Here is a 72089-nt window from a genome sequence, read left to right on the forward strand (position 1 = left end):
CAGCTCTGAGTTCTAATTGTAGCTGATGTGAAATGACTGAACCATCCTAGTGACAGCTCTGGATCTTAGACTGTAGGATCCACAGGAAGTTTCTAAAGATGATGACCCCGAGCGTGTTTCTGCTGTGCTGATGGATCTCCACGGAGCGTCCTGACTCTGTGTCACATGTTAGCTTCATGTGGGTCAAAGGTCAAAGCTGCTGACTGTCAGGAAGCTTCAGAGAAGATCAGACAAAAACGAAACAGAGCTGAAGATGAAGCAGATCTACATGTGACTGTTGATGGTTTCAGATGTGGATCTCTGTGCTGTCCACACACAGATGCACGCTAATAAATACAAATAGAACAAGATAAGATACAAATACTATGAATAAATGAGTGGAGACTAAATGTAAGTGTGAGGTAGATGTATGTGCAAAGGAGCTGTGAGCTTGATATGAAAGATGACCTGATGTGCAAACATTACTGTTAAAACAGGTCAGCTGTCCAAGAGTCTGACAGCAGTGGGAAGAAGGAGTTGTTGAGTCTGGATGTTCTGGATTTTGAATGGATGTTTTGGATTTTGGGGTTCAAAATGTTGAAAATGGGGAACAAAACAAGAAAAAAAAGAAAAAAAGAGAGGAGTGTAGAAATGTGTGTAACAGTTGTTTCCGACTAGAGGGTGAGGGTGGTACTGCAGGCCACCAGCATTGTCTCACTTTCTGGATTTTAAGAAAGGGGCGTTCAGAACCAGAGAGGGGAGATGTGTTGTTTTAAGCAGTGAGAACAATGATCAAAATGTCTCAGTGTGTCACTTGCAGGTGAAGAGCAGACCTGGATCAATTTTCCACGTGCAGCAGACGGAAGAAAATTATAGGTTAACACCATTATAGGTTAACATCATTAGAAACACTCAAGCCAAGTTTTGGCTGAATTGTTTTACAGCTTAACTTCCATGTGTTTGTCACCCTGAGAACACAAGCTCCAAGAATCTCTCCCTGAAGACAAGAAATGCAGTTCCAGAACAACGAGATGGATCTCAAGAGCTCACAGCAGCATCCTGAGTAGTGAAGAAAAGGTCCAGCAGCAGAGCTGCAGTCGAGTCCTGTTTGTCTCTAAAAGAAGATTCACTGGAGTCCATCAGGTTCCTCTCAGCAACAGTGGTGAGTGCAGCTGATCACACTTCCTGCTTCTACACAAATCTTCACTCTGTTCACTTCATCAGGACTCATCACAGTCACACTGGATCCATAGAAATCTGCTCATGTAACCACAGATCCACTGTAGGAGCATCGAGCTGCTGCTTCAGTCTCACTGTGGCTCTGCTCAGGACTGTGGACTCAGGCTGTGCTCTGGACTTCAGACTGACTCCACACTTCCTGGTTATTCATCACTTCCTGTTCCTCTTAGATTGATTCTGGATCTGATTGGTCATAAGGATTACAGACGTGAAAACACCGATTTATTCTTTATTGATATAAAGCCTTTGATACTGTAAACCAGCAGATTTTGGTCAGTACTTCAAAAAGTCATTCACACATTTTACAAAGATTATCTGACTTAGTGTATCCTGTAAGAGTCACAGATGATCCTCAATCATTCAGAAAACAGTCGATGCTGCACTTTATAACTTTGTGTGGAAACATGAATCTCATTATTTAGACAGATGTGTTTGAATCATCCTGATAATCAGGCTTTAAACATGTCAGAGTTCCACACATCAGCTGTGATATTCAAGCTGACCTGGATCAAACATGTCATCAGACACAAACATAGATGATGCTGTTTAATCCCAAAGCTTATTTAAACAAACTGGAGGACAGAATTCCTCCTTAAATGGGATTTTGATCAAATCCACTGATCTCGTTTTCACACACAGGCTTTATCATGGTGGCTTCTTCTCTACTAACATCAATCTTTGATTTGGACAAACAAATATGTGAAACACAAAAATAAATCAATGTTTTCTGAGGATCCAGAATAACATGAATGATGTATCCCAGCGAGTGACTGGAAAAGTTCATCTTCTTCCACATCCTGAGTTTGTGAGGATGTTCCAGTATCTGTGAGAGAAAACAGGACAGTTTTTACTGACGCACAAATGGACCAAATATACAGACACCTCTGAATAAACATGTTCTCATCAATGCCATTAAAATACTGGATCAACAGTTAATAACACATTTCTGAGGTTTGTGATTCATCGTCCTCCTCACTGTCAGCTCTACTGGAACAGTCACTGTTTAATATTAATGGCTCGTTGATCTGGACGTACAATAAGAAGTATTCAGTCACCAACAAGGTCGAAGTTTACTTCACAGTGATTGATGGAAAATATCCAACAAACTGATTTATTCAAGTATACAAATGATCTGGATGAATCTTGGACCTTCTGTAAAACAGAGAAACAATTTCACATCTTTGTAACGACTGTATTTATCTTCATCCCCAAACGTTGATCCTGTCCATCTGGACGCTGCACTGTACAGCAGACACTACGATGTTAGGTTTGTGTTTGGATGAACCAGTTTGTGTCTGAGTGTGTTGCTGGGTCTCCACCAGTTACTCTGAGAACTGAAGAAGCTTCTCTGATGAAACGTCTTCAAGAAACTCAAAGAAGTCCAGACGCTTTTCTCTCCAAGCTCCTCAGACTACTGACGCTTGTTTCTCTCTTTGTAAAATGAAATTTAAAGTGAATTTTGAATCAAATGTTTCTCTTCTTTCTCCCTCAGAGTGCAGACATGTCTGCTGCCAGCAATCTGCGATCTGAAGATCAGTTTCTGTGCTCCATCTGTCTGGATGTGTTCACTGATCCAGTCTCTACACCATGTGGACACAACTTCTGCAAAACCTGCATCAGTCAGCACTGGGACATGAATCAGAGCTGTCAGTGTCCCATGTGTAAAGAGACTTTCTACACTCGACCTCAGCTGAGGGTCAACACCTTCATCTCTGAGATGGTTGCTCAGTTCAGACGTGAAGCTCAGCAGAAAGCCAGCAGCAGCAGCTCAGAGCAACAAGCTGCCAAACCAGGAGAAGTTCCCTGTGACGTCTGCACTGGAACCAGACTGAAGGCCCTGAAGTCCTGCCTGGTGTGTCAGACCTCCTACTGTCAGACTCACCTGGAGCCTCATCTGACACTGAAACGTCTGAATAGACATCAGCTGGTTGATGCTGTGGAGAACCTGGAAGGCAGGATGTGCACGAAGCACGATAACCTTCTGCAGCTGTTCTGTAAGACCGACCAGACATGTGTCTGCATGCTCTGCCCTGTTTTAGACCACAAGAACCACGAGTTTGTTCCTCTGAGAGAAGAATATGAAGGAAAGAAGGCAGAGCTGGAGAAGACAGAGGCTGAGATTCAGCAGATGATCCAGAAGAGACGACTGAAGATTCAGGAGATCACAGAGTCGGTGAAGATGAGTAAAGATGCTGCAGACAGACAGAAAGCAGAAGGTGTTCAGGTCCTCACGGCTCTGATGGAGTCTGTTGAGAGACGTCTGAAGGAGCTCATGAAGGAGATCGAAGACAAACAGGAAGCTACAGAGAAACAGGCTGAAGGTCTCATCAAAGATCTGGAACAGGAAATCTCTGAGCTGATGGAGAGAAGCTCTGAGGTGGAGCAGCTCTCACGCTCTGAAGACCACCTCCACCTCCTCCAAAGCTTCTCCTCTCTGAAAGCTGCTCCACCCAGCAAGGACTGGACAGAGGTCAGAGTTCATCCACCATCATATGAGGGGACTGTGGGGAGAGCTGTGGCTCAGCTGGAGGAGACAGTCTGGAAACCCATGAAGAAGAAGCTGTTTGAGGCTGAGCTGCAGAGGGTGCAGCAGCATGAGGTGGATGTGACTCTGGATCCTGATACAGCTCATCCTAAACTCATCCTGTCTGATGATGGAAAACAAGTTTATCATAGTGATGTGTGGAAGAATCTTCCAGACAACCCAGAGAGATTTTCTTACTGTGTTAGTGTTTTAGGAGAGCAGAGTTTCTCTTCAGGCAGATTTTACTTTGAGGTTCAGGTTAAAGGAAAGACTAAATGGACTTTAGGAGTGGCCACAGAGTCGATCAACAGGAAGGGACAAATCACAGCGAGTCCTCAGGATGGTTTCTGGACTGTGTGGCTGAGAAATGGAAATAAGTACATAGCTTGTGCTGGTCCTCCAGTCCGTCTCTGTCTCCATCCTGGTCCTGAGAAGGTGGGGGTGTTTGTGGATTATGAGGAGGGTCTGGTCTCCTTTTATGATGTAGGTGCTGCAGCTCTGATCTACTCCTTTACTGGCTGCTCCTTCACTCACAAACTCCACCCATACTTCGGTCCCTGTATCAATGATGGAGGTAAAAACTCTGCACCTCTGATCATCTGTCCTGTCAATCAAACTGATCAACGACTGATTTAATTGGATGAATGATTGATTTTTCTTGAAGGGAACAAATGAACATGTTGAGTGTAAATCCTCTACAGTCTCCATGTTTCTATAGAATCTGATCATCAGGACTCTGATTCACACTTTGATTCTCATGGAGTTTGATTTGAACAGAAGAAAAGTTGAATCAGGAAATGTTCCCACTGATGGAGACTCGAGCTGAAGAGCAAATATCAGAGAACAAATGTCCAAAAGCTTCATTTCCAATAAAGTTTGTTCAATGCTTTGAGTGAATCCAGACTCATGTGTGGCTGTTATACGGAGCATCAGAGTCCAGCTGAGTTATGTTGGATACAAACTGCTTATTTTGGCTCTGTGAGGAGTTTTGTTCACTGAAAACTGATGAGACGGATAATATTCAAAGAACTCTGTAGAGATTCATGCATCCATGTTCTCCACCTGCAGGTGTGGAGGAGAAAGGTGGAGCACAGACTGCTGCATCCTTCCAGTCACATCATTTTGATGATTATATTTGCATGTTGTGATGATTTGGGTTAAAGACAAACAGAGTTGAACGGCTGCAGTCACAGCATGAAGACGATGCTGAAGCTGAGCTGTCAGTGAACATGTTTCACTGTGATTTGATTTGAAGAATAGAAAGTGTGTGTGGCTGCTGACAGCTGCAGTCTCTGCTAGTCTGCATAACACACACACATGTAGCCCTCATTTACTCAATACCATTAAATAAATGGGCTTTGGGTTCTTTTTCTAGTGTACTCCCGTACGATATTTTTAAGCTAACTTCTCTTTTGTTTCTGGGATCAATGAAGCTTATTCCTTAACAGCAGCACTACACGTGAAAATGAACACGAGTGTCTACAGTGCAGTAAATCATGTCATACACCATGTAAAGTAGAGCCTTGCAACCCTCCTTTAATTTACCAAACAATGAAAACAAGAAAATAATAAAATGGCAGATTTCAGTATTCAGGCAAACCAAAAACACACACAGCAATTTACCCACTGTACACAGAATCTCCACACACACAGTGTAAACCACCAGTGATAAAACAATTACAGTCCCAAACTAAACCTAAAGCCGGCAGAGATAAACCCTACGTTGCAGGCCTGTGTTGCTCCAGAATAAATCCAAAACGATCTCCCAACCGGAAGTTCTTCACTCAACGAGCAAAAAATAAATAAATAAACTCAGCACCTTGTGAAACGTGCAATTCCCACCAGATTAATCCAGGCAACAAGTTGTCTTCAGCTCCTTCAGAAACACTCCGCTCTGAATGCAGCAGCACAAAGATGAGGAAGGTCCGTGATCTCCACCTGCTCCACAAGCTACCTGTTTTAGCTTCCCACATTGCCAGATAGTCACTCTGAGTGACGCGGGCACTCAGAGTGACTATCTGGGGTGTGTCCGTCGTTATCCAGTTCGGTAACGATCCTCTGCAGCTTGTTATGTTCCACAACTTTAGCTAAACAGCAGCCTACAGTAGTCCTTATTAGCCTCACTTTAACTTTAACGTGCACGGCTGCAAGAAACAAAGCACACAGTCCAGCAGACTCACGCTGAAACTTTACGTGTCATGTCACTAGCTTACCGACACTGACTTATCTGTCCGAAAAGTCAAAACACACTTACTACTAAGCTAACTTCTCTGGATGCTCGTGTAACTCACGCACCACCGCCCTCTCTCCTCGCGCTCTCTTTTTTTCCTTTTCCTCTCCACCCTGTGTTACGTTCACCGACCTTACCCCCGTAGGAAATTACAGTTCTCACAAACAATTCACAAGAAAAGAAAGATAACTTATTTTAAACAATGCAAACATGTTTTTAATCATTTTACATGAACTTTTACCTTTTTAATAAACAAGAAAATTTAAATAAATGAACTCTTTGATATTTATATTCTCAGACTTCACTTATCTTTTACTATTTATGCATCTTTTTAACCCGGGTTACACACACAACATTCCCCCTGAGGCAACGATGCAGCAACAACACAAAGAACAGCTGCAGACACACACACACACACACACACACACACACACAATATCATTTTATTCTGTCTTTGTTTTGATTTTTTACAATTTTTGCACATTGCACTTTATGTCGTCCTGTGTTGATTTTCTGTTATATGTAGGGATGGGTACCGGTATCCGGTGCCGTAAACGGTAGTAACCAGACCGAAAAGCAGCGCACATTTCGGTGCTTTATTTTCCTGAGCTGTCACACACTTTGGCTTCTAGCCAATCATTTTACCTTTGCAAGTGTAGTAGGCGGGGCCAGATACGTACGTTCTTTTAGAGCAGAGCTACAGATTAAAAATGCCCAAGGCGAAGCGGTCAAAGTCTGGCTGTACTTCACAGCAAAAGATGCAAACTCAGCAGCAACAAGTGCTTTAAGCTGATACTGTGACACTGTCAAAGGAGGTAACACCTCAAATCCGATGAAACACCTGGCGACGCATAGCGTTTTTTTTAAAAGCCGAGAAATGCGCCGTATTTGATAGCTTGCTGCGAGACCTCACACCGAGCACATCTACTGCGGGTGTGGTGCCTGTTATTGACCCGGAGTTAGCAACATCCCCCAAAAACACGAAGAGGAGAGTCCTGGCCCCTAGCCCTGCCAGTGTAGCAGAAATGATGAGGATGATGATGCAGCAGCAGCCGTTCTTCTCTGCGTGAGTAGCTTAATGTTGTTCGTGTGTAATTTACGTTGAGTAGGCTAACCACGTTATTACATTAATGCATGTAAGGTGAACTAGCAAACATCATCATAGCTACATGCGGCTGTCTTCTTGTTTGATGGCAGATACTCCCTTCACCCTGGCCAAAAAGGCTAAAATGACCAAAGAAAAAGTGGAAAACAGCTGAACATGAGAGGTTTAGGACAAAGTTTGTGTTTTTTCCATTGTTTAAGCACTGCTTCCAGCCAAGAGTGATACCATATATGCCCCATAGCTGCAGAAAAGGCTAACATTGTTATCTTTTTACAAAAAAATAGCTGAACATGAGAGGTTTTTGGATAAAGTTTGTGTTTTTTCCATTGATTAAGCACTGCTTCCAGCCAAGAGTGATACCATATATGCCCCATAGCTGCAGAAAAGGCTAACATTGTTATCTTTTTACAAAAAAACAGCTGAACATGAGAGGTTTTTGGACCAAGTCTGTGTTCTCCATTCTTTAAGCACCGGTTTGAGCACCGTTTAAGCAGGAACATTGTGTACTGTACCTGGACATGGTTGTGTAACACAGTAACAGGAAAAAACAATATTAATTATTATTAATTAAAGAATATATTAATGGGCCAATAGGTTCGACTATAGAAGCACAGGGGTGTGTTTTAATGAGACACAGAGACAAGAATGTAACTCAAAAGAACAAACCGGCTTTAGTGAAATAAAGCATGAGTTTGACAACCACAGGTTAAAGGCGATTTACAATTGTAGAAAAGAACAACAAATGAAAGCAAAGTAAAACACATAAAAATAATAACTTTTGATCTCAATGTTGGGACACCCTAGTAACCTGACTCCTTAACTGTTATAGAAAGCAGATTACACAAATTCAGTGTTCATTCAGATGAAAATCTCACACACCTTTCACATGTGGAGAATGTTCTACACAACAGCTTATCATTTAAAGTCCCAAATAAAACATGTCCAAGGGGTAAAGTCCAAAAACTCCCAGGGTGTGAAAGAAAATAGGGGTGAGAGAATGTCAGTCAGTGGTGTTATAACCAGCTGTGTGTGAAAGTGTGAGTGATACAGTCCTACCACAACGCAAAGTGCAGCAGATCATCAAGAAAGAAGCGAATCTCAGTCTTTCAAAGTCCAGGTGGGAAGGCTCGCACCTCAGGAACAATCCAGTGTACAATAAACCAGACCTGTCAACAGAAGGGGTCAGCAACTCAAATATTAATTATGCTGTTCTAGCTGTAATTCACAACTTAGAAGTTTGATGACGTCATATTTGACCTAAATGACAAAAAATAAAACATCTCTCTCATACAAACTATGCATTAATGCAACGTATTGTTAAAACACTTTTCCAAATAATATATGAAAACATTAAAACTTACAATCCAACAAAGTAAATTTATTGCAAATGCGACAATTATAAATCAAAACAATTTAGAGAAATTCAGTTACTGAACAATAAAGTGGAAAACAAACTAAAACTAACTGTATGTGTAGTATGTGCTCACTGATCTCAGCACATGGTGGCCGAACACAGTGGTATGGTGTCTCTCAGTCAGAATCATGGGGTTAGAACGATGCCACCTTAAAATGAAACTGAAAAACAATATTGTAACTGAAATAAATGTATTCTTGTATTGAAAGTTTAAAAAAAATGATAGTGAAAAACAATTAATTGAAAACTACATTTTTTCTTTCACTTACAATTTTTTTCAGTTTCAATCTGCTGGCACTGTCCGGGGGTGCGCTTGAGGGGCGGAGATTCCGACCTGCATGTATTTGCATACATTATAGAGGCAACTAGTGCTGACCAAGCTGCCATCTTTCTCTCTTCACCTCTTTCAATGGCTAGTTTTTTTTAGCTACATCTGGTGAAGTTGTGGTAAAATGTTAATGTAACCCAGTGTTAATTTGGTGATCTGATATTGTGTGATATTCAGTATATCTGTATTGGGTGTTCGGTTATCAAATGTTCTTCAATGATTTTGAGGGTTTTTGTATTGCTATTGATTTGCGGCTGCTTTACAACGGTCGACTGCGGTAGTACATCCTGGCGGGAGGGGCTACGAGCTCACATGGCTTGTAGCTGTGCCAGAGAGCAAGCTTGGGTGAGCTAGTGGGGAATATCTTCATTTGCAGTAGCCTTAAAAAGACTATTGTTCGTTCTCCTGCCAGAAGCCTCGCTGCTGTGCTGTCTCACTGGTGCCATTAGAGGATCGGCGGCTGCCATCCATTCCTCCGGACCTCGAGTATTGGACCAACGTACTTATGCACATGTCCGCACTCAGTGCCATACACTCTCTCTTTTTTTTGCTGGCCAGCTATCACGATTGGGGTTTTTTTGCATTCACAAAGACTATACAAGATATTTTGGTTATTGTCAAATAGACACTCTCTGAAATACAGACTGAGGAGGTTGTAGTATTACAACCACAGGACTGAGGTTCCACTTCTCACGTGTGCACCACTTTGTGTTGGTCTTTCACCTGGAAGTCCAATAAAATTGATTCATGTTTGTGGCTGTAATGTCACAAAATGTGGAAAAGTTCAAGGGGGCCGAATACTTCTGTATATGAAATTCAACAGTCAGAAAATCTGTGTCAAGTGCCCTCCTCGTCAGCACCTGAAGCAGGCTTCTGCAGGGTACTGGATACCTTCATGCTTTGAAGTCCCACAGCCCTCATTTCATAGTGTTTATTGTATCCCAGCACCTGCCACAGTCATTAGCTTCACTAAGTAGACTTCATAGCAGTAGTCATTCAGCTTTCTTCTCAGCTCAGTGCCCACCATAGACATTCTAGTTCATAGTATGTATTTCTGCCCTCACCTTTGTGCATTTTTCCCCAGACGCTACCGTGCTTGTGTAGTTTTTCCCACAGTGTCATTATTTTCACTACTTGCCCTGACTCATAGAGTCATGTCACCTGTACATAGCCAATGAACGCCACACTAGTGTGTATCCACATTTTCTCATTCACTGTGATAAAGTCTTTCCATCTACATCTTCTGTTTGAGTTGAATCTGTTTTGGGTCTGCTCATAAGGCTCACGCCGTGACAGTTAGGCTTAAGTTCAGTGATAGGTTTGTAGCTCGAACCTATTCGCTGGAACGTTAAGGACAATCTGCTACGCAGCAAAAAGCAAGACTCAAGGCACCAAAGTTCTCTGGTTTACTCATGCATGAGGGAGGCCTGCCTAGAGCCAAGTGTCGTCCCACCACTTGACCTCCGTCAGACTCTCAGCCAGGCTCCCCATAGCACTCCTTTTATTGTGGTTACATGAATATGCATAGGGTCATTAACATATAGCATCTTACATAGGTATACATGTGAACAAAGAATACTGTGTGTGTGTGTGTGTGTGTGTGTGTGTGTGTGTGTGTGTGTGTGTGTGTGTGTGTGTGTGTGTGTGTGTGTGTGTGTGTTACTGCTGATCAAAGGGTCATATACATGAAAGCACAAAGGCAAACATCCTTGGTCAGGAAGAGGGTAGACCCCCCCTCACCCTAGATGCTTCACCCTAGATAACACCGTGAGGAAGTCCAGCATTTCATCTAAACAAAAAGCACTTAGACTAGAACAGACGTAGCTACGTTAATCCTGCCATAAAACAATAAGAAAAGGTACGACCTCTTCCCATGCTCCCAGGATGTAGGTGTGGAATACACACCAAGCCTTTGTAGCCTGTTAAAGATCACACATCCTATCACTACACAATTGATTATACACCTCTAAGCATACATGGTTAAATATTTCTAAGCATAAATGACAATCAACAATACAAAATCTAACATTCAGTTTCATTCTAGTTTTGTTTAATATAATTATTAGAATTAATATAATAATATAAAGTTCAGTATAATTCCTGATTTGATTGATTGATTGAAGCATTTATCTGTCACTTGCAGTTGCCTGCAGTGAAATTGGACCTTTTCCAACCATACATTCAATACACAAACATCACAATGGTGAGACAGATCAGAACAGCTAGCATAAAGAAAACAATGAAATGATTAACACAGAGTGACAGCCGAAGAGGAAAAAGAAACTCTGTTCATCCTGATCCCTAATAGGGGGATTAGAATTAGAACAGAGAACAAAAACTCCTTAGCACGAAAAGCAAGACAAGCAAAAGGGAAATATGCCAACGTACACAGCAGCATCAAGGACAGCTGCAAACTCTGTGCATCCTAAAGTGATGCTGAACCTTGTTCTACATCGGATAGGAGGTAAGCATGGGAGCCGTTGGATTCGGGGAGGGGGGTGTGAGCTATGTCTATGTCAGTGTACATCTGTGCGTGTCTGTGTGTGTCCCATGTTCAGCTGAGAGAAAGTGTCACCACGCTCGGTTAAGCGAAGGACAACATTCTCCAGTGGACCCAGGTGGCCTTGAAGGAGGGATAAAGACTTCCAAACAGTCCTGTTATCAGTGGAGAATTTTGCTGTTCCAGTCAGCTTCGATCTTGGCAGCTGGCATCAGTGGGATAGCCGTGTGGCTGAAGATGGTGGTTGTTTGGTTTTAGTGCGAACAACTGCATCCAATTTTTACAGTTGGTCAAATGTCCGTCACTGGTCACAAGTTCTCTCAATTTCGTTGCAGAGCCATGAGCTTCTCCAAGATCTTGTCCATATGCATTCAATAAACAGTTTGAGTACTCACAGCCCTGCCCATCCTCTATTATGTTGGCCAGCCTTGTGGGGTTTTGAACAGCTGTAGCCGCTTCTTGTTCTTCGATAAGCCAGGGCCAAGTACGCTCCGATCAGCCAGAACTCTGCTATCGTGGTTCTGAATAGGTAGATGTCATTCAGTGTCCTCCACTGAGAGTCTCGCCAGATAAACAATGCAACCAACAATCAAGTATCTGGCAGCAAACATCTTGGCTTCTCATCTAGAAGAGGGTGTCAATTTCGTTACCGGAACAGTTGATCAAATCCATAATTCTTTAGGTTTTAGAGAACAAGACTGACAGACTCTTTGAGGGTTACCGTGTGTTCACACCGAACGCGATGGGCGCGTGAAAAAATGCCAAAACGCCCCTAACTTGACGCCTGCACATTCGCAACCTCTACGCGTGTCCAAGAAAAATCGCCCGCGCCCCAAAATATCATATTTTAACGCGCGTGAACTGGAAATGTGTCAGCTGCCGTTAAACCCCGAAGAAGAAGAAGAAGAAGCAGCAGCTGTGTCCCAGAATTCATAGCGCGGCCCAGCGCAGTTTCCAACAATGGCGGCAGCTAGTTAGTTTTAATGTTACTCTTATTATTCTTTCTGGGTCACAAAATAAACGTTTAACATATTTTCAGGCGAGAATGTAGCTGTGTAAACCTCAAATATCTGCTCAGTTTATCAGGACACCACATATTTTCAAAAGCGCTCCGACGTTTTCGGAGACGTCTGTTACCCACTAGCTCGATAGCTAGCCGGGGGCTAGGTCATTAGCGCAGTGAGAACACCGGACTCCCCGCAAATCGTTTTCAAACCCACCGCTGTCTTTCGCTACTCAGGTTAAATATATATGAGTCACTTAGATAAATTAAAAATGTTGTTGTTTGGCTTTTTTTTTGTATTTTATTTGTTCCTGAGTAAATCGGTTTGGCTGAGATTAAAGTTTTTACACAGCTGAATAAACGTCAAGCAGACAGCTGATTATCAGAAGTGTGAGATGCTCGAGAATTTACTCCAGTGTCCTGTTATATTTTAGATAGCAAGGAGTTTATTAAACTTCACCGAAACAATCTGCAGATTTCATTAAAATTTAATAAACTATCATCTTGTCTTTATTTTTAGTTAGCACAGACCTTAAACACTTAAAGCTGTAAGCTAATGATAGTTATATAAGAGCAGATGCTGCTGGTGCAATAAGCTGTAGTTTTATGTCCAATGGATGATGATCTGATTAGTCGACTAATTGCAAAAATAATCGGTGACTAGTCAACTATCAAAATAATCGTTTGTGGCAGCCCTACTGTCTAGTGGACGACTTCATGGCTGTGCCTTCACCTGGAGACTGGCGGTCCATCACAGAGGGATTCCAGGAGCGCTGGAACTTCCCTCTGTGCTGTGCAGCACATATATCATATAGGAGACACACACATTGATATACACTAAATATTTATTTCATTTCTTTTTTGTGGTGCCCAAATTTATGCACCTGCTTGATTTTGTTTAAACAATTATTGCACACTTTCTGTAAATCCAGTAAACTTCTTTTCACTTCTCAAATATCACTGTGTGTGTCTCCTGTATGATATTTAACTGACATTTTTTATTGTAACAACCAACGATTTATACAGGAAAATAATGTCTATTAACAAGGTTGCCCAAACTTCTGCATCCCACTGTATCAGTATATTTTGTCATTAGTATAATATGAAATAAATTCTACATGTGTCAAGCCGTGTGCCAACATTTGCTGTGTAGTAGAACTGAGACATTAGTCATTATAAAAATTTATTTGAAATAATATTAGAATTCTCAAACAGAAAAACATTAAACATAAATATATAAAATATAAGTATTTACAGAGAGACAGGAATAAAAAGGACCAGCTGCTCTCCAGAGCAGGAACAAGGCTGAGGAGGAAATGCACAATTGGAGACTTTTGTGGACTCTTCAGGGACTCCAGGATGGCCAGCTCCAGCGCCGATGGACCGTCCTGGGACCCGTCCCTCATCTGCCTCGGAGCCGTCCTCCCCTGTGGGCCTGTAAAACAGCACAAAACACAAAGAAATGAGAAGGCTGCTACTAGATTTTAATTTCAACATCGAAAAAAACAAAACAAAAACAGGATATAATCAGGGGTTCTCAGAATAACTAGCCCCTGGCCACGCACTTTATACACTTTTTTCCACACACACACACATGAACATTGGTCACAGTTCTCACCATTGATTCTCAAAGTGCAAACCTTTGTAGATTGCAAAACGTAAAAGTATTATTATGCCGCGGTTTGTCTTCATCTGCCCGCCACTTTCGTGCGCCTTTTTCCCTCGCGGTGCAGGTGTCTATTTCCGAATGAGGCTCATAGTTATGGGTGTTTTTGTGCTGTTTTTTCTATTGGACGTGATGGTTATCAAAACCAAACATGATAAATTTGGCAAGCGCAGGAGACACGATACGGAGGAGATTTGTCAATCAGGCTGCAGAATGCAATGCTGTACGGTGCAGAAAAAAGGAAATCAAAAAAAAGAGGCAGTGACGGATGAACAGCGGGACCACTGTGTGCTGTTTATTAATAAACAATAAAATATATTCTTAAATGACAACATGCCTAAAAGCAGAACGGTATTTGTACATCAGTGGGAAAATAGCGGTGGCTTGCTAGCTTTTGTGCGGCTTCCCCGGGTCAGTGAAAACTTTAGAGAAAACTTAAGAGAAATGAATGAACTTACCAGGTTGCCTGATCTCTTTACATATCTTCCTCCAAGCTCGTCCTTTATATTCCTGTCTTGGTCCAGAAAGCAGCTGGTGTCGTACGGCTCCGGGTTGTTTGCTACGGCATTGATTAGCCTTCCTTCTATTGAAGTATGAAAGGCTTTGGCTGGATCTGCCCCTTTGAACTAGGTAACAGCCACGTCACCAGGCTCCTGATTGGTTGTCGCGGCGCGATTTTACGCTGGAGTTCAGATTTTTCCAACTCGAGCGGGGGACGCGAAACGCGTGTATGCACAAAATGCAACACATAAACTCACGCGCGTGGATTTTTTCGCGAGTCAAACGCCTGAAACGCCCTACACTCACGCGCGTTTCTGGCGTTTTGGCGTTTTCGCGACGCAAATCTGCTTCCGAATTTTCGCGGGAGCCGCACTCGCGGGTCAGCGCACCTTTCCATTGACTTTACATGTAAACCTGACGCTCCGCCTGCCTCTATCGCGTTCGGTGTGAACACACCGTTAGAGTTAGACAAGACCCGACAAGGACATGAAGTTAAGCAGGAAAGATAAGGGAGGGAGAGGGTGAGAGATGTGTGCGAGCTGAAGAGTCTATTTACTATTACTAGAGTCTATAAGTTGTTTCTCGTCTTCCGTTTCACGTGTTTCTTGTCTGTATGTTTCATGTTGTCAAGCTTGTGTGTCATGTCTACGTATGTGTTTCCTGTTTTATTTTGAAGAGTTGGGTATCTCCATGTTCAATGTGTTTTATTTTACTTCCCCTGTGGTGTCATTAGCAATGTTCCCTCTAAGCTGTGCGCGTGCGCAATTGTGCACTGCTGGCATGGTCTCTGCGCAGAAAAAATCTGCGTTGCGCACAAAAAAAAAAAATTCTAACCTGAATTGAAATTAAAGTAAATACGTTAACAATTCAGTTTTGCAGTGTTAGTCAGTGAGTGGCTGCTCCCGTATGGGATCAGAACGATGCCACCTTATCCCACAGTCCAGCCAATGATGCCATTCACACTCGTATATACGCAGCTAATCAACGTCGTTGACAGGATATGACAGCGTCCTTATGTGCCGACACCGGTGTTTTAGCAAAGCGGCTGATGTGGAGTGAAGCCACGTTAATGACAACGTGTACAACCATTGGAGACGTGAGCAGGACAGACGGAACAACTGATGGGAAAAGTGTGGACTTTATACGAGTTTTTAAATTGTGTTGATCGGCCACATAAAACCAGAGTTATGATAAAATATCTGCAATGTTTGGTTTTCTTCCTGAATACTGTCGTTGTTTATATTTACTGTGGGGAGAAACAGTAAACACGGCGTTTTATAAGGAAAACGCTCGAAAGCCTGTGAGAAAAAACAAAAACAAAACACCCCCACCCTTTCCTATTGGTCGAAAAAATGTACCATGTTGACCAATCAAAACGTGGCATCTAGTTGTTAAGAAACAGGAGGAAGTTTTAGGAGTGACGGCGGTGTTTGAGATGTGAGAGATTTGCGACGTTTAGCGCAAATCTTGCATAGTTAGTGTGTAGTTAGTGTGTAGTTAGTGTGTAGTTAGTGTGTAGTTAGTGTGTAGTTAGTGTGTAGTTAGTGTGTAGTTAGTGTGTAGTTAGTGTGTAGTTAGTGTGTAGTGTAGTCAATAGTTTTGTTGTGTGTCAGAACAATGAGGCGCCTGCTGAGTGTTACAGGTGTTACAGCAGTGATACATCTGCTGCTGTCAGGCCTGCAGGTATCAGGCTGTTGTTCTCCTTCATCTCATAGTGCACACAAATTATTTTTTGGAGCGGCACAAATAATTTGTGTGGCATCAGATTTGATGCAGAACAGCTGATTGTTCTGTGAATAGTTTGAAATGTTTGTGTAAAAACGCCTTGGCTGCATTTTTAGGTAAACAGCTGCAAAAAACTTTGTTTATCAAAACTCAGTTGCTTTTTTGAAGAAGTAACTATATAATTAACTGCCCAACATTGGTCATTATTTACTGTATGTTGCAGACAGAGTTACAGACTCTCTCCCAGACCACAGACTCAGAATACAAGTCAGAGCTTTATTTAAAAAAAAAAAAAAGAAAGAAAGTTGTGTTTTCAAAATTGGAGTTCAAGTTATTTTTACTTCCAATAGTGTTAACATGCTGCAGGTCATGAACAAGATTTTATTTTTCATTGTAAGTGGGCTAAAGCAGTTAATTAAAAGTAGTCTAACATAAATGCTGTAATTTGATTACTTTAATAAACATGTAACTTGGATGCTGGTGTGACCACAGTGCACACGTCTGCTGTCGCTCACAGTGGTCCAAGTGTCCGCTCAGGGAGTTTGTGTGTTCAGACACATGAAACATTACAGGGAACGTTGGTCATCAGGTGTATTCCAGTCAGCTGTTTCCTCATGTGTTTCTACTTCCCCTGATCACCTCCTTGTGTGCATTTAGGCTACGTCCACACGTACACGGGTGTTTTTGAAAACGGAGATTTTCTGTTTTCGTTTTAAAAAATAATCCCGTCCACACATAAAGGCAGAAATGAAGGAAAACGCTGCTATGAACATGCCAAAGCAGCAGGTGGCGCTAGATTCCTAACCGTGCAGAAATGTTGGCCAATCAGAAGTCTAGAAGCCTCGGTGGGAAAAAGTAAACAAAGCTGGGGCATAGAAGCAGAACCGAGTCGTATGTGTGGAGGGACAGTAACTGTGTGTATATGTAAGCATTTAAACACTGCAGAGAGTAGAATTAACAGTATTGTAGAAATTCATTTCACTGAAACAATAACGTGGCGCACAGTGTGACATCAAAAAATGCGCACACCTTTGACGCTGCGTTTTCTCCGTTTTTCTCGTCCACACGTAAATGCAAAAACTGAGTTTTCAAAAATATCCACCCTGGCCAGAGTTTTTAAAAATCTCAGTTTTCAGTGACTAAAAACGCCGTTTATGTGTGGACGAAAGGTGCAAACGCACAGAAAAATCTGCGTTTTCAAAAATACCCGGGTACGTGTGGACGTAGCCTTAGTCTCTGTGTTTCTGTTCATTCCTTGTCAGGTTGTCTGTTTTGTCTTCATGCCCAGTCACATCACATCACAGAGCTTTTCACTGTTCAGGTTCATGTTTATGTCATAGTTACATTGTTGCATGTTCCTGTTCAGTTTCACTTTTGATCAGCTGTAAAACCGCCTGTTCCAGTTTAAGGATTGTTTTAAATAAATTGCAGGCTCAAAAAATGTTTTCTCCCATTTCTTCTTGTTGCATGTTGAAGCTCTACTTGGAACCTTGTTAAGATCCAACCATGCAAAACATGATTTGTTGACATTTTTCAAGCAGTCTTAAACTTTTGATCGGGACTCTCAGATAATTTTATCTTTCAGAGCCTCTGAACAGCTTTACTGCACATTTTCCCTCTTTTCTCTTTCTCTTTCTCACTCTAGCTTGTTCTTTCTTCTTGATAATCTGCCCCTCCCAGCCTGTCAGCTCAAACACTGTTACACAATACATATTATTTATTCACATACAAGATAAATAAACTGACGAAGCATTCAGATCATAATTCTCCTTCTAAAGCTGCTGAACAGGACAGAAAAAACAACAATAATAATAAATCTCAAACTAAAAATCAATCATTTTTAACCCTTGCATGAAAATGAAAGTGAAAGTAAGCTGGTGTTTGTGCAGCAGCCTCTGGGAGTGTCTGCAGTGCTGCTCCGTGTGTCTGACTGAGGATCAGATTTATGAAGATGCCACTGATGCTGATGCTCCTCTTACTCGGTAAGAAAGCTGCTCTGATACTCTGCATGCATGTGCGCACACACACACACAGGTTATTATATATGCAGTGCACTGATGTCTGCTCTCTGTGTCCTGCTGAATGAAGCCCTCCCTGCTCGGGTGATGCAGGGTGGATCCCACCATGTGGCTCAAATAACTGAGAACTATGAAGCTCAGTGAGGTTTTAGTTCATCATGAATAAAGCACTGACACACATTCACACAGATCTCAGTGTTTTATTCATTTTGAAGCAGCTCATGAAGAACAGGTTGATGACTCATGAAACACAACATCACAGCAGTTTGTTTAGAAGCTGTTTATATTTGAAGGTTGAAGTAAATGTCTTCAGTTTTTTACTTCAGTATCTTAACATTTCAATGGTAACTTTGTTAATATAACATTAGGTCATATTGAACTTATTGTGAACAAACTGCATCTCTGCTGTTCACCTGTTTCATGTCACAGTGGCATCTTTTACATATTTGTCAGCTTCGTTCAGATTATTCTGATTCATTTTGCATTAATTGTTGTAAATATACAAACGAAACCTTACTGATTGTTTTTCATCAGAACCCAACACAAAGCTAAATTCTGCTGCATCATCTCCACACTGAAAGGAAATTCACTGTGTGTGTGTGTGTGTGTGTGTGTGTGTGTGTGTGTGTGTGTGTGTGTGTGTGTGTGTGTGTGTGTGTGTGTGTGTGTGATTATATCGTATGACATAATCACAGACACACATACAGTGTAACTGTTTTGGTTGTGCTGCATGAAAGACGAGTGTGTATTGGGGAGGTTGAGTTACTCAGGAGAAATCTCCCCGTACATCAACTGTCACTGTACCCCCTTAATAAACCATGTGCTTAAGACTCTGCGTGAAAGTTAAAATATCTATGTTCAGTGCACATAGATAGATAGTCTATACAGTTATATAGGTATACATGTCACACACAAATCCACAAAATGTTCCAGCATCAGAGCTGTGTCCATCAGAGGGACGGCTCAGAGTCAGACAGGCTGACATGTTTGCACATGAGGACGTCTGCTTCTACTGAGTCACTCACTTTCCTGGTTGTTGACTCAGTCGGCTCCTCTTTACCTGTTTAGTTCATCTGTGAACCATCAGGAAACTCTTTGGAACTTTACCTGATGTCCTGTGTCTCTCAGCTGTTACAAAATCACAGCACTCACCTGCTTTATATTTTTATCCTCAGGTTCCCAGCATGCCTCAGGGGTGGAGGTGTATGAGGGGGTGGAGTCTGTCCTGCTGCCCTGTCAGGTACAAGCTGATGTTACCATTGACTCCACAGCAGCAGTGTGGGACCGTGAGGAGCTCAAGGACCCAACGGTCCACGTGCGTCTGCCGAGTGGTGACGATTTTAAAGATCAGAATATTCGTTACTTCAGTCGAACATCACTGAGAGCCGAGGCTCTGCAGACTGGAGACCTCAGCCTCACTCTGAGGAAGCCCACAGTCTCTGACAGTGGAACCTACACCTGCACATACCGCAAGCATGGACAAGATCGGAACAAGACCTATGTAGACCTGAAGGTCACAGGTCAGTGCTGTCAGGTCAGATGCATGCTAATGGCAAGTTCTAAAAATCTGTTGGTTGATGTTCAGGTTGTTTGTTTTGTGTCGATCACAGAACTTCCTCCTCGTTCTGCAGTCTGGTTCAAAGTCCTCTCAGGTGTCCTGGTTCCTGTGGTTCTTCTGGTTGTTATGCTTGCTGCATGGCTGTCTTGTAGATACAAAACGTTAAAGAACAAAGAAGGTGAGTGTTTTATTGGACCATCTGATGAAATATCAGAACCTTGAAGGTAATCAGCAAAGTTTGATTTGGTGATTTGACAGCACCATAGCTGACGTCTCTGTCCTGAATGAGTTGTTAGTGATCTTTACATCACTGATGGTTACCACGAACTGTTAGATCCCAGTTATCCTGTACAAGACGTCTGGACCAACTCTTTGTTTGAAGGGCCAAAGTTTCTGGTATTATCATTATAGTGTGATATTATTCTGTTATCATATGTTACCTTATATATGTAATCAAAGTAGTTGAATTATGATAACAGCTGTAGGACAGATATTATCCTTTAGTTTAGATGGTGTGATCAGTATGTAGTTTTAGTTTGCATTATACTTCTGACTTAAAAGAGTGTGAAAATCATTAGATCTATTGGATTGACCTGTATTACTCGACACTGTTGAATGTGTTACACTGTTTCTTGACATTTCATACTGCTGAGTCATGAAGAGAATGTTGTGTGCAGAGGACCTTGTGCCGATAATAGAAGAGACAGACCCCCACCTTACAGAGAGCAGAGAAACAAGGAGCCGAGGTCATAACTTAGTAAGAGAGAAAGAATGTGAATGTTTAGGCTTTTACGACTAGGTGGGGGCCGCTAGAGGCTATAAGAAGCTGAGCAACCCGTCACCATTTTGAGACATGCTGTGACCCTCTGCAGGCATGTCTCCCCATCATGATGGTTCTAATGCTCATAAGTATTGAATTGTATGGAAATAAATGATTGTTGATTGAGCATTTATACACCGAGTATTGTCCTTCCTTCAGCCCAAAGATTCAAAGGATTGGGAGATTTCAACAATAGGCTAACAGAAAGTAACTAAAGCTGGTAGTGAGGAGACGCACTGAGCTCTAAGTGCCTGCAGGAGTGTCCATCCTGCTATCCACTGATGATGCAACTGACTGATAACATAACAGTTAGGTGCAATCAATAACCACACCTGTTAGTTTCAGCTCTCCTCTGATGATCCTTCTCTTGGTCAGATGGATTAGTCTTATAATAGTTAAAGAAAAAAGGCCCCATGGATAGAAAAAGCTGTGACAACCATTGAAGAAGCTCATCTCCAGGCTGGAAGCAGGACTTCAGAAAACACAGAGTAACATCAGGACAGCAGGTCCATGTCTTACCCTGTCCATGGTTTACTGTAAGTGCAGTCAGATGTGTGATGAGTGTTACAGAAACACTGTGTCCACCTCTCCCTCGAGCTTTTACACTCTTCACAGCTTTGACTGCAGTGAAACCATGAGACGCTGAAAGCTTTGACTCTGTGGTATCTGGCAGACACGTTCAGTTCAGCTCTGCTGCTGATTGGACACCAAACACAGCACAGTCTCTTCATGGAGCAAAGGAACACGTTTCAGACTGGAACCAGTCCAACATGTTTTACTGCAAACATTTCACTTCATCCTGTCAAAGGAAGTGTGCTGATGCTGTGCAGCTCATGTTGTGCTTGGTTGTTCTTTCAGTTCGTGAGGTGGAGGTGGGTTCAGGTGTGAAGTCTGCCAAGCTGCCCTGCAAAGCCACAGTTCACCTGTCTCAGGTAAATAAAGTTGTGTGGAAGGACAGAGATGGCAGGATAGTCCACGTGTATCAGGAAGACTCTGAAAAACAGCACAGACGTTACAGGAGCCGAACAGAAATGATCGAAGACCCGCTGAAGACTGGAGACCTCAATCTGACCCTGACATACCCCACACACACAGACAGGGACACCTACACCTGCACCGCCTACAGCAGGGAGGGAAAAGTCCTGATGGAGAAAAAAGTGGAGCTGAAAGTCGAAGGTCAGTGCAGCAGATGATCCTTATTCACAGATTGTGTTTGATAAGTCAGTGGTTTGTAATGACTGAAGTAGTTTGTGGGAGAGAAACTGGTAAATGTCAGCAGTTAAAGCATCAACCAGGCTCAAAGATAAGTTTGTGGGAAACTGTAAATTTGATTCATTTTTGTAGTGGTTCAGATATTGTGAGGACGTTCATGAGATGAGATGAGTGTAAGAGAATCAGACATAAGACTTCAGAGCTCTGACTCTATCAGCCCGGCTATAGTGTTGCAAAAACAAACCCTGAGCTCGTTCCCAATGTCCTAAAATGAGACGAGTGATGGAAACCTTTACAACAGCAGCAGGTGTCTGCAGAGAGGCGTGTGAGCCGGAAACATCCTGGTCTCAGTGTTGCATACAGATTTCCCTAAATGCTTCTTCCAAAGCTGGATAGATGCTGTCTCTCCTCATCAGAATCTCAGAGACCCACATGAGTCTACACACCACTCAGACAGCCAATGGTTTAAGGATGATGCTGGGCTATGAACAGGCTGTAGACGCTTTATGTTGATTCAGCTTTTATGAATCAACATAAAAACTGGGGGATTAAGTAAAAACATAAAGTCCACGACTGGTGTGTCATCAATAACAAGTAAAATGTTAACATGCTCACGTTGTTTGTTGTCCTCTCAGAGTGTCAGGTGGAGGAGGAGGAGGGGGCGGAGTCCATCTGTCTTCCCTTTCAAACCACAGAAAACCTGCCTGACGACAGTGAAGTGGTGTGGAAATGTTATGAACCAGAATACAGGAAGGTCCACGTGTATGAGAACGGCTCTGACCGGCCCGACAAACAGGACGACCATTACAAAGGTCGCACTGAGATGAATGAAGACGCTCTGAAGTCTGGAGACCTCAGTCTGACCCTGAGACACCTCAAAGTGGGAGATGCTGGGAGATACGGATGTGAGGTCAACAGCAAGGAGGCCTGGAGATACAAGAGGGTGTTGCTCACAGTCAAAGGTTAGTTAGTTCATTCATGTTTGTGTGTGTGTGTGTGTGAGGTGTGACTCTTCTGTTTCCTCTGCAGGGAAAAATCAGGCCGAGAAATAAGCAGAGGCCATCAGGATCAGCTCCACTGATCCGTCTGCTCTGATCACTGATCAATCAGTTTGATGTGTTTATTTGATTATTGATCAGTGAAGGACATCAGTGAACAGACGGTGCTGAAGATGCTGTCAGCTGATACTGAGGCCTGTTGAGTCCTGTGTGTTCTCAGTATGATCACACAGCTAATGTATAAACTCCTACAAACCTGTGTTCTTGGAAAGTGCACTGTTGGCTGTTTCTGTAAGTCTGACCAAATATAAGGTGTGTCAGTGTCATGTGCATGTGGAGTAACCGTTAACAACACTGTGTGTATCTGTGGATGTTTGTGGCTCGGCTGCAGGGGAGGGGAGGGGCACGGGAAGCTGAGATCCATCACTGACCACACCTTTTTAGGAGCAGTGGGTGGAGCTTGCTGGACACAGCTGTGTGCAAGGGCGTAGATTTCGTTTTGGCATTGGTGGGGACGAATGATTCAGTTTTTTTTCCTTTTTGTCTTTGCTTCTTGATAAAAAGGAGAAATGTACTTGCCTACATATGCTATTCTACATGCTTTTAAACCATTTAAAATTACAATTGATAGTTTTATATGTGAGTTATATAATGTTAAATTACAATTAAACAAATGACTAAGTAGTTTAGACTTTAGTTTACTTCAGTCATATTCAATATAAATCAGGTATCATACAAAAATAAAAATAACTTCAAATTCAGCAGGGCTGGACTGGCACAAAATATGGGCATTTTGACTAGTGACCGGCCCACCATGGTATTATAGGAAAAGTCAAAAATCCTTTAAAGCCTTTATAATTAAACTTAAACCTACACCACCTTCCCTATTCTGGTATTCTAAACAGTAGCACACAGAAACAGTTCAGAACTTCCCTTCAACTCATTCCTGTCACCTGAAAGGTAAACCTGTTTCTCCATCACAGCTCTGATGATTCAGTAAGGACATCTCCTGGTTTCATCTTCATCTTTCCCTCTCACCACATATCCAAACCGACATCATGACCAGCAGCTTTACAGCTGTGGCTCCAGCAAACATCAGCTGATACTAGAAATTAATATTAAATAAATTCTAACAACAGCTGATCAAGCTTAAACGTGCTGCTGTTGTTTAATTCGACATCCGCTGGTTTCCTCTTTCTGGCGCAGAGAGAAAAGCCGATCAGCTGATCATTGATCAGTTTCATGATTGAATTAGCAACTTTCTAGCTGAAGTAGTACGGCACAAATCCCGTTCCTTTTCACCTTAACTTTAAAGTTTGACCTCCTCGGCTGTAATTGGTCCAGCCCAGAGTCGATCATGACCAACTGGCCAATCCACCACCACTCATTTATACCGTTAAAAAAAGAAAAGGAAGAAAACCCCATCGGCCAATAAAAACGAAAAATCACGAGCAGCCCACTGGGCAAATGCCCGGTATGCCCGATGGCCAGTCCAGCCCTGAAATACAGTCATGACAATAAACGAATATGAGTTCAAAGACTTAACAACATTACTTCAGTTGCATTACACCAACATAAAAAAACAGCTTTTACCAGTTGCGTCAGATATCTAAAGCAAAGCCGTTCCTTCCTTTAAAGGACCTTGAAAAGCTTATCCACGCATTTATTACATCCAGTGTGCTGCCCCTTTAAGGCAGGCATGATCATTTGGGTGTGTGTTTTTTGTACCAGCAGACTTGCCGTAGTACCTCACCAGTGAAAAACAGTCCTATAGCCAAACTGTTGTCTGTTCCACTTTTTGTTCACTTTTTCTTGCTGAGCCTGAGAGAGCACATGCCTGTAAGTAGTTGCTATCTGTTTTGTAAGCTTTCCCGCGATAGTTTTGTGTAGCAGTTTAGAGGTTTGTGTGGAAAACTTTCTTTTGTGAGGTAAAACGGCCGCGATGCTAACACGTTAGCCCGTCTATGGGATTTCCCATGTAATGTTAGCATTAAGCTAATCGCTAAATGCGTGGGCCTAATAACCAGTGAAAGGGTTTGGATAAGTTTGTGTTTATGTGTTATATACATTGTAGTGCATGGCTTAATGTTTGATGTTGTAAAGAAAATGCAATTACAGCAGAAATGTAATATTTTATTTTTGTTTCTGTACCAGTTTTACAGTGCTTCAACAGTAAACATCTAAAACGTATCCGCTGACTCCTGGATGTTTATTGTGGACCTGTTAGCTATCTGCCAAGCTAGAAACCAGCTTCACACCCTAGTGAGGGCAGAATATCCAGATTGGACGACTGTAACTCCCTCTACTCGGGCCTCCAAAACTCTTCTCTTTGCCGGCTCCAGTTAATTCAAAATGCAGCTGCGCGTCTTTTAACCAAGAGCACCTGGCTGCAGCCACTGTGGAGCTCCACAGTAACCGGAAACACGTGACCTCCACAGTAACCGGAAACACGTGACCTCCACAGTAACCGGAAACACGTGACCTCCACAGTAACCGGAAACACGTGACCTCCACAGTAACCGGAAACACGTGACCTCCACAGTAACCGGAAACACGTGACCTCCACAGTAACCGGAAACACGTAACTTCAGTTAAATCGACTTTGACAGCGAAAACTAAATTGCGTTTTTGTTACTATTGATGCTGCTGAGAAATAAAAATGGTTTTAAGTGGGGGGTTTTTAACACTCTGGGTTTGTTCAAAAAAATTCACCATCCCCTAAATTGTTCGTGGCCAAAAGTGTACAGTGGTCCCTCGCTATAACGCGGCGCACCTTCCGCGACACTTGCTGTTTCGCTGATTTATTTATTTGTTTTACAGTACATCGTGTTGTGCGTTCTGATTGCTGTAGACCATTGTCAATCAATCTAGTCCAGTGTGTCCTGTACAGGAGCGGTCCCTAATAGGCCCACGGACCGGTCCCGGTCCGTGAGTCCTTTGGTACCATTCTGCGATAGTTGATCCTCCGATGTGAAATGTATGGTTGTAGTTGTGTGTCTTATTTTGAAAGAACTATTTACGCGTTACCATAGCGACCAGAGAGCATTAAGAAGCAGAGAGGAGGATGTCACTGTCATTGTTGTTGGCACACAGCTCAAGTCACGTTTATTATTATATTTACAAAATACCACAGTTTCTTTTTTTAATTCTTTTGTTGTATTTATCCGCGACACCTTAAAGGTCGTTCCCTGAAAATATTGTCTGACATTAAAGTGGTCTGTGGTGCAAAAAGGTTCGGGACTCCTGCTGTACAGTACAGAATGCGTTTAGCTTGTCGAATTTACATATATCTTCGCTAGCAGTGTAACTCTGAAGTGCTGTACTGTATGTTTGTAAGTTTTCTCCCAAACAAACACAACAATGCCGACGAAACGTTTTGCACCCTCAAATGCACCTTTAGGTTTCATTCCATGATACTGGACTTATGTTTCTACGAAGGTTTGAACTCTAAGAGTGTTTAAACAAAAGAGAAAAGTGTGAAAATGTTCATGTCTGTCTGAGAAAAGTGTATAAAGCAAGTAGTGAGGGGTTTTACAGTCTTAACATCTGTAATAATTGTAAAAAATAAAGTTGGCTACTTCATGGATTTCACCTACCGCGGGTTATTTTTAGAACGTAACACCAGCGATAAACGAGGGGCTGCTGTATTATTAATAGTAGAGTCTGGGACATCTAATTGATTAACATCAACATTGATTATTATGCACTATTATTTTTGTTCAAGGAGAGCAAAAAATATAAAACTCTCTCTCAGCTTGTTTGTTGCCAAAAATGGCCACTTTTTGTGTATGTTCACAAAATGCTATAAAATGTAGATTTCTTAAAACATTTTTCTACTTTTACCGACGTGACTCTTTAAAATAGCACCAGTCCTTTTCATCAAAATCAAAATTGTATCTAAATTTTTTACTCTTTATAGCCAGTTAGGTTATATATTACCATTAACTTTTCAGATAAAACGGTGATAAAGTCCTAATGTTTTCATGAAACTTCCTTTTTTTCCCCATCTGAGCATCGGGGAAAAGGCTGTCTTGCAATTGTTGAGGTCACTAGTGTGTGCCCCATTTCTTCCAGGATCACTCTCTTTATAGGTTTTAGTGGACTCCTAGTACTGCGACATGGTTTCATGGTACAAAGGGATTGTATTCCAAGATCTGGGAGACTGTAGAAATGAGCAGTGATGGCCTTCCTACCATCTTTCCAGAAAAGTGATCTGGAAGCTGTTAGGCTGACTTACAGCAGCAGCACTTTCTACACCTGCAGAAACTCCAGGACACATTTACTAACGGTGTTTGTTGCTGTATGTGCAGCTTTGAATTTTTTAATAATATATATTTTGTTAATATTTCGGCTATGGTGTCTTGTTATGAAATGTACAAGAGTAAAAGTGTTTTTAGCAGGTGCTTCAAAGCTAAGTTTGACTGGGAAACTCAAAGCTCAACAGTCTGTATCAACAGAGATTCACTGCAGCCTGTGTAATATTTATTCTACTCTATCTTGCAAATACATATTTGTGTGGCAATGTCATGCACAACACACAACTATTAGATCCTTAAGATCAAACCCGTGTCATTCTTTTGGTCCACTGCAGTGCAGTAGTCAAAAAAAAGAATAAGTGAAGTGTCCACAGATGGCCAGGATAGAGCCCAGAGTGTTAATGTTTAAAATGTATAAAAATATTATTGATTACAATTCTTTACTGTTAATATCAACAATAAGCTTTTTATTTTGAAAATACAAGTTTAAAAAAATGCTGTTACATTTACATTTAATGCTGTTACACTGTAATCCTTTATTATAAGTATGGACACAGAATCAAGTGAACAACATTTTGAAATAAGTTTAATTGGAATTTTGTACTATGCAAAAAACAAAACAAAAAACAACGACATATTAAACAAACAAACACAGCCAGTGCCTTCATTTGTCCATTACATGTCAAACATAGCACTGACCCTTAGCCCCTGCTCATCAGCACATGCTTTCAAAAAGAGCTCCATGTCCTCTGCAAACTGAAAAACAAAGAGGAACAAGTCCCTTGCTCCAGTGTCTTCTTCCTCTGACATGTCTCTTAAGACCCTCTGCTGGTCCCCTGGATTTAAGGACAGATATTTGGGCATTGTTACGTGTCCACGGAAAAGTGCCTTATTTTGGACAGCCCACTGCACAGCAGGACGCAGATCTTCAACAACTGCTGGCTCCTGTGTCAGGCAAACGGGGATGAAAACATAGTTATTTCTCTGTTGCACAACAGTTTTTTAACAGTTATTCAAATGTCACTAACCATGTAATTACTGTTTAAAGTGAATACTGACATGACTGACTTCCTGGAACTTTTTCAGTCTGACAATGGGCACGTGTTGTCCTTCAAGCACAGCTTTGGCTTCCTCTCTCCAGTGTGCAAATAGCTTGCCAGAGCTTAACAGAAATTGTTGATATTGTTAAGGTGTGTAAACTTTGACACAACATAAAACAGAAGTCAAAATATAAATACCTCCTGAGATCAAAGTTCTCCATCAACAGCAAGCACCACCATTTACACAAGTAGGGCATGTCTGACTGTAAAATATTAATATGAAACATATTTAACAACTTTCAAAAGATTCAAGACTCCATTGCTGTGAAAGTAAATAGAATACTTACTATAGTATAGTCAAATCAAGCATCCAGTGCCACGTACAGAGCAGACTATTTGGAAGAAAAAATAAAAATGTCCTTTTTTTAGAAGCTTAAATTAGCTTCTGTATGAATCTCAAGAAGAGAAGAGAAAAATTACCATCAGCATGAAGATCCCACAGTCAACTCCATAGTCTTGGCTTGGAAAACCCTGTATTACATTGAAAATAAAGGCTCGTTAATAAAATCCCTTAAAAGAAGACTAGTGTAATTCATATCATTCACCATACACTTAAACTAGCACATACCTTCAAGTCAAAGCTCTTTTTTTCTGACCACTGCCCGGGAATGATCTTCACTGCAAGATTCCTTTTTTTAAAGACAGTTACATTCACAAGTTAACAGATGTCATCATGATGGGTGTGAAATGTTTATTGCTAATAGCACCAACTGTAACTACAGGCCTTAGGAACACGACCTCAACAAAACAGCATAACAAAATGAAAAAGTACAGTCACATGCTCACAGTTGGTCAAAATAAAGCATTTACGTTAAGGTTGGCATATTTTATAAACTCATTTTTAATGGTGTTTTATGTTAAACTAGAACATTGGAAGACCCTATTTATGTCTGAAAGTCATCTAAAGACAGCATCACTGACTTGATCATAATGTGAAGATGAGAAATAGAATAAAATGTTGAAGCATCATGCTGATATATCCATCCATCCATCCATTCGCTTCCGCTTCTCCTTTTCAGGGTCGCGGGGGACGCTGGAGCCTATCCCAGCTGTCATAGGGCGACAGACTGGACAGGTCGCCAGTCTGTCGCAGGGCCAACACACAGGGACAGACAACCATTCACACTCACATTCACTCGCACATTCACACCTAGTGGCAATTTGGATTATCCAATTAACCTATCCCCACAAGCTGCATGTCTTTGGACGGTGGGAGGAAGCCGGAGTACCCGGAGAGAACCCACGCAGACACGGGGAGAACATGCAAACTCCACACAGAAACTTGCTGATATAGTTTATAAAAAAAGCATGTGAGTGTACTGTATGTGTGAACACTCAAGATCAGCAGAACATGATCTGGGATGCACTTAACCTGGAACACTGAACAGGTTCCTGAAAACTCCGGAACAAACCAAAAATGCTTATAAAGATGTGACCTCAAAAGTGAAACATATTGTTGGCCACCAAATCCTGCCTTGGTGTTTATTGGGTCAAGAAAGAGGATTTCTCTTTGAGGTGGCTTCAGTACCTAAAAGACAGTTAGCCATGACTTCAAACCTGAAAACAATGTCATTGCAAGCGATCACAATCAAAGACTTTTGAAACTGCGTCATAAAAGCTTGAATACATCTCAGACACATAGCAAAATTCTAACAGTTTGTGCGTGTCAAAAAACAAGACTTACACACAACTGGAAATGACCAGGTGTCCAGAGAGGGAGAACTATGATGTGCATCCTCTGAGCATCAGTCTGAAACAGAATTGTTTTTTAAGTATCCTGTATATGAACTCTCACCAAAGTTATAAAAAAAAATCATTTGGATTACTTGCTTGTTTCTTTAAAGGACGGTACACTTACAGGAAAGGACTGCAATGGATCACAGCCATAGGGTGCAAGCCAAGTCCGGGTGACATACAGATTTTCTATGTAAATGCTTATCCCCTAGAATGTAAACAAAAACATTTAAAACAACAACTCTCTAAATTAAAGCTTGACAATCATCATATACAACATACAGTACCTTTGACTGGACAATTTTAGTGATAAGCTCAAAACAGCCATTTCCAATCTGAAACAGAAAAAATCATGAAAAAAAATGAATGTACACTTTATTATTTCATATTCATAGAAAAAATAATACTTACAGTCGATTCCATTTCTTTGTTTAAACCCAGTGTCCAAAAATCTGCCCGCATGAGGCATCCAGAAGACGTTTCAACAATCAGCTCATCTTTGGGTCTGCTGATGTCCAGAACATAGTTGAGCTAAAAAAACAGAGAGGTGTCATAGACTGTGGATGACCAAATCAGATAAGCACTAAAAGTTGCACTTTGCAACATCTGAAAACTTTAACATACAAGCTGTTGTTGGCCAGGGTGCGGTACAAAACACCATGATGAACGGCTGGCCAAAATGTTCTCAGGCTTTGTCAGAGTTCGCACGGTGGTCCACACAGGTCAGGAAAAGTTGCATCTGTTGAGACCTTCTATTGGCTTTCTTGTTGTCAACTCTTTCCTGAGGTCCTATAGGGATTTTAACAGGTTTCAGACAAAACACTACATAGAATGCACATTAAATGCATACAAATGCAAGAAAAATAAGCACTATCTATAGAAGGAAATTCATTTGAAACAGCATGTAACAAATTCGTTTATGAGCCATCAACTACAACAAGATAATGAATGCAAGATTATTATTTCACCTATATATGACAATCACTATTCAAAATAAGAAATTTTACCAGTGTCACCAGACATTGAAGGTGCTGGGTTCAACACCGTTTCAGTGATTTCTCTGGGTTTATTGCACACCTGTGGGGCTAGGTACACAAAGAAAAGAATATACACACACAGATAGGAACAAACCTAACATGTAAACAATGGTAGCGTTCTGGTCATGAGACAATGCATGTACTTACCTACGACAGCTTGACCCAGTGCCGACAATGAGATATTGATCTGTGTGTTTCTCTGCCATGGAGCACGATGAAAAAACATTAAAATAAGAAGGAATGTTGTTGTAACGCAAAAAAAGTGGCAACATGATCATTGTACGAAAACTAGACGATTCCTAGAATTATGAAATCACTAACGGCAAATTTATTTAAGAAAGACTCTGTCCCAACCTTTGCGATCAACTTGCAAGACTTCCACGGTATCCATGCGTGTTTACGGCTACTGTGGAGGTCACGTGTTTCCGGTTAGTGTGGAGGTCACGTGTATCCGGTTACTGTGGAGCTCCACAGTGGCTGCAGCCAGACCCTTCTCCTTTTAACAGGTACGAGAATCCATGAACACATAACTCCAATTTTAGCCAAACTACATTGGCTCCCTGTTAAATATCGTATAGATTTTAATATTCTTTTGTTCACTTTTAATATTCTGAATAATTTAGCGCCCAGCTATCTCTCTGAACTACTCCACTTATACAATCCCAACAGAGCACTTAGATCGTCCAATCACAGGCTCCTAGCACAACCTAGGTCTCGAATGAAGTCGAGAGGTGACCGGGCCTTTGCATCCGTGGCACCCAGACTCTGGAATAACCTCCCTGTTTATATTCGTACAGCCGAGTCTATCCAGTCTTTTAAATCACGTCTTAAAACGTATTTTTTTACTTTGGCTTTTGATTCTGTCTAGTTGGCTGTTTTAGCTTGTTGTGTTGTTACCTATTGTTTGTTGTCCTCTTTTATTGTTTTTTTTAACTGTCTCATGCTTTTACTGACTGTGAAGCACTATGGTCAACACTGTTGTTTTAATATGTGCTATATAAATAAATTTTGATTTGATTTGAACATCTCTGATACATTAGCACTGAATGACCTGGTGGTTTATGTCCATCTAAGATTACCACAAAGTAAAAGATCTGTCAGCAAAATTATGCAATATTTTAGCCACACTATTGCCCCGATCAGATCAATGAGTTGGGATTTTCTATTCTAAGCATGAGCTACTGTTACAGCAACAGACATTAATACTACTGGTGTCCCACACAACAACTCAATGTCCACTATGTGAAGGAGCCAAACACAGGCCTGCTCTTCTCGTTAACTGAGATAAACTGCTGGCATATTGGTTTTCCATCTATACTGTCCAGTCTCTCCTGGTGGACACACAGCAGCATTGTTTAATCTCATTCGAGTCATTGTTGACCTTAGCCATGTTTTTAGTCTTCTGAGAGCACTGAAGCTTCTTTCAGCCTCAACTGAGGATACTGGGATGACTAAAAGCAGCCTGATAATTGTCATGATAATAAATACTAGTTAATCTACAGCACCACATCATCAGTCAGTCACCTGTGAGCTCGCCTCTTCACCTCCGAGCTACAACATGGCAGAGCTGCCTCTGTCACCTGATCAATAACAGTGAGACACTCCACATACATGCAGTCACACATGTGCTTCAAATACAACAATGAACCAACAAGTCATCATCCAATTCCACCTGTGACCTTGTGTCACCATTGCTCTCTGAGCTTTGTGTTGGTTCTGTCACCTGACAAATAGGACATACATGACAATAAGAATAAAATGTGGAGCTGCTTCAGTGTTTCTGTCACTTTGTGCAGATCTTGACTGATCAGTAATGTTTGTAGGCTGAGTGCGTTTTTACAACAATTTGTGCAAACTGCACTACAAGGTGGAATATTTGCAAAATCGTGACTACCTCATGATATTTTGTCTCAAAAATGAACCCTATGAATATATCAGTGCCATTAGGATGAAATTATTGTGTCACCAACATTTTAATGTTAGACATATAATTCTAACAGCCTCTGTAAACTAATATCCGGGCTGCTCGAGGCTCCGTTTCCTCTGACAGTTTCAATCAAAATTAGAAATGCTGCTCTGAGACTGAGAGAACTAACAGTGCTGCCTGTTGTGCAGTTAGCTTCCCAAACACGTTATTCATGGTTACATACAGTTTTAGACTGATGTGGGCCAAAGCCTAGCATAGCCTGTAACGTTACTATGACGGACACATTTTATGAGTGAGCTTGAGTTTGTGACTTACAGGTTTCTTTCAAAAATACTTTCTTATATCCAGGTTCTTCCTCTTTGCTGCCATCCTCCTCTCCTCCTCACAGCGCAGGCTTGCCGCTGCTAAAACTAAACAGAGCTCCCTGAAAGGCTCAGCCAATCACATTGGCCATATTTGTCACATGACGTAGCACTCCAGTAAAGAATGTAATTTAACTCTTTCTGCACCGCTGGGAGATCGTTTTTTTTCCTTTCTATCGGGTTGTTTTTCTTTACTCGAACAAATCAAATTATTGGTGGGGACACGTCCCTTCCGTCCGTGCCAAATCTGCGCCCTTGGCTGTGTGAGTGAAAATGTCTCAGAGCAAAATAAAAATGAGTTTGTCAGGAAACCTGTTCAGTCATCAGGTGTTTGTGTCACAGTGTCTGATGTAACAGCTGCCAAATACAAGACGTCGTTTTCTCTTTGTCCAGCTCAGGGTTAAGTGGGGGAGGCTGTCATAGGGGAAAAGGTGGGGCACCCCCATTACTGCCACCCACAGACTACGTCCACATACACAAAAAGAATCATTCCCAGCTGTGTTTCATATCTGCACTTGTGGAGATTCAAAGGTTCAAATACAGAACTGCAGACTGGTGGCTGCTGTCAAATACAGCTGACACCAACATGATGAGTTCACCTCGTGCCCACTAGAGGCCAGCAAAGTGAACCACAGAGGGACCCAAACACTCGAGCGTCCCACTGAGAGAAGCAGAACTCAGTTTGCTGTGTTTCACAGGTGTTCCTGAACGCATCACTGTGACCCTGAAGAAAAGCTGAAACTCTTTTCCTGAGAGGATTTCTGCAGCTGACGAGCATCAGATAATGAACGAACACAGATCCAAACATGAGTTTGATGTCTTTGAGTCTGTCCTGTCTGTGGATCATGGGACTGAAAGAATGTGATGATCTCAGAAATGAAACAAAATCTCAAGACGACTGAGAAAAAACATCAAATGTTTAAACTGAGAAAATATTAAAAAAGGCTGATTTGAACCTGCTGGCAGCAAAAGGCAAACATGACAACAAACTCCATGTTTTATATGAATAAAAATAAAGAGCTGCAGAAACATCATCTGGCATCGCGTCAGGAACATGACGGGTATGAAAACAGAGGCTCACCAGGCTGCAAACAAACACTGAAAATCTTTAGAGCAATTCCAGATCAGTTCCTCAAACTAAATCACTTCAAATTCATCAGCACATCAGAACATCTGGCATATCTAAGCAGGCATGGGGGGTGGGAGGGGCTTGAGCGCTTCTTTATGGGTCCCACCAGTGGCCTTTTCTTGAGGGTTTTTTCTTTTCATGTGTGTGTGGAGTCCTGTCTGTGCCCCTCAACAATAATATTTAACTATTAATCACAATTTGTTAAATAAAATGAGCTGGCTCGCAGCAGTCACATGACTACCATTAACCAATGATCGCTCTTAACGGCAGAGCGCACTGGTTACGAGGTGGGAACGAGCTCACAAAGAGCCACATGGGTGGTGCAGAGCTGTAGGAGAAACTGGGAGACAGACTGATGCAAAGGAAACCAGTAAGCAGGTGAACAGCGCACACTGTAGCCTGTAACACACAGCAGTGTCAGCTTATTATGGACACGTTCAGCTGTTTTGTGGCAACTGATGAATTGAAACAGACGAGCGTGCTGTGTGTGTAACAGCACGACAAACATCACCTGTGTGATGCTCGTCAGCTGCCAGCTCACTGGGTACAGCAGGCAGGGGTCTGTAGGTTTGAGCCCCTTCAAACGTCTCTGCACGGCCCTGCCTCTGAGGAGCAACTGCACAACAGCTCCATCACATCCCAGTGTGCTCTGATAAGCTCCTTTTTTTAACCTTTTATTGTTTTATGTAAAGCACTTTGGTATGCCCAGGGCTTTTAAACGTGCTCTATAAATAAAGATTGTTGTTGTTGTTGTTGTTGTCTGTGCACCGTTTTAGGGAACATCTTTAGTTTCACAGTAAGCTGCAGGGCTCTGTTTCTATAATGTTTTTCTATCATCACTTTATTATGGATCAGGTGTAAAGGTGTCATGTGTGGATACTTAAGTAACAGATCAATACAATAGCAAAGTGTTCTCAGATGGGCAGCACGTGGAGAGAAGATGGAAGGAGGAAGAGAGTCAGACAGTGATTCACAGGCAGAGTTGATTTCTCACAGTTTTGTTGCCTTGTGTTTCCAAGCACTGTCATTTTATTATTATCTCATAACACGTGTTTAATCAGCTCCCATCTCTCCTGTGGACTCTGTAATGTCTCAGACCGACAGCAACATTGTACCCATCAGGTGAAACACAGGCCACGTTTGCTCTGCATCGTCCCCACATGATCACAGTGATGTAACATGATGTGCTTCCATATGAGGTTCTTGATGAATGTGTTGTTGTTCTCCAGCCTGGTTTTTTAACTTTGAGCCCCCTCAAACGTCTCTGCACGGCCCTGCCTCTGAGGAGCAATCTAAGTGTGTGAGGGCAAAGGACAAAAGAAGACTGAAACATCTTTTCTACCATTGAAAAAACAAAGTCAGAATTTCAACTTCCTGATTCTTCTTCTTCCAATTATCTGCTCGTGTGCTCTAAGTAGAGAAGCCCAGACCTCCGTCTTCCCAACACCACCAGTCCACCCGAGAGATGTAATCCAGCACGTCCTCCCCCAGGAAACAGAGACAACAACACCGAAAGAATAAATGAACTCTAATCAATATATTACCTGTAAATTCAGTCAAAATGCTTCCAGAATAACCCAAAATCATGACTTGTGAAAAAAGTTGAAGCCTTTTTGTCCCACGTTGTTTGAACAGTTCGGTCCACGAGACATGAAAGGAGGCTGATATTAATAATATATATGAATAAAGTTAAAGCTGTTGAAACATGCAGTAAACACTCGTGTGAGTTAGGAGATTTATAAATAAACTTTATCACCAACACACGGTGATGGACGACAGTCAGGGATGATCATTACAGTAAATGAATGTTTACACTGGCAGGTGTAGTTTTTCTTCTGTCAGCTGACGGTGTTTCACAGTTTGAGAGCAACAATGAGCACAAAGACAGAATTCAGGCTTGTCCTTGATACTCTAATCCATTCAGTAATCGCATTACAGTCACAGTCATGTTCTTACTGCGTGTAACTAAAGTTCATCAGTGATGCTTTTATCTTCCTGCCTCTGCACTCAGCTGCTTTCAGTTTGGGTGGAGGAAATCGCCGTAGCAGCAACATTACACACGGAAAATCACAACTCTGACTTTAATGAAACGTTTCCTCTTTAACATTATTCAGTAGGAACCACTGAGAGGATTTTCCTCCTCGCTGACTGAAAATGTACCAACTCTGACTCAAGCATCACCACAGAAACGTGTGGTGGGGAGATGAGGATCTGCTGACTCTGCTGGAGTTTGCTCTGTGATAAAGACATGAACAGTCTGTGCAAAGTAACCTCAGGCTGTCAGAGCTTCAACACAACGAGGCCGAGCACAAGAAATAAGACAGCGAGAGAGAGAGGGCCTCTCCTGAGTCCTCACATATACACACTATACTATGCTAGCATCACCATGGCAACTGCACAACAGCTCCATCACATCCCAGTGCGCTCTGATAAGCTCCTCCTTCTCCACCCTTCAAGGCCTGTGTACGCTGCTGGGTGGACCTATGATGCAGAGCTGCCCAATCACAGCAGCACACAGCAGACATGTAGCATCAACAGCTCATCACATCAACATCTGTCAGCTGTCTGTGTTTATGGTAAAGCTGATCCTGACTCTGTTCATGCCCATGATACTGGTCCTGCCTGAGAGCTGCTCATCATCACCAGCACAGACTGAAAGTCCATCACTTCCCTTTATCAGCAACGACTCGCGGTCTAAACTCCTTTTAAGGAAAAAGATGAAGCAGGAAAGGAAACAGTTTCAGGAGCATCATGTAGAGACGTGCAGGATAGAAACACAAGCTGAGAGTCGCAGCACTGTGCAGGACCAAAAGCTGACGCTGCAGGACAAACGGACAAACATTTAAATCCACACACAGAGAAAAATGTTAAACACACTGAGCAGGTGTCAGGACTCCATCAGCTCAGGATGAAGGTGATGGAGTCAGGAGTCTGTGCTGACCACTGTGTTATAGCTGTTTACTCCACACACACTGATGATGACCATCAGCAAGGATACACAGCCGGACCTTTTCCTGGAAGCAGGAAGCCCCTCCCCCACCGAGTTAGTCCGTTTCACCTCCTTTGTTCTACACAGAAGCTTCCTGATGGGCAGCTGGACCTGATGAGTCACATTAACATGTGCAGAGATGAAATCAAACTCAGTCACAGAAACAAGTTTCTGTTTGGTGAAAATGAGGCCAAACTGACTCATTTAGTGCAGACAAAGTAAAACTACAATAACATGGTTACACACATGTGCATTTGTTCACCAGTCACAGCACATTGATGTTGGATCAGCACGCACACCACCAGCAAACCAAAGGAAAGCTGCTGCAGTCAGAGCAACAACCCTGGTCCACAGAGAGCTTCAACACAGCATCAGAGGACCACAGAGAAGGAGACCAGAGCCTTACATACATCAGAGATCAGTGAAGACAACACGCAACAACAGACTTCCTCACAACATGTTGCTCACGCTGAGCCTTCAGTGAACTCAAACACTTTTAAGCATGGTGGTTTAGCACGGGAAGAAGATGAAAGTGTCCATCAGCACCTTCAGCTAATTGATCAGGAAGCATTCTAGCAGCATCGGGGATTCGTCTCTCTGGACAGCTTTGAATCATTTTGTCCATGAGAGAGAATAATGCATGTGAGGATCCCCTCAACATCTCACCTTCTTGCTCCCTTCTTGCATAAAAAGCTTCCTTCCTAGCAATAAAAGACACGGGGCGACTTCCTGTTTGATCCAAACAGCTTTTTGAGACAGTAACCCGCCTTTGTTGCATCTAGGCTGGATTGTTGTAACGCACTTTATTGTGGGGTTACTGATGCATCCATTATGAGTCTGCAGCTTGTGCTGCAGCACGTCTTTAACTGCAACAAGTCTGAGCACATTAGCCCATTTTAATTTCACTCCACTCCCTACCTGTACATGTGAGGCTCGTTTAAAGTCTTTTATTTGTCTTTAATCTCTTAATGGGACTGCACGTGCTGTGAAACAATTCATTCACAAGCTTTAGTGCTACTTCAGGAAGTGCTTCCTGCTGCTCTCCATCAGTCTGGATGACGAGTCTTCAGCCTGAACTCACCTGTGAGCCACAAGAGCCCAAACATGGTTTGTATTTCACCTTCATGCAGTTGTGTTTATAGTGTACATGTTAGTTATTAATGCAGTCTGCACTCCTCTCTCACACAATGTCAGCCTGACTTTGTCTTTAACCAGCTTCATTTCTACTTTACTGTAAATATAAAAGTTCCTGCACTACATCACAGTATGAGACCCTTACCTGTGACTCTGTAACTGAATGTGTTTATTGTAGTCTGAACGAATGTATCGTTCTTTATCACGCTGCTGTTGGATCTGTAGAGTTAACCTGCAGCTTCTGTTAAAGACCTGGATGAGCTCTATTGGTTAAAAGGGCTTTGAGGGCTTTGACAACAACCTCACCACTGAGCTGATGGAGCCTCTCGATGACTCGAAAGGTTAAAAACGTTAAACTCTACAGAGTCTCTGATCTGTTCACTCATCCATCAGTAATCTCCAATTCATTTTTGAGGTGAATGAATGAATGAAAGTGTGGAAACATGAATCCGACTGCCTGATAAACTCAAACTAGTCTCAATACAACAACATGCACTAAATGAAGAAACTAGGGACGTGTAACAGAAACACAGAGCACACTCGTGCTGTGTGAGAGATCACACAGCATGAGTGTGAAGCATGAAATGAACAACAGGAGACAATAAACACACAGCAGGAGAGAATCAGGACAACACAAAGTGCACGAGACCAGAGACTCACAATAACACAGAGACTAACCTCACACAGGTGCCCAAACAGAGACACCTGACTGACTTCATAACAGGGACACCAAAGGACAAAACTCACAGAGGACCAGGAGGACAAAAGAACCAGACGTCACCTACAAGAAGCCCAGAGACACAACACTGAGACGTCATGGTAACAGGAACCAGGAACATTTCACCAAAAACATGAAGAAGTTACAGAAACTCAAACACTGGACCTACGACCCCGACAGAGCCGAGCTGAAGGAGGAACACCATCAGGACGCTACACCCCCAACCGCACTGAAATAACCTGTAATGACAACATCCACAGACCAACCAGGAGAGAGCACACAGAGCAGGACTGATCTCATTGGCTGGACGCTCGCTTCTATTTAAATCTAATGACAGCAGCTGCGTCACACCTGAACACGACACTTCTGCTCTCGTGATCTACAACTGTGACTTTAACGTCAGCGACACCAACATCTGACATTATTGTAACGACATGTTTCATTATGTCATCGTTTACAAGCTGCAGAGCAAACACGCTGAGGAGTCAGAGGTCAAAGGTCAGTGGTTTGATTCTCCTGTGAGCAGAGAGAGGATCTGAAAGTGCAGCAGGAAGTGTTGATCAGGAAGCTTTGGACAGTTTCAGACAGTAAAGGAGACTCTTTAATACGTCCTGATTCACACACAGTTACACAATGATGCCATCAATAACATGACCTGCTGCCATGTGTGGTTGCTGTGGGACACCAGGACCCCCTGACATCCCTGTAACAGACCCTCTGTGTGACGTCTCATCTAACCCATCAGCAAAGACACCAACAGTTCATCCACCCTCCTCTGGTCTCTGTGAGGAGCAGTGAGGGGCTCGTAGCGTCTCTGTGCTTTGACAAGATTTAAAGTCACCAACAGATTTTTGTGTCACTTTGAAACTGCACCACAATCTGAACGTGACAAGAACAATTCAATAGTAAAGCAAAGGGTTTAAGTTCTGTACGAGAGTTTAGATTTAGACGTTTGTCTCACTGGTGGATGCAGGCGATGCGTGCAGAGTGTCAGGCAGCAAAGTTACCTGTCAGACTGTCCAGTAGGTGGTGCAGAGGGTGGAGGGGATTCTTCATGATGATAACAGCTTGTTTAATCATCACAGCCTCAGCAACTCATCAGAGTAACACAGCAGCATACTCACACAGAGAGCACACACCCGATGAGATCAAAGGGAAGCTGGAGGCGTCTCTCAGTCAGTGCAGACAGCATGAAGGCTGCAGCTGCCTCCCTGCTCCTGCTCCTGAGTCCCACCTTCATCCTTTCACTCTCACAGCTCAGGAGGTCGAGCGGGCACCTGTTAAGACCCTGGAGGTTGGTAGTTTGACTCCTGGCGGCTCCAGGCTGCATGCTAAATATCCTCGGGCGGGACGCGAACACAAAGTTAGATGCATTGGACTGTGGACGTGTGTGCGTTAGACAGAAAGCACTTTGATAGAAAAAGCACAGAAAGAAGTGTTTGTGTGAGGCGAGTTTCATACAGCCAGTAAATATTGAGTAAAGTGAGAGTTCAGGTGGTGTAGAAGAGCACTACATGAGAACCAATCACAGCACAGACTCCAACAGGACAGGAGGCTTTCAGCCAGTTTGGACTGAGCAGCTCTCATTTCTACAAACCTGCCCAAATGTATGATGTGTTCAATGCTGTGATCATGATGTGCTGTTAGAGCCATTAGAGCAGGCTGTAGGTGTCGCAGGTGCAGTGGTTGGTATCATATCTCATTGATGTCATCAGTAGGAGGTAAGTGTACAGTTTCACTGACATGCAGCTGACACCATTTTTCTTTTGCCTGTCCTGACCTGTAACCATCAGAATAATCAGAACAATCTGAAAGCCAAGAAAAACGCCCCCACAGTTATTTCCCAAAGAGATCATTATGGCTTTGCTATGCTAAATGTAATAGATTTGTTTTACTTTTGAGTTATTACACTCAGAACAGACAGGACTGGGCCGAGACAGAAGAAAGACAAAGTAAAGATAAGGAGAGAAACATAGAGGAGAAGAGGGACAGAGAGAAAAGACACTAAGATCTGATTGATCCCATCCTGCAGAAAAACAGGCAAAAAGAAGCAAAAAGAAACAAAAAGAAGCAAAAAGAAGCAAAAAGAAACAAAACGAAACCAAAAGAAGCAAAAAGAAACAAAAAGAAGCAAAAAGAAACAAAACGAAACCAAAAGAAACAAAAAGAAACAAAAAGAAGCAAAAAGAAACAAAAACAAGCAAAAAGAGACAAAAAGAGACAAAAAGAAGCAAAAAGAAACAAAAAGAAACAAAAAGAAGCAAAAAGAAACCAGCACACCAAGGAAACAACAACTTTATTTATAGAGCACATTTAAAAACCAGCGGTACACCAAAGTGCTTAACATAAGACACAGGGAAGTAACACGAGTCTTATGAGGCCTCAGCAAAGTATCAAATATACTCACAGGTCAATGGCACTAATACACAGGGGTAATATAAAACATAATGAAAGCACAAGGCATTAAAAATATGTATAAGGGAAAATAGAGTAAGTCTAAGGTGCGAGCATGAACGAGCAGGAAAGGCGAGATTAAACAAACAGGTTTTTAACCGTGATTTAAAAGAATCACGATCAGAAGGTTATTCCACAACTCTGGTGCAGCCAGGGCAAACGCCCGGTCACCTCTAGACTTCAGCCGAGATCCAGGCTGCACCAAGAGTAACTGAGTAGATGATCAGGCAGGAACGTACGATTTAAGCAGTTCCTTAGGGTAGCTCGGTGCCGTGTTGTTGGTAAACCACAGCAAACCACAGCAGCAGCATCATGTGCACCAGTAACAGTAACTAATAAACACTGAATCCTACTGAGCAGCACACTGGACTGATAATGCACGATGTGTTTAGTGTCAGCAGCCCAGGACGACACAGTGTGTGTCTGTGTACACCTGTGTGTGTGAGCTTGTGTTCAAAAGGTTTCCATCAAGCCACATGATACACATCAGCTAAAGTGCAGGAATGTGTTGATGACTGAAACAATGCTGTGTTGAACGTCAGAGTTTTCATTTCACACCATATTGTTATACAAGTGTTCTTCTTAACACACAAGTGTTGGTCACAGAGCTCGATGTGCTGGAACTTTTTACATGTGCATGTTTCCCCAACACAATATGATTAGAAAACACTCCAACCATCTATTCTGGGAGATTTCATACAATCAATGAGTTAAACTGCAGGAATGTCTTAAAGACATAAAGACCTGGATGGCCGCTAACTTTCTGCTTCTTAACTCAGATCAAACTGAGGTTATTGTACTCGGCCCTGAAAAGTTTAGAAATATGGTATCTAAGCAGATTCTTACTCTGGATGGCATTACCTTGGCCTCCAGTAACGCTGTGAGGAACCTTGGAGTCATTTTTGACCAGGACATGTCCTTCAACGCACATATTAAACAAATATGTAAGACTGCTTTCTTCCATTTGTGCAAATATCCTCTTAGTTGTTATTAATCTCGGCTCTGCCACCGTTTCTGGAACTGGGGACCATCACACTCCTCTGAGCTCTGTCTATACACTGCAAAAACTCAAAATCTTACCAAGTATATTTGTCTTATTTCTAGTCAAAATTATCTCATTACACTTAAAATAAGACACAATCAGCTACAGGGCAACATTTCAGTAAGCTAAAGGAACTTGTTTCAAGACAGTGAATCTTGAAACTAGAGAAAAACTAGAGATTTTTCACTTGTTCCACTGGCAGATTTTTTCACTTAATACAAGATATTTTAGCTTAAAATAAGTGAAAAAATCTGCGGGTCTTTCTGAGGGTCAGAGGTCAGACAATGACATCACATCCTGTATAAAGACATGAACTCACCTGAAGTAAAAATAAGCTGACTGAACCATCTTCACCATGTCTCCTACAGATCCTCCTCCTCATCTCCACACCTGCACCTCCTCTAATCCTGTGAACTCTCCTGCTCTTGTTTGGCCTGTAACAGACTCCTCCGCTCCTCCCTCCTCCTCCACCCTCGTGCTGGTTGTAGCAGGTCTGGTTTCGGTGGTTCTTCTTGTTCTGCTGGTTTGGGGAGTTCTCTGGAGGAAACAGAATGAAATCTTTCAGAGTTTAAAGCATGATGTCAAAGCTAGAAGGTCTCCTGACTGCAGACTGGGAGCTGACGCCACAGTAGAGCGGGTAGAACAGGAACCAGTGTGAAACAAACTCTCTCTGGATCAGCTGAAGGCTTTTCAGCGAGTTTTTAGGACGTCCTGATAATAATGAATTATGGTCGTCCAGCCTGGAAGTAATAAATGCAGGAACTAGATCTTCTTTTATGAGTTCTTATATTATCTGATCAGGCCGTTTGCTCCTGTTAAAGATAAATGTGCATCGAACGTTGTGGGTATTCATGAGTCTAACAGTTTAAACCTGTGTGTGACGTTGTGTCCTTGAACGGCCCTGACAGACGGCTGTAGTCCATAATATTAATGTTTCCTGCTGACTGAAATAAGCAGCTGAGCTCTGTGAGGGCAGAGCTGCTGCTAACAGGTGAGTCTGTTACCTGGACTGGACTGAGTGAGCTGCTGTGTCACAGCTTTATCAGTGACACACTCAGCATGTGTGTGTGTGATATGTCATAGTGCTTGAAACACACATGAAAATATATTAAAGGTTGAATCTTTTTTCTTTTGGTTTGTGGAACAAAAATCAGCAACGACGAAACGCGAGCGTAAAACTTGGTGTAGAAGTGCAACAAAGGTAAGCCGGCTCATTTGATGCTGTGACGCTTGAAAAGGATTTGCGCACCTACATCATTATTTACGGTTTAAATTGTGCTGCCTTCAGGTGCACCTGGTAAATTCAGGAATCTCTACTCCAAACCACAGCAGGTTGTTTTAGAGGCTTTTCTGGGTTAATGTTGGTTTGTTGGCAGAAACATGTCTGTGATCGCTGTGTTGTTCTTTTTGATGCAGGATTTCATGTAACTCGGTGCTAAAATCATAACAATGAAGTTGAACAGTTCTAGTGCTCATGTGTTAGCTAGCATGCGTCAGCTAGCATGCAGCCTGTTTCAGTTGCTCCTGCTTTTACTCTTTACTCTAATTTTTTCTTACTTCTTTCTTTGTCCTTTACTGAGTGTGTTCATCTGTTTAAAAGCTTTCTTTTCAAACATGTGGATCGAGAGAGTTTTTGTTCTGCTGTTGCTTTCACTGAGGAATGGGACCGCAGCACAGCAGCTACACACCAGAGATCAGCTGAGCCGCCTGATGCTGCTGTTGCAGATTAACTGGTGTCTCAGATTAACTGGAGACGGTCAAACAGATGTGTGACAGACTTTAAGGAGCTGCTGCCAACAAACCAGCAAATAAACACTGAATATTTCATGTGTGACATTTGTGAGGTGGCCTTAAACACAGTCCGTCAGTCTTTTTGCTCTTGAACAGTGAAATATTAAAAACTGTCTGGAGTTTATTTGGTGATGTTCTCGTGCACGAGGCGAAAACAGCAAACAAACGTCACAGTAAATCTTTCCAGCTGATGTTAGGCATCCTCCACCTGCTGAATCCACTTCAGCCTCTTCCTGCTCATGTTCCTGTTTAGAGGCACAGTCGGCCTGTAAATGGAGAAAACTGAACACAGGAATATTTGGATTTGCTTCTTTTTCTCTGCTCATGTTCAACTTGTCTGATTCAAGCTGGGAATATTTATTAGAAACAAAGTGAATAATATTATTTTATTATCACGTTGATGCAGCACATGGTTCAGTTAGCTTTGTATAAACACGTGTTAGAAATGTTCTTCAATCAGCTCTTTTTACTCTCATTTCACAGCCAGTACTTTTTACTTTTACTTGAGTAAAGAAGTTGAATTAGTACTTGGAGTATTTTTAACAGTAGTACTTCTACTTCAGTACACACTGTGTGTACTTTTACCACCTGTGTCTGAGACCTCCTTCAGGGTCCACCTGAAGCTCTCAGTCTGCTGTGGAAAAAGTAAATCCAGGTAGTTTCTCCTGATCACCTGAGGCCGTCATTACTGTGTGAACCCACACACCACTCCTCACTCCTCCCACCCGCTGCACACAGTCACTGAGTACAGACCGGCTGATTCCTGTAAAGGGAGAGGCAGGAAGAGGCGGAGCAACAGCTGAAAAACAAGAAGCTCAACGTCATTTTGCAGAAGTGAAAGTGTGAGAGAGCAGCAGCAGAGCTGCAGTCGAGTCCTGTTTGTCTCTAAAAGAAGATTCACTGGAGTCCATCAGGTTCCTCTCAGCAACAGTGGTGAGTGCAGCTGATCACACTTCCTGCTTCTACACAAATCTTCACTCTGTTCACTTCATCAGGACTCATCACAGTCACACTGGATCCATAGAAATCTGCTCATGTAACCACAGATCCACTGTAGGAGCATCGAGCTGCTGCTTCAGTCTCACTGTGGCTCTGCTCAGGACTGTGGACTCAGGCTGTGCTCTGGACTTCAGACTGACTCCACACTTCCTGGTTATTCATCACTTCCTGTTCCTCTTAGATTGATTCTGGATCTGATTGATCATAAGGATTACAGACGTGAAAACACCTATTTATTCTTTATTGATATAAAGCCTTTGATACTGTAAACCAGCAGATTTTGGTCAGTACTTCAAAAAGTCATTCACACATTTTACAAAGATTATCTGACTTAGTGTATCCTGTAAGAGTCACAGATGATCCTCAATCATTCAGAAAACAGTCGATGCTGCACTTTATAACTTTGTGTGGAAACATGAATCTCATTATTTAGACAGATGTGTTTGAATCATCCTGATAATCAGGCTTTAAACATGTCAGCGTTCCACACATCAGCTGTGATATTCAAGCTGACCTGGATCAAACATGTCATCAGACACAAACATAGATGATGCTGTTTAATCCCAAAGCTTATTTAAACAAACTGGAGGACAGAATTCCTCCTTAAATGGGATTTTGATCAAATCCACTGATCTCATTTTCACACACAGGCTTTATCATGGTGGCTTCTTCTCTACTAACATCAATCTTTGATTTGGACAAACAAATATGTGAAACACAAAAATAAATCAATGTTTTCTGAGGATCCAGAATAACATGAATGATGTATCCCAGCGAGTGACTGGAAAGTTCATCTTCTTCCACATCCTGAGTTTGTGAGGATGTTCCAGTATCTGTGAGAGAAAACAGGACAGTTTTTACTGACGCACAAATGGACCAAATATACAGACACCTCTGAATAAACATGTTCTCATCAATGCCATTAAAATACTGGATCAACAGTTAATAACACATTTCTGAGGTTTGTGATTCATCGTCCTCCTCACTGTCAGCTCTACTGGAACAGTCACTGTTTAATATTAATGGCTCGTTGATCTGGACGTACAATAAGAAGTATTCAGTCACCAACAAGGTCGAAGTTTACTTCACAGTGATTGATGGAAAATATCCAACAAACTGATTTATTCAAGTATACAAATGATCTGGATGAATCTTGGACCTTCTGTAAAACAGAGAAACAATTTCACATCTTTGTAACGACTGTATTTATCTTCATCCCCAAACGTTGATCCTGTCCATCTGGACGCTGCACTGTACAGCAGACACTACGATGTTAGGTTTGTGTTTGGATGAACCAGTTTGTGTCTGAGTGTGTTGCTGGGTCTCCACCAGTTACTCTGAGAACTGAAGAAGCTTCTCTGATGAAACGTCTTCAAAGAAGTCCAGACGCTTTTCTCTCCAAGCTCCTCAGACTACTGACGCTTGTTTCTCTCTTTGTAAAATGAAATTTAAAGTGAATTTTGAATCAAATGTTTCTCTTCTTTCTCCCTCAGAGTGCAGACATGTCTGCTGCCAGCAATCTGCGATCTGAAGATCAGTTTCTGTGCTCCATCTGTCTGGATGTGTTCACTGATCCAGTCTCTACACCATGTGGACACAACTTCTGCAAAACCTGCATCAGTCAGCACTGGGACATGAATGTCATCTGTCAGTGTCCCATGTGTAAAGAGACTTTCTACACTCGACCTCAGCTGAGGGTCAACACCTTCATCTCTGAGATGGTTGCTCAGTTCAGACGTGAAGCTCAGCAGAAAGCCAGCAGCAGCAGCTCAGAGCAACAAGCTGCCAAACCAGGAGAAGTTCCCTGTGACGTCTGCACTGGAACCAGACTGAAGGCCCTGAAGTCCTGCCTGGTGTGTCAGACCTCCTACTGTCAGACTCACCTGGAGCCTCATCTGACAGTGAAACGTCTGAATAGACATCAGCTGGTTGATGCTGTGGAGAACCTGGAAGGCAGGATGTGTACGAAGCACGATAAACTCCTGGAGCTGTTCTGTAAGACCGACCAGACATGTGTCTGCATGCTCTGCCCTGTTTTAGACCACAAGAACCACGAGTTTGTTCCTCTGAGAGAAGAATATGAAGGAAAGAAGGCAGAGCTGGAGAAGACAGAGGCTGAGATTCAGCAGATGATCCAGAAGAGACGACTGAAGATTCAGGAGATCACAGAGTCGGTGAAGATGAGTAAAGATGCTGCAGACAGACAGAAAGCAGAAGGTGTTCAGGTCCTCACGGCTCTGATGGAGTCTGTTGAGAGACGCCTGAAGGAGCTCATGAAGGAGATCGAAGACAAACAGCAAGCTACAGAGAAACAGGCTGAAGGTCTCATCAAAGATCTGGAACAGGAAATCTCTGAGCTGATGGAGAGAAGCTCTGAGGTGGAGCAGCTCTCACGCTCTGAAGACCACCTCCACCTCCTCCAAAGCTTCTCCTCCCTGAAAGCTGCTCCACCCAGCAAGGACTGGACAGAAGTCAGAGTTCATCCACCATCATATGAGGGGACTGTGGGGAGAGCTGTGGCTCAGCTGGAGGAGACAGTCTGGAAACCCATGAAGAAGAAGCTGTTAGAGGCTGAGCTGCAGAGGGTCCAGCAGCATGAGGTGGATGTGACTCTGGATCCTGATACAGCTCATCCTAACCTCATCCTGTCTGATGATGGAAAACAAGTTTATCATAGTGATGTGAGGAAGAAACTTCCAGACAACCCAGAGAGATTTTCTCTGTGTCCTTGTGTTTTAGGAGAGCAGAGTTTCTCTTCAGGCAGATTTTACTTTGAGGTTCAGGTTAAAGGAAAAACTAAATGGACTTTAGGAGTGGCCACAGAGTCGATCAACAGGAAGGGACAAATCAGAGCGAGTCCTCAGGATGGTTTCTGGACTGTAGTGCTGAGAAATGGAAATGAGTACAGTGCTTGTGCTGGTCCTCCAGTCCCCCTCTGTCTCCATCCTGGTCCTGAGAAGGTGGGGGTGTTTGTGGATTATGAGGAGGGTCTGGTCTCCTTTTATGATGTAGGTGCTGCAGCTCTGATCTACTCCTTTACTGGCTGCTCCTTCACTCACAGACTCCACCCATTCTTCAGTCCCAGTTTGAATCATGGAGGTAAAAACTCTGCACCTCTGATCATCTGTCCTGTCAATCAAACTGATCAACGACTGATTTAATTGGATGAATGATTGATTTTTCTTGAAGGGAACAAATGAACATATTGAGTGTAAATCCTCTACAGTCTCCATGTTTCTATAGAATCTGATCATCAGGACTCTGATTCACACTTTGATTCTCATGGAGTTTGATTTGAACAGAAGAAAAGTTGAATCAGGAAATGTTCCCACTGATGGAGACTCGAGCTGAAGAGCAAATATCAGAGAACAAATGTCCAAAAGCTTCATTTCCAATAAAGTTTGTTCAATGCTTTGAGTGAATCCAGACTCATGTGTGGCTGTTATACGGAGCATCAGAGTCCAGCTGAGTTATGTTGGATACAAACTGCTTATTTTGGCTCTGTGAGGAGTTTTGTTCACTGAAAACTGATGAGACGGATAATATTCAAAGAACTCTGTAGAGATTCATGCATCCATGTTCTCCACCTGCAGGTGTGGAGGAGAAAGGTGGAGCACAGACTGCTGCATCCTTCCAGTCACATCATTTTGATGATTATATTTGCATGTTGTGATGATTTGGGTTAAAGACAAACAGAGTTGAACGGCTGCAGTCACAGCATGAAGACGATGCTGAAGCTGAGCTGTCAGTGAACATGTTTCACTGTGATTTGATTTGAAGAATAGAAAGTGTGTGTGGCTGCTGACAGCTGCAGTCTCTGCTAGTCTGCATAACACACACACATGTAGCCCTCATTTACTCAATACCATTAAATAAATGGGCTTTGGGTTCTTTTTCTAGTGTACTCTCGTACGATATTTTTAAGCTAACTTCTCTTTTGTTTCTGGGATCAATGAAGCTTATTCCTTAACAGCAGCACTACACGTGAAAATGAACACGAGTGTCTACAGTGCAGTAAATCATGTCATACACCATGTAAAGTAGAGCATTGCAACCCTCCTTTAATTTACCAAACAATGAAAACAAGAAAATAATAAAATGGCAGATTTCAGTATTCAGGCAAACCAAAAACACACACAGCAATTTACCCACTGTACACAGAATCTCCACACACACAGTGTAAACCACCAGTGATAAAACAATTACAGTCCCAAACTAAACCTAAAGCCGGCAGAGATAAACCCTACGTTGCAGGCCTGTGTTGCTCCAGAATAAATCCAAAACGATCTCCCAACCGGAAGTTCTTCACTCAACGAGCAAAAAATAAATAAATAAACTCAGTACCTTGTGAAACGTGCAATTCCCACCAGATTAATCCAGGCAACAAGTTGTCTTCAGCTCCTTCAGAAACACTCCGCTCTGAATGCAGCAGCACAAAGATGAGGAAGGTCCGTGATCTCCACCTGCTCCACAAGCTACCTGTTTTAGCTTCCCACGTTGCCAGAGGTACTCTGAGTGACGCGGGCACTCAGAGTGACTATCTGGGGTGTGTCCGTCGTTATCCAGCTCGGTAACGATCCTCTGCAGCTTGTTATGTTCCACAACTTTAGCTAAACAGCAGCCTACAGTAGTCCTTATTAGCGAACGGCTGGGTTAGCCTCACTTTAACTTTAACGTGCACGGCCGCAAGAAACAAAGCACACAGTCCAGCAGACTCACGCTGAAACTTTACGTGTCATGTCACTAGCTTACCGACACTGACTTATCTGTCCGAAAAGTCAAAATACACTTACTACTAAGCTAACTTCTCTGGATGCTCGTGTAACTCACGCACCACCGCCCTCTCTCCTCGCGCTCTCTTTTTTTCCTTTTCCTCTCCACCCTGTGTTACGTTCACAGACCTTATCCCCGTAGGAAATTACAGTTCTCACAAACAATTCACAAGAAAAGAAAGATAACTTATTTTAAACAATGCAAACATGTTTTTAATCATTTTACATGAACTTTTACCTTTTTAATAAACAAGAAAATTTAAATAAATGAACTCTTTGATATTTATATTCTCAGACTTCACTTATCTTTTACTATTTATGCATCTTTTTAACCCGGGTTACACACACAACATTCCCCCTGAGGCAACGATGCAGCAACAACACAAAGAACAGCTGCAGACACACACACACACACACAATATCATTTTATTCTGTCTTTGTTTTGATTTTTTACAATTTTTGCACATTGCACTTTATGTCGTCCTGTGTTGATTTTCTGTTATATGTAGGGATGGGTACCGGTATCCGGTGCCGTAAACGGTAGTAACCAGACCGAAAAGCAGCGCACATTTCGGTGCTTTATTTTCCTGAGCTGTCACACACTTTGGCTTCTAGCCAATCATTTTACCTTTGCAAGCGTAGTAGGCGGGCCCAGGTACGTACGTTCTTTTAGAGCAGAGCTACAGATTAAAAATGCCCAAGGCGAAGCGGTCAAAAGTCTGGCTGTACTTCACAGCAAAATATGTAAACTCAGCAGCAACAAGTGCTTTAAGCTGATACTGTGACAGTGTCAAAGGAGGTAACACCTCAAATCCGATGAAACACCTGGCGACGCGTAGCGTTTTTTTTAAAAGCCGAGAAATGCACCGTATTTGATAGCTTGCTGCGAGACCTCACACCGAGCACATCTACTGCGGGTGTGGTGCCTGTTATCTGACCCGGAGTTAGCAACATCCCCCAAAAACACGAAGAGGAGAGTCCTGGCCCCTAGCCCTGCCAGTGTAGCAGAAATGATGAGGATGATGATGCAGCAGCAGCCGTTCTTCTCTGCGTGAGTAGCTTAATGTTGTTCGTGTGTAATTTACGTTGAGTAGGCTAACCACGTTATTACATTAATGCAGTAAGGTGAACTAGCAAACATCATCATAGCTACATGCGGCTGTCTTCTTGTTTGATGGCAGATGCTCCCTTCACCCTGGCCAAAAAGGCTAAAATGACCAAAGAAAAAGTGGAAAACAGCTGAACATGAGAGGTTTAGGACAAAGTTTGTGTTTTTTCCATTGATTAAGCACTGCTTCCAGCCAAGAGTGATACCATATATGCCCCATAGCTGCAGAAAAGGCTAACATTGTTATCTTTTTACAAAAAAAACAGCTGAACATGAGAGGTTTAGGACAAAGTTTGTGTTTTTTCCATTGTTTAAGCACTGCTTCCAGCCAAGAGTGATACCATATATGCCCCATAGCTGCAGAAAAGGCTAACATTGTTATCTTTTTACAAAAAAAACAGCTGAACATGAGAGGTTTAGGACAAAGTTTGTGTTTTTTCCATTGTTTAAGCACTGCTTCCAGCCAAGAGTGATACCATATATGCCCCATAGCTGCAGAAAAGGCTAACATTGTTATCTTTTTACAAAAAACAGCTGAACATGAGAGGTTTTTGGACCAAGTCTGTGTTCTCCATTCTTTAAGCACCGGTTTGAGCTCCGTTTAAGCAGGAACATTGTGTACTGTACCTGGACATGGTTGTGTAACACAGTAACGGGAAAAAACAATATTAATTATTATTAATTAAAGAATATATTAATGGGCCAATAGGTTCGACTATAGAAGCACAGGGATGTGTTTTAATGAGACACAGAGACAGGAATGTAACTCAAAAGAACAAATCGGCTTTAGTGAAATAAAGCACGAGTTTGACAACCACAGGTTAAAGGCGATTTACAATTGTAGAAAAGAACAACAAATGAAAGCAAAGTAAGTAAGGGGGATTAGAATTAGAACAGAGAACAAAAACTCCTTAGCACGAAAAGCAAGACAAGCAAAAGGGAAATATGCCAACGTACACAGCAGCATCAAGGACAGCTGCAAACTCTGTGCATCCTAAAGTGATGCTGAACCTTGTTGTACATCGGATAAGGTAAGCATGGGAGCCGTTGGATTCGGGGAGGGGGGTGTGAGCTATGTCTATGTCAGTGTACATCTGTGCGTGTCTGTGTGTGTCCCATGTTCAGCTGAGAGAAAGTGTCACCACGCTCGGTTAAGCGAAGGACAACATTCTCCAGTGGACCCAGGTGGCCTTGAAGGAGGGATAAAGACTTCCAAACAGTCCTGTTATCAGTGGAGAATTTTGCTGTTCCAGTCAGCTTCGATCTTGGCAGCTGGCATCAGTGGGATAGCCGTGTGGCTGAAGATGGTGGTTGTTTGGTTTTAGTGCGAACAACTGCATCCAATTTTTACAGTTGGTCAAATGTCCGTCACTGGTCACAAGTTCTCTCAATTTCGTTGCAGAGCCATGAGCTTCTCCAAGATCTTGTCCATATGCATTCAATAAACAGTTTGAGTACTCACAGCCCTGCCCATCCTCTATTATGTTGGCCAGCCTTGTGGGGTTTTGAACAGCTGTAGCCGCTTCTTGTTCTTCGATAAGCCAGGGCCAAGTACGCTCCGATCAGCCAGAACTCTGCTATCGTGGTTCTGAATAGGTAGATGTCATTCAGTGTCCTCCACTGAGAGTCTCGCCAGATAAACAATGCAACCAACAATCAAGTATCTGGCAGCAAACATCTTGGCTTCTCATCTAGAAGAGGGTGTCAATTTCGTTACCGGAACAGTTGATCAAATCCATAATTCTTTAGGTTTTAGAGAACAAGACTGACAGACTCTTTGAGGGTTAGAGTTAGACAAGACCCGACAAGGACATGAAGTTAAGCAGGAAAGATAAGGGAGGGAGAGGGTGAGAGATGTGTGCGAGCTGAAGAGTCTATTTACTATTACTAGAGTCTATAAGTTGTTTCTCGTCTTCCGTTTCACGTGTTTCTTGTCTGTATGTTTCATGTTGTCAAGCTTGTGTGTCATGTCTACGTATGTGTTTCCTGTTTTATTTTGAAGAGTTGGGTATCTCCATGTTCAATGTGTTTTATTTTAGTTCCCCTGTGGTGTCATTAGCAATGTTCCCTCTAAGCTGTGCGCGTGCGCAATTGTGCACTGCCGGCACGGTCTCTGCGCAGAAAAAATCTGCGTTGCGCACAAAAAAAAAAAATTCTAACCTGAATTGAAATTAAAGTAAATACGTTAACAATTCAGTTTTGCAGTGTTAGTCAGTGAGTGGCTGCTCCCGTATGGGATCAGAACGATGCCACCTTATCCCACAGTCCAGACAATGATGCGATTCACACTCGTATATACGCAGCTAATTAACGTGGTTGACAGGATATGACAGCGTCCTTATGTGCCGACACCGGTGTTTTAGCAAAGCGGCTGATGTGGAGTGAAGCCACGTTAATGACAACGTGTACAACCATTGGAGATGTGAGCAGGACAGACGGAACAACTGACGGACAAAGTGTGGACTTTATACCAGTTTTTAAATTGTGTTGATCGGCCACGTAAAACCAGAGTTATGATAAAATATCTGCAATGTTTGGTTTTCTTCCTGAATACTGTCGTTGTTTATATTTACTGCAGGAAGAAACGGTAAAAACGGCGTTTTATAAGGAAAACGCTCGAAAGCCTGTGAGCAAAGAACAAAAACAAAACACCCCCACCCTTTCCTATTGGTCGAAAAAATGTACCATGTTGACCAATCAAAACATGACATTTAGTTGTTAAGAAACGGAGGAAGTTTTAGGAGTGACGGCGGTGTTTGAGATGTGAGAGATTTGCGACGTTTAGCGCAAATCTTGCATAGTTAGTGTGTAGTTAGTGTGTAGTTAGTGTGTAGTTAGCGTGTAGTGTAGTCAATAGTTTTGTTGTGTGTCAGAACAATGAGGCGACTGCTGAGTGTTACAGGTGTTACAGCAGTGACACATCTGCTGCTGTCAGGCCTGCAGGTATCAGGCTGTTGTTCTCCTTCATCTCATAGTGGACAGAAATTTTTTGGAGCGGCACAAATAATTTGTGTGGCATCAAATTTGATGCAGAACAGCTGATTGTTCTGTAAATGTAAGCATTTAAACACTGCAGAGAGTACAAGTAACAGTAACAGTATTGTAGAAATTCATTTCACCGAAACAATAACGTGGCGCACAGTGTGACATCAAAAAATGCGCACACCTTTGACGCTGCGTTTTCTCCGTTTTTCTCGTCCACACGTAAATGCAAAAACTGAGTTTTCAAAAATATCCACCCTGGCCAGAGTTTTTAAAAATCTCCGTTTTCAGTGACCAAAAACGCCGTTTATGTGTGGAGGAAAGGTGCAAACGCACAGAAAAATCTGCGTTTTCAAAAATACCCGTGTATTAGTCTCTGTGTTTCTCTTCATTCTGTTCATTCCTTGTCAGGTTGTCTGTTTTGTCTTCATGCCCAGTCACATCACATCACAGAGCTTTTCACTGTTCAGGTTCATGTTTATGTCATAGTTACATTGTTGCATGTTCCTGTTCAGTTTCACTTTTGATCAGCTGTAAAACTGCCTGTTTCAGTTTAAGCATTGTTTTAAATAAATTGCAGGCTCAAAAAATGTTTTCTCCCATTTCTTCTTGTTGCATGTTGAAGCTCTACTTGGAACCTTGTTAAGATCCAACCATGCAAAACAGATTTGTTGACATTTTTCAAGCAGTCTTAAACTTTTGATCGGGACTCTCAGATAATTTTAGCTTTCAGAGCCTCTGAACAGCTTTACTGCACATTTTCCCTCTTTTCTCTTTCTCTTTATCACTCTAGCTTGTTCTTTCTTCTTGATCAGAATCAGAATCAGAATCAGAATACTTTATTGATCCCTGGGGGAAATTATTTTTTGTTACAGTGCTCCATTTTAAACCAACATTAAGACAAGACAGACAATACACTAACTAAGAATAGTACAATATATACATATATATACATACATACATACATAAGTCACTTATAAATAAATATTTGGAAAAGAAACATGTGTAGTTGTAGCAGCAAACAGTGTGTTAAGTGGATGCGTTGTACAGGGAGCCACAGGCAGGAATGATTTCCTGTGTCGTTCAGTGGTGCTTTTCGGTAATCTCAGTCTCTCACTGAACGTGCTCCTGTGACTGACCAGCATGTCATGGAGTGGGTGGGAGGTGTTATCCAACATTGTCTTTATCTTGGACAGCATCCGCCTCTCCGACACCACCTTGAGGGAGTCCAGCTCCATCCCCACAACATTGCTGGCCTTACGGATCAGTTTATTAAGTCTGTTGGCATCTGCGACCCTCAGCCGGCTCCCCCAGCATGCAACAGCATAGAGGATCGCACTGGCCACCACAGACTCATAGAAAATCCTCAGCATTTTCTGGCAGATGTTGAAGGACCTCAGTCGCCTCAAAAAATAGAGACGACTCTGGCCCTTCCTGTAAAGTGCTGTGGTGTTTTTAGCCCAGTCCAGTTTATTGTCAATGTGTACTCCAAGGTATTTATAGTCCTCCACAATGTCCACACTAACCCCCTGGATTGAAACAGGGGTCAAGTGTTTCCTGGTCTTCCTGAAGTCCACGATCAGTTCCTTGGTCTTTGCCACGTTGAGCTGCAGATGATTCTGCTCACACCACGTGACAAAGGAGTCGACCACAGCCCGGTACTCTGTCTCATCATCCCTGCTGATGCATCCAACCACCGCAGAGTCATCAGAAAACTTCTGAAGATGGCAGGTCTCTGTGCAGTGGCTGAAGTCTGTGGTGTAGAGGGTGAAGAGGAAGGGGGAGAGGACAGTCCCCTGTGGTGCCCCTGTGTTGCTAATCACCTTGTCAGACACACACTGTGGGAGACGTACATATTGTGGTCTTCCTGTCAGGTAATCAACAATCCAGGACACCAGAGAAGCATCCACCTGCATCGCTGCTAACTTATCACCCAGGAGGGTCGGCCTGATGGTGTTGAAAGCACTGGAAAAGTCAAAAAACATGACCCTCACAGTGCTCGCCGGCTGGTCCAGATGGGTGTACACGATTGAGCAGGTAGATGATGGCGTCCTCTGTTCCGAGACGAGGCTGATAAGCGAACTGAAGGGGATCCAGATGTGGTCTTACTATGGGTCGCAGCTGGTCCAGGATGAGCCTTTCCAGGGTCTTCATGATGTGGGAGGTCAGTGCCACGGGCCTGTAATCCTGGGGGCCACTGGGACGAGGCGTCTTTGGTACAGGGATGAGGCATGATGTCTTCCACATCACCGGGACCCTCTGCAGACTCAGACTCAGCATAAACAGTTTATGAAAGACTCCACACAGCTGGGGGGCACAGGTCTTGAGGACGAGGGGACTCACTCCGTCTGGTCCAGCAGACTTGCCTGAGTGAAGTCTCCTCATTTGCATCTCAACCTGGTATTGAGTGAAGGTGATGGGTGGGGGAGGGGTGTCAGGAATCTCACAGGAGGCAACATGTGAAGAGAGAGGCTGGCACAGTGGTGTGGCTCTGGATTCCAGGCTGACTGCAGGTGAGGTTGTGGGGGTGGGAGCAGACACTGTGGTGTCGAATCTATTGAAAAACAGATTCAACTCATTGGCTCTATTCTCACCTCCCTCAGTAGGGACTCTAACCCAAAAAATAACCAAATTCCCAAATATACTAAATTCACTCAGCAGTCCAACTGCTTTAAATCCTCATTACTATCATGAGATTTTCACCAAAATCAAAACAGACATTCACCAGTAATTTCAGGGAGTAGACTTTTAATTTTTGCCCAATTTGTCACACTTTGGAAACAGGTAGTGCCTTACCTTTGGATAAGCTGGCTTATGCCCACTCACTTCGACCACTGGCACTCGTGCCTGCCCGTCTGACCACCTCGGACCCCGGATTTCTCCGTCCAAGCCTCCAACTCACCACCGGACGAGCCCCCAAATGTTAAGGGTTCAAATATTAAGGAGGAATATAGGAGGAAATCCAAATAACAACACTGGTCCGGCCGGATTAGTCAAAACGATGATTTTAATGAACACACGTGTGGGAGATGAATCCTGCACGCACACAGCATTGATCTCTCCCTAACAAAGCATAAGCAGATGTTTTATACCATCAGGGTTTAGATTTACTGACGCCCCTTCAACGTCAAACAAATACAATACATACATAGGTTTCAAAACCACAATGACTTTTAACACAGTTTAAAAGAACATTGTCTCCGTCTCCACGGCAGGTGCTTCCTGTCAACCTTCTGACCCTTCGCTTCTCGTCTGGAACATCAGACCCACATCCTGCCAGAAACTGTTCTTTTTTGCAGAGACAATTTTGCAGTTGCAAGAAAACATGATTAACCTATAAATGAGTCTATCTACTATGTGTGCGTGGGTGTGTACGTGTGTGTGTCAGCATGAAATGCACTCAGTTTCACCTCTCACCTCACCAGCTGAACCTTGTAACCTTTTCCACCAGACAGAAGGCCAGCACGTACACAACTGAAACTATACGTGTAATATAAGAAATAAATGTTTTAATCAAATGGATGCCCCTACTTCAAAGCTTAATAAGAAGGATATAAACGAATACAAGATAACAATGAATCATCTGGAATAAAAGGTTAATATGATAACAGTATGCATAAACATTTTAAGGCCACCTTAAAGCTTTCTGTTATATTGCTAAAGCAATGATTATACCGCAGATTATATAAAGACAAAAGGCATTTTATTCCCCTTTACTGACAAGGAAACATCTCACGCTGGTTAAGTTGGGGTATGCATGAAAGCATGTAGAGTATTTCTTCTTTTGGCTAAAACTTGTGGATGATTTGAATGGGATTACAGCAGGTGTGTGTGTGCTATGAGAATGGTTCAGGAAATGTGTTTCCTGCTCAACCTGTTTCCAATGAGCCTTTGTGTCTGTCATGCTTTCCAAAATTGAAAGCTGCAAAATAAGGAAATAAAACTTTTTGAGAGAACGATAAAAGTAAATGGTAAGTAGATTTGAAATAAAAGAAAGAAAATGAAAGAAAGAAAAACTGAGACTAGAATTGATCACTTTAGAGACACTGCAGTCACTACCAAGCACTTCAACACCTTCAGTTCAACACATTAGAAGTGAGGGTTCAGTGGCATTGCATACAGGTTAATCAGAGATAACACAAGATTGTTTACACTACTGCAAAAATTGGAAGGGAAAAGAGCAGTGAAGCAGACATTTGTTTCAAATGCACAAGTGGTCAAATTCATTCAGGTGCAAAGCGATTGTTGTTTGTGTTTACTTGTTCACGGGGCCAGAAAGTAGAGCACTATGGAAATCAGTTCTACAGGAAATAAAAGCACGCAATAGTGTCTCTGAATTGTTGTAAGAGAAAAACTTTGGTATGATGTGAAAAGGTATTTGTCCGTTTGCATTTCGCATTCATGTGAAATCGAGTCACATCTCCTTCTTAAGTCACAGGATTTAAGATGATGTCGGCTCACCCACTGCAGCTATAACATCTTCAAGTCTTCTGTGAAGGCTTTCCACAAGATTCTGGAGTGTTTAGGAGAGTTTTTAACTTTTTAATTCTTCCTGAAACTCATTTGTGAGGTCAGACATTAATGCCCTCAGTCGCCTTCATAATTCATCCCAAAGATTCCTTATTAGGTTTTTGATTCTCGCCAACAAATGTACTATGAATATAATTTGGCAGTGTTACATCCAGCACGTGCACGATCCTTACTAAAAGGAGGAAAAGAAGTAACATTGGTTTTCTTTTTATGCTGCTCTTATTAAAATGGCTTAGCATGCAACCTCAGTTCATCTGTCACAAGTTATAAGAAGAATTCCTGTCTGAGGAAATATATTCGCTAGGTGAACTCACTGAGCAAAAAGGAGAAAGGAATCAAAAGAATTCAGGACGGGTTTGTCAGTTTGTTGCAAAACTTATTAACGTGTGGTATTTTTCTGAATTCACTTCCTGTTTAACACATTTTTTTCATTTGAATCATTTAGTCAGAGTTAAACCCTTCTCTTTCCTTATGAGTGCAAGGGAGACGCATTATGCGCTTATGAATCAGAAAAGTCAACAGAGGTTCTAACAACTGGTTCATGGTGATGGCTAAGTGGAAAAAACATCTGACTTGGCTCAGGGCTACTTATGGCTGACAGAGAACAAAGAGCCATAAAGACTGAAAATGTGAGTGGTGGGAGCTGTGCTTGGCACCTGATAGCTGACAGAGTAGAGAGGCTGTGAAAAGCTAAGACTTGCAAGGGACAGGTGGGAAAAGACCGTGCCTTAAGGACCAAGCTGCTGTAGGCTGGAAGAGACCACTGAGACCATAATGAGGCCTAGAGTTGGCAATGGGAGTAAGAAGACAGACCTTGATAGCAACGCTAGATATACGCCGACTTGTCAGAAATGAACATTTAAAATGCTGCAGCAAGAGTCCTGACAGGGACTTGAAAAAGAGAGCATTTGTTTTCCTATATATCCCAAAAGGTTGATTTTGTTCATCTGTATGTAGCCTTTTCAATGGGAGAAACGTTTCATCACTCATCCAAGTGACTTCTTCAGTCTCAGCTGACTGCAGGTTTCCCCAATCTTATAAAGAGTACATTTGTACAATAAGTGAAACCAGTCCATTGAATGAACAATGGACTCTGAGGTCAGTTCCTTGATCATTAATCAGTAATATGATCTCCTACATAGGTTTCTCTTCATTTGCTCCCTGTTATATCCAATATTGAATTCACAATTCTGGTCCTCACATACAAGGTCTTAAAAAATCAGGCCCCATCTTATGTTAATGATCTCATAGTACTGTATCACCATATTAGAGCACTTCACTGTCACACTGCAGGCCTACTTGTTGTTCCTAGACTATTTAAAAGTAGAATGGGAGGCAGAGCCTTCAGTTTTCAGGCCCCTCTTCTGTGGAACCAGCTTCCAGTTTGGATTCGGGAGACAGACACTATCTCTACTGTTAAGATTAGGCTTCAAACTTTCCTTTTTGCTAAAGAATATAGTTCTTTAGCAGCATCAGCAGCAGCGGCCCGGTGTGCGTGCACCGTCACCAGAGCCATGCTGTGGCGTCATTACCCCGCTGCCTCATGAGCCAGTAGCAGTCAGAGTCGGAACAGTGAGGCTCACCACCAACACACCATTGGCTCACGCTTCATTGGCTTCCGCATCTTCGCCACCGCCTGACTGCACGGAGATGCCAGAGGCTGTTGAGTTTGGTGAGGAGGAGCGGCAGCAGGTGCTACGGGCGTATCGGGAGGATGAGCTCCGATGGAAGCCCTGGCTTATCTCCGAGGAGGAGCACCCGCCAGCCGCCCCGCCCCGGACCGGCCGCCCATCCTCGCCGCCTCGATCAGACTACTCGTCTCCCGCTTCTTATTTGGCACGGATGTGGTCGGAAGATGAGGAGCCGGTCGCCACAGAAATCCAAGTTCCATCCACGACCACTTCAAAAAGGAAGCGGCGCTCACGTCGCCGTCGCTCATCGCTACGGCATGTCTCGCCCTCCACTGAGCAACACGAGGAAGCTGTGGGGGGCATGGATTTCGACCTCGAGGAGCGGCAGCGCGCTGCATGCGCGCAACTGGAGGAAGAGCTACGGGAGGAGCCATGGCTCGCTCCTAACTACGGAGAGGTTTTCCGCGGGACACGCCTGGCCCTTGGGGGCCCCCGGAGTTGCCAAGAGCTCCCGCCTACCGCTCCTCCAACACTCGCCTCCTCAGCCTCTGCGACGCCGCAGGAGGCTCCGCCTTCCACGTTAACGGGGCCCACGGCCAAAAAGAAACAACGTTCGCGTCGCCATCGCATCGCCCGACGCTCGGAGGTGAGTGAAACTGTCCAGTCACCCCAAGTTACCTCTGAGCGGAAGGCATGTGAGGTGGCTACAGACTTAGCCGGTGATGTGGCTAGTAATGAGCTATTCACCAAGCCACAGGCTAGAGACAGTTCTTCTCAGACTGCTTCACTCAATCCTGCAGGGACCACAGAATCTACACACAGACTGACAGGGTTTCCCACTGCCTTTTGTTTTAAAAGCGGTAGGGAGGTGTTTCCTTTGGTGTCTCTTTCCGTGTCTGCAGTTCCAACCAAGTCTGAGTTGCCTGTGGCTAATTTCTTCCCTCCTTAGCCGGCCCTGCTCCTCCACCAGTCACTGAATGAAGGTAACGAAAGCATAACTAGTGCTCCGGTTTGCCCAGCTACACTTGTTTCTCACGAACTGGAAACTGAACGCTGATCATGAACCCATGTTAAGTCGTTGTGAGGTAAACATAACTGCAGATCCCGATGACCCAGACTGCGTAATGCCACAACGCGAATTCTGTCCTCCTGAAGGTAACACAGAGGGCGATTTTGAACGGTCTTGCTCCTGCACGATTACCTCCAATCAGGAGATAGAGGCTGACATCAGGGTTAATGTGACACCGTTTTCTCCTGTTTCCATGAACTCATCACTGGAGAAAATTCTGCTCTTGGACAATGAGGTTACCACTCACTCACAGCCTAAAGTGTCACCTGCCGCAGTTAATGGTTCAGGTGCCGTTTTACCTGTGTCTGTTTCTCAACTCAATATAGCCATCACTCCGAAGCCACAGATCACTACGGGTGCGGGTTCCAACAAACACATCCATCCAACACATCACAGTCATGTTACCACAGTGCCATTGGTTAGGTCCATACCTGTGTATTTACTGTTTGTCCAGGAGTCAGCTCCTGATGTTCTAAGCCTTGTTTTTATGGGTCGAATGGCAATTCTTGTTTTCCGTATGGTTGAACCAGCTCCTCTGAGCCGCACACTACCATCGATTAAGTCCAACCAGCTTATGTTGACCTCTCCTAGGACTACAGAGACTGGGCCGTTAACCTTTGAGCCACTTTGGACTGATGCAGACTCTGGGAACCTAATGATTGATGGCTCAGAACTGGTGGTCACTACCACTGTTCACTTCATGGTCTTTTGTGCCAAGATATTAAGCCCTATAGACTGTTTTTCACCTGCTCTCTCTCTCTCTCTGGGATTGTGCTTCAGCAGCCTGTGTTTCCTCAGCTCCTAGTCCAGCCAGGGGCCTCCATAACTGTTTGTCCTGCGTCTGCTGTTGGACTCCCGGGTGTGCCTATCCGGCACCCTGCGGCGACACCACCGCTTCACGTTACATCAGCTGGAGGGTCCGAGGGTCCCGTCCGACAGCCGTTTCTCATGTCCGCTGGCGGCTCTGGTCAGCCCGGCCAGCACCTCCTCGTCTCCGCTGGAGGGTCGGAGGGGCCCGTTCAGCCTCCCGTCTCCGCTGGAGGGTCCGAGGGCAGCCAGCCTCCTGAACTGCTCCGTCGTCTCCTTCGCCGCCGCCGCTGCCTTCCGCGCGGCTGGTCTCCTGAACTGCTCCGTTGTCTCCTTAGCCGCCGCCGTCTTCCACGCGGCCGGCCTCCGGACCCGTTCTATGGCCGTCTTCCACGCGGCCGGCCTCCGGATCTGTTCTGTCGCCGTGGCCACCTTTCCCGTGGCCGGCCTCCGGAACGGTTGGACTGGACTTTTGTGCTGTCGCCTCTCGGGTTGGCCTTTGGGCCTCTTTGGACATTCGCCTCCCTGTTCTGGACTTTTTTGTGTATTTGTGGACTCAGTTTTGTTCTCATGCTCCTTGTTTTTTGTTCGTTTCGTTCCCTCCGTCCTGGTCCCCCGCCTCCCGCCCTGGGTGGGGTGTTTTCTGTTTTGCTTGTGTTTTGGTTCCTGGGTTTGGGCTGTCGGGAGCCAGCCCTTGTGGGGGGGGGGTACTGTCATGGTCCTGGGCCATGTTGGCCCAGTATTCTTAGTTTCTTGTATTCCTGTATTTCATTCCTTATTTAGGCCATGTTTCCTGAGTTGTCCTGTTGTGTTGTTCCCTAAGTGTTTTCCCTTCGTGACTCTTACCCCCTGTGTGCCCCTCTGTGTATTTATGAGCCCTCGTCTCTCTTTGTGTTTATTCCATGTTTCCACTGCCCGTTATGTTTATGTTCTTCCTGTGCTCTCTCTCTCCCCTCCTGTCTGAAGCCCCGTGTACTTCCTGTTTTACTTTGTGACTCTCGCGCCCGTATACGTCATGTTATGTTCACCCCGCCCTGTCTTGTTATGGTTATCTGTGTCAGCTGTGCTCCCATGTGTGGCCAATCCCCTGATCATCCATCATGTGTATTTATTCTCTGTGTTTCATGTAGTCTGTGTCGCGTCGTCTGTGTTTCCACCCTCCGTGTTTCCATGCCCGGTCTTTTGTATCCCCAGCCATAGCATAGTTTGTTCCCAGTTTAGGTTTGTTTAGTTGCTACGCTTATACTGCCCTCATTCTTGTTTGTTTCTTGATCATCAGCCACAATAAAAGGCTCGCTTTTGGTTAAAGTGCACTCCCGTATCCTCACTTGTGTTCGCACCTGGGTCCTCAACACACTCTCCACACGGTCTGCCACTGCGACCGTGACAACACATCTGATCAATCTGTGAGTCACAACTGAAGCTGCAGCATCACTCATTCATTTTTCTGTCTTTAGGCCCTGATGATGCTGTTTACGGTGAGGTGATCTTCAGAAGGTAGAGGAAATCTGGTGAGACAACAGGTAACCATGACAATCACACCTGTAAGTGAATTTATTTACCACCAAATGTGAAAAAAATGTCAAGTCAAAATTGAGTCAAATATGACTCCAAGGTTCCTCACAGTGTTCCTGGAGGCCAAGGTAATGCCATCCAGAGTAAGAATCTGCTTAGATACCATATTTCTAAGCTTTTCAGGGCCGAGTACAATAACCTCAGTTTGATCTGAATTAAGAAGCAGAAAGTTAGCATCCAAGTCGTTATGTCTTTAAGACATTCCTGCAGAGTCCTGCATTCTTAGAGGACTCTCCATTTACATGCACAAACTGGAGTCTATTAGATAGATATGATACAAACCACTGCAGCACAGCACCTGTAATACCTACAGCATGTTCTAATCGCTCTAATAGGATATTATGGTCGACAGTATCGAACGCTGCACTGAGGTCTAGCAGGACAAGCACAGAGATGAGTCCACTGTCAGAGGCCATAAGAAGATCATTTGTAACCTTCACTAAAGCTGTTTCTGTGCTGTGCTGAGCTCTGAAACCTGACTGAAACTCTTCAAATAAGCCTCTGCAGATGATCTGTTAGCTGTTTGACAACTACTCTTTCAAGGATGTTTGACATGAAAGGAAGGTTGGAGATTGGCCTATAATTAGCTAAGACTGCTGGGTCTAGACATGCTTTTTGAGTAAAGGGTTAACTACAGCCAGCTTGAAGACCTGTGGTACATAGCTGATTAATAGAGATAGGTTGATCATATTTAAGATTGAAGCATTAATTAATGGCAGGACTTCTTTGAGCAGTCTAGTAGGAATGGGCTCTAATTATGAGATGAAAGCAGATGAAATAGCAGATATACCTGGAAAAAAAGTTTGTTTGTTTTTTGTTTTGTCATGTTTTCTCAATGAGCCTGTAGGGGGCACTACAGATATAACTTAACTGACTAATCTCCAAAAGTTGATTCTGTACATCTGGACGTAGCGTTTTTACACAAGATTTACCTGGATGAGCATGCATCAAGACATAAACTGAGTAATAATAAAAATTGTGGTGCTCTATAAATAGTGAACAGCTGACATCAGTGATGTTTGTCTCTGAACAGGAAACTGAGGACACACTCGGTCTGATGGACGACCTTCATCCTTCACTCTGCTCCTCTTCTTCTCTTTGTTTCTCCTGAAGCTCAGTTGTTTTATTGTTTACCATGAACAGCTGCACAAAACATTGATTAAAACTAGATGCTCTGTTTTTGTGCAGATATGATCTGAAACATGAAATTTACACAAATGAAGAAAAAGAGTCAGAATAAGGAAATAAATATACCTATGACATTTGAATATCACAATGAAATAATTCTGTAAAATGAGCTGTACTCTCAGGATATTTTTAGTAATTCAGTTACTCACAGACAGTCAGTGACGGCTCCTCTCCTCAGCTTTTCTGCTGCCATCAGATGCTTGTTGTTGGAAATCTCACTCCTCATGCACTGGTATGGCACTTGGTGACAGCAGGAAGGAAGAACTCCCATTAAAGGGGAAGTTTTAAGACTGTTTTATTTTTCTGTATGAAAAAATAAAACAGAACATCAGCATCTGTTCTATGGGAAGCAGGGAAAGCTGTGATGAGAGGTAGAATAATTTCTTTCTCATCACATAAAAAGATAGAAGAAAATGTGGGGCAGCATCTCCCTCACTTGAAAAACAAAGCTTGTCATAACTGATGGCAATTTAAGGGAGAAACATATTAAGATAAAATTCTGCTGGTGGAAATCACATATTGCCACAGTCTGGGACCAAACTCTTGCGTCCAAGATGAGAACTCTCACCCTCCCAGAAGGGAGCTTTTCAGAAACTTCCTCCAGGATTGCCATCATTTCATTTTCGATTTCTCCGTCCTGATTCATTTTTGTACTAGGTAAATCCCCCCCCCCCCCCTTTTTTTTGAGATATGCACATTCGTTTAAATTCTGAAACTTAAATACTTATATTTAGATTCTGCTGTTGTTGTTGAATTGATTCATCCGAGTTTTGTGATCAATTAACCAGTATCTGTCCAACAGTTTCTGGCCTCATCTCTAAAATCCCTAACTCAATTTAAATGTGTCCAACACCCAAGGTCCAACCTTTGCTGCCCAAAAAAGCGCAAATAAAGTGGTCCAACCACTAGCTTATTCCAGGATGCCCTGTACCCCACAGTTAAGCCACACTGAACTAATCCTCTTCGCCGAGAGGTCAATGTCGCGGCTCCACGACAAGGAGGGAGCGTAAACTCCGGGCTATGCGCTTCTTAGCAGTCCAACCGTCGTTCTGGAATAATTTATAATACTTTGGAACAACAGTAAAACACCCAAAAAAGTGTAAGACTGAAGCAGGGCCAACCTTATAACCAGTAGGGACTCTAACCCAAAAAATAACCAAATTCCCAAATATACTAAATTCACTCAGCAGTCCAACTGCTTTAAATCCTCATTAGCGGTCCAACTGCATTAAATCCTTTTTAGCAGTCCAACTGCTTTAAATCCTCATTACTATCATGAGATTTTCACCAAAATCAAAACAGACATTCACCAGTAATTTCAGGGAGTAGACTTTTATTTTTTGTCCAATTTGTCACACTTTGGAAACAGGTAGTGCCTTACCTTTGGATAAGCTGGCTTATGCCCACTCACTTCGACCACTGGCACTCGTGCCTGCCCGTCTGACCACCTCGGACCCCGGATTTCTCCGTCCAAGCCTCCAACTCACTCTCCCTCCTTAACAACCGGACGAGCCCCCAAATGTTAAGGGTTCAAATATTAAGGAGGAATATAGGAGGAAATCCAAATAACAACACTGGTCCGGCCGGATTAGTCAAAACGATGATTTTAATGAACACACGTGTGGGAGATGAATCCTGCATGCACACAGCATTGATCTCTCCCTAACAAAGCATAAGCAGATGTTTTATACCATCAGGGTTTAGATTTACTGACGCCCCTTCAACGTCAAACAAATACAATACATACATAGGTTTCAAAACCACAATGACTTTTAACACAGTTTAAAAGAACATTGTCTCCGTCTCCACGGCAGGTGCTTCCTGTCAACCTTCTGACCCTTCGCTTCTCGTCTGGAACATCAGACCCACATCCTGCAAGAAACTGTTCTTTTTTGCAGAGACAATTTTGCAGTTGCAAGAAAACATGATTAACCTATAAATGAGTCTATCTACTATGTGTGCGTGGGTGTGTACGTGTGTGTGTCAGCATGAAATGCACTCAGTTTCACCTCTCACCTCACCAGCTGAACCTTGTAACCTTTTCCACCAGACAGAAGGCCAGCACGTACACAACTGAAACTATATGTGTAATATAAGAAATAAATGTTTTAATCAAATGGATGCCCCTACTTCAAAGCTTAATAAGAAGGATATAAACGAATACAAGATAACAATGAATCATCTGGAATAAAAGGTTAATATGATAACAGTATGCATAAACATTTTAAGGCCACCTTAAAGCTTTCTGTTATATTGCTAAAGCAATGATTATACCGCAGATTATATAAAGACAAAAGGCATTTTATTCCCCTTTACTAACAAGGAAACATCTCACGCTGGTTAAGTTGGGGTATGCATGAAAGCATGTAGAGTATTTCTTCTTTTGGCTAAAACTTGTGGATGATTTGAATGGGATTACAGCAGGTGTGTGTGTGCTATGAGAATGGTTCAGGAAATGTGTTTCCTGCTCAACCTGTTTCCAATGAGCCTTTGTGTCTGTCATGCTTTCCAAAATTGAAAGCTGCAAAATAAGGAAATAAAACTTTTTGAGAGAACGATAAAAGTAAATGGTAAGTAGATTTGAAATAAAAGAAAGAAAATGAAAGAAAGAAAAACTGAGACTAGAATTGATCACTTTAGAGACACTGCAGTCACTACCAAGCACTTCAACACCTTCAGTTCAACACATTAGAAGTGAGGGTTCAGTGGCATTGCATACAGGTTAATCAGAGATAACACAAGATTGTTTACACTACTGCAAAAATTGGAAGGGAAAAGAGCAGTGAAGCAGACATTTGTTTCAAATGCTGTGATCACAAGTGGTCAAATTCATTCAGGTGCAAAGCAATTGTTGTTTGTGTTTACTTGTTCACGGGGCCAGAAAGTAGAGCACTATGGAAATCAGTTCTACAGGAAATAAAAGCACGCAATAGTGTCTCTGAATTGTTGTAAGAGAAAAACTTTGGTATGATGCGAAAAGGTATTTGTCCGTTTGCATTTCGCATTCATGTGAAATCGAGTCACATCTCCTTCTTAAGTCATAGGATTTAAGATGATGTCGGCCCACCCACTGCAGCTATAACATCTTCAAGTCTTCTGTGAAGGCTTTCCACAAGATTCTGGAGTGTTTAGGAGAGTTTTTAACTTTTTAATTCTTCCCGAAACTCATTTGTGAGGTCAGACATTAATGCCCTCAGTCGCCTTCATAATTCATCCCAAAGATTCCTTATTAGGTTTTTGATTCTCGTCAACAAATGTACTATGAATATAATTTGGCAGTGTTACATCCAGCACGTGCACGATCCTTACTAAAAGGAGGAAAAGAAGTAACATTGGTTTTCTTTTTATGCTGCTCTTATTAAAATGGCTTAGCATGCAACCTCAGTTCATCTCTCACAAGTTATATGAAGAATTCCTGTCTGAGGAAATATATTCGCTAGGTGAACTCACTGAGCAAAAAGGAGAAAGGAATCAAAAGAATTCAGGACGGGTTTGTCAGTTTGTTGCAAAACTTATTAACGTGTGGTATTTTTCTGAATTCACTTCCTGTTTAACACATTTTTTTCATTTGAATCATTTAGTCAGAGTTAAACCCTTCTCTTTCCTTATGAGTGCAAGGGAGACGCATTATGCGCTTATGAATCAGAAAAGTCAACAGAGGTTCTAACAACTGGTTCATGGTGATGGCTAAGTGGAAAACACATCTGACTTGGCTCAGGGCTACTTATGGCTGACAGAGAACAAAGAGCCATAAAGACTGAAAATGTGAGTGGTGGGAGCTGTGCTTGGCACCTGATAGCTGACAGAGTAGAGAGGCTGTGAAAAGCTAAGACTTGCAAGGGACAGGTGGGAGAAGACCGTGCCTTAAGGACCAAGCTGCTGTAGGCTGGAAGAGACCACTGAGACCATAATGAGGCCTAGAGTTGGCAATGGGAGTAAGAAGACAGACCTTGATAGCAACGCTAGATATACGCCGACTTGTTGGAAATGAACATAAATGAACCCCCCCCCCCCCATGTCCCCTTCTGGCTGCCTCTGCCTCAATTTTATCCCACAACTTAGACATTCACATTACTCACACTCTCATTACACATACATATAGGATCTTGGGGGTGGGCACAATACACGGAGTCCAAGTTACCATCAGGGTGTACACCTCACCCCTGGCATCGTTGCCCACCTCTCAATTTTAAATACACGTAGACATTGAGGGCTAGCAGGAGGGACTATGCGCTTACCTGCTGCTCTCTGGCAGGTAGCTCCATGCCCTCCTGGGTTTTAATTGCACCTTAGAACACACATGCATCAACACTACAATGAGCGGGTGGAGTCTTCTCTCACCCCCGTTCTCTGCGGCCTGCTGGAGCGGGGGGGCTGGGAGGAGTTGGCCGTCCGGCTGCGGTCTGGGGTGTGGGGCCTCCCTGCTGCTGCGGAGTCGGGGCGGTCGGCCTCTCCCCACCGCAGGGAAAAGGGTAACACCACCTGGGTCTGGGTGCGGTTCCCCCCTCCAGGGGCAAGGGTACCTAGACCCGGTTTGTAGAGTACGCTTGGGGAGTGTGATCGTGTATACAGCGTCTCTTTATGTCTGTCTCCACGTCGGTTGAGTGTGAAGTGCACATGAGAGCATGAGGGTGGGAATGGATGTTTGTATCTGTGTGTGCCTGTATGTTTGTGTCTATATGTCAGGTTGGATATCAGACGCCACCTCTCTGGGGACATCTCAGGCCCTCCAAGGTTTGGAGGCCTATCTCCACCCACCACCACTTCCCCTGCCGGTGGCGGACTCCCTCGGGTGTCGGTGCGTTGGTGGTTCTTTGTATCTGGGGGTGGGCGTCCGGGTACACACCGGCTCACTCCTTGGCGGCCGCTTATCGGGGCTCGCTCGGGCCATTTCGGAGGTGGGGTGCCCCCGGCCTCTCGGCCTGGGGCTCGGTCACTCAGGCACAGCTGGCTGCCGGCGGAGCTCACGGGCGCATCACTGCAACTCCCCCTGGCTTCTGCTCCGCGGCTGCTGAATGAGCCCTCATCTGGGACTCTCCTTAGCTCTTACTGGGACAGTGGCGCAGCTGCCCCTCTGTGGGTCTTCCTTGGTCTCTTGTGTTCTGGGGGCCTCTGGATGTCTGGAATTTTGATCTCCTCCATACCTGCTTGATACCATAAAGGACAGGGCTGTGGCCCCCCCACACTCCCTAGCAGATCATTACATGGAGAAACCTTTGGAATGCAAGCATGCTGATCCACACAGGTATGCACACAGGTGTACACATGGGTATTCACAGACGCGGACTACAGCTTTCTTGGCTGCTGCCTCAAAGCACACTGTGCGCTGTCTATCTTGCGTGTTGCACAATATCGTTTATTATTTAGTAACTATTGATATCTACTGCTAGCTAGTTTATTGTGAAGGTGCTTTTTTTTTCTATTATTATGTTGCTCTTTGTTGTTTGCTGTCTCCTCTGTTTTGTTTTTTTCTCCATACAGGTGACCCAGGAGTTGTTTGCTTGTTTTTTCTCTCTTCCCCCCCTTCTCACAGTCTCTTCTCCCCTTTGGTTTTCTTTCTTTCTCTCCCCCTCTTTCTTTCATTCTTTCCCCCTATCCTATCCCACAGTTATGTCTGTCCCGTTTGCAACTGAAAATAAAATAAATTCATAATTATAATAAAGGTCAAACAAATGGACCAATATGGCAAGGCCATGATGATCCACTTGGTAAAATAAATCCGCTTGGTATCTTTCTTGGCCTCAAGACAACAATTCGGATGGCTGTAGATCCAAACGGGACAAAAAAAAAAAAAAAAAAAAAGAAATGAACATTTAAAATGCTGCAGCAAGAGTCCTGACAGGGACTTGAAAAAGAGAGCATTTGTTTTCCTATATATCCCAAAAGGTTGATTTTGTTCATCTGTATGTAGCCTTTTCAATGGGAGAAACGTTTCATCACTCATCCAAGTGACTTCTTCAGTCTCAGCTGACTGCAGGTTTCCCCAATCTTATAAAGAGTACATTTGTACAATAAGTGAAACTAGTCCATTGAATGAACAATGGACTCTGAGGTCAGTTCCTTGATCATTAATCAGTAATATGATCTCCTACATAGGTTTCTCTTCATTTGCTCCCTGTTATATCCAATATTGAATTCACAATTCTGGTCCTCACATACAAGGTCTTGAAAAATCAGGCCCCATCTTATGTTAATGATCTCATAGTACTGTATCACCATATTAGAGCACTTCACTGTCACACTGCAGGCCTACTTGTTGTTCCTAGACTATTTAAAAGTAGAATGGGAGGCAGAGCCTTCAGTTTTCAGGCCCCTCTTCTGTGGAACCAGCTTCCAGTTTGGATTCGGGAGACAGACACTATCTCTACTGTTAAGATTAGGCTTCAAACTTTCCTTTTTGCTAAAGAATATAGTTCTTTAGCAGCATCAGCAGCAGCGGCCCGGTGTGCGTGCACCGTCACCAGAGCCATTACCCCGCTGCCTCATGAGCCAGTAGCAGTCAGAGTCGGAACAGTGAGGCTCACCACCAACACACCATTGGCTCACGCTTCATTGGCTTCCGCATCTTCGCCACCGCCTGACTGCACGGAGATGCCAGAGGCTGTTGACTTTGGTGAGGAGGAGCGGCAGCAGGTGCTACGGGCGTATCAAGAGGATGAGCTCCGATGGAAGCCCTGGCTTATCTCCGAGGAGGAGCACCCGCCAGCCGCCCCGCCCCGGACCGGCCGCCCATCCTCGCCGCCTCGATCGGACTACTTGTCTCCCGCTTCTTATTTGGCACGGATGTGGTCGGAAGATGAGGAGCCGGTCGCCACAGAAATCCAAGTTCCATCCACGACCACTTCAAAAAGGAAGCGGCGCTCACGTCGCCGTCGCTCATCGCTACGGCATGTCTCGCCCTCCACTGAGCAACACGAGGAAGCTGTGGGGGGCAT

The 72089-nt window shown here is 43.2% G+C and overlaps 3 protein-coding genes and 1 pseudogene across 3 annotated transcripts; 3 read left to right on the forward strand and 1 right to left on the reverse strand.

Moving 5' to 3' along the window:
• The first annotated feature begins 2719 nt into the window (after nt 1–2719).
• Nucleotides 2720–4396, forward strand: LOC146634728 (E3 ubiquitin-protein ligase TRIM21-like). The gene has a single exon (XM_085342500.1). It carries the CDS (start codon nt 2720–2722, stop codon nt 4376–4378), a length of 1659 nt encoding a protein of 552 aa, XP_085198626.1. The 3' UTR covers nt 4379–4396.
• Nucleotides 4397–18159: 13763 nt separating this feature from the next.
• LOC146634729 (uncharacterized) lies at nt 18160–22789 on the forward strand. Its single transcript, XM_085342996.1, has 5 exons — nt 18160–18196; nt 19408–19752; nt 19843–19968; nt 21469–21786; nt 22458–22789. The coding sequence occupies exons 1-5, from the start codon at nt 18160–18162 to the stop codon at nt 22787–22789; spliced, it is 1158 nt and encodes a 385-aa protein (XP_085199122.1).
• A 5702-nt stretch (nt 22790–28491) lies between these two features.
• Nucleotides 28492–38480, reverse strand: LOC146634730 (uncharacterized; annotated as a pseudogene).
• An 8514-nt stretch (nt 38481–46994) lies between these two features.
• Nucleotides 46995–49242, forward strand: LOC146634731 (E3 ubiquitin-protein ligase TRIM21-like). The gene has a single exon (XM_085342480.1). The coding sequence runs from the start codon at nt 46995–46997 to the stop codon at nt 48651–48653; it is 1659 nt and encodes a 552-aa protein (XP_085198606.1). The 3' UTR covers nt 48654–49242.
• Nucleotides 49243–72089: the final 22847 nt, after the last annotated feature.

This window comes from Diplotaxodon limnothrissa, linkage group LG3, assembly GCF_057381915.1.
Source record: "Diplotaxodon limnothrissa isolate DT_005_m linkage group LG3, D_limnothrissa_male_GT1.1, whole genome shotgun sequence".
Classification (NCBI taxonomy): Eukaryota; Metazoa; Chordata; class Actinopteri; order Cichliformes; family Cichlidae; genus Diplotaxodon; species Diplotaxodon limnothrissa.

What these genes read in the sequence shown, in the direction of transcription:
- LOC146634729 (XM_085342996.1), top strand. Translation starts at nt 18,160, where the DNA reads ATGAAGATGCCACTGATGCTGATGCTCCTCTTACTCG. An exon ending in GCTGATGCTCCTCTTACTCG is followed by an intron (nt 18,197 to 19,407) that starts GTAAGAAAGCTG and finishes TTTTATCCTCAG; the next exon opens with GTTCCCAGCATGCCTCAGGG. An exon ending in AACGTTAAAGAACAAAGAAG is followed by an intron (nt 19,969 to 21,468) that starts GTGAGTGTTTTA and finishes TTGTTCTTTCAG; the next exon opens with TTCGTGAGGTGGAGGTGGGT.
- LOC146634728 (XM_085342500.1), top strand. Translation starts at nt 2,720, where the DNA reads ATGTCTGCTGCCAGCAATCTGCGATCTGAAGATCAGTTTCTGTGCTCC.
- LOC146634731 (XM_085342480.1), top strand. Translation starts at nt 46,995, where the DNA reads ATGTCTGCTGCCAGCAATCTGCGATCTGAAGATCAGTTTCTGTGCTCC.